Source organism: Leptonotus elevatus, chromosome 6 (genome assembly GCF_054856555.1).
Source record: "Leptonotus elevatus isolate MCC_2025b chromosome 6, RoL_Lele_1.0, whole genome shotgun sequence".
NCBI lineage: Eukaryota > Metazoa > Chordata > Actinopteri > Syngnathiformes > Syngnathidae > Leptonotus > Leptonotus elevatus.
Window position 1 is genome coordinate 4,606,355 of NC_141244.1, and position 72,089 is coordinate 4,678,443.

Sequence of the window (72,089 nt, forward strand, 5' to 3'; positions counted from 1 at the left end):
AAAACCTCCTTCGTTCGGCGCAACGTCTATGAAAATGCCAAAAGAAAGAAAACTCCACCCATGTGCACAGTTAGACTGCACTTTGCACTACACTTGCGCTGGGAACAAAAATAGGGCCCTAGTTAGTAAAATTTGACATCTTTCCATATTCACCCCATTTCTATGCTTTCCTTTAACATTTCTTTTTGAATGCTGGTGTGACTGAAGTTGCTTTGACAGATAAATGCTGAAAAATATCCCATTGTAAGATTGAACATATGACCTATTCCTGCAGGATAAAAAACCTGTCCCCTTCCTTTCCCACTCTTCCACAATGCAGTTTGTCTTTTTCCATCTCACCTTACCTGAACTCTCGGCTTTGTTTCCTAGAATACCATGTACACCTTTCAGCACAAACATAACTAGTCCAAATGATTATGACAGTGTTGATTAGTAGACTGGTAACAATCATTAATAACAGTGCATTTTAAATGGAAGAAGAAAGGGAATGAGACTACAAAGTTCAAAGAATTGTTTCGCACTTTACACAGAGCATACATTTTCTTATTCTTTCTGTAAAAAATACATGAGCCCGCCGGCTGGGAGTGTTGCGTGTAAAGGAAAAGTAATTGGTCAAAAATGGCTTAACGAGCCTTTTGGCTAATGGTGTCTTTTTACAGCCAAGTGAGTCAAACCCAGCAAAGGAGCGAATGGGGGCACTGCTGTGACCGCAGTCTGAGCCAGTCAACTTGAGTTGAATTCACCTGGAAAGCAGGATTTATTCCAGCTTGATTCACTCGCATTTACTGGTTTAATTGAAAGACTGACCCACGGTCACAGACACGGGGTAAACGGCTTTCTGGAATAATAGGGCAAGAAGTGGAATGAATGGAGGTGTGGTCACTGAAGAGGAAAATTTGGTTGAACCCTGAAAACAGTGTTTGATGTCTAGTGTGTGATGTGGTTTGCTACTTGATTTCATGCTGTTTCTTGTCTGTTTTGTAGCAATTTAGGATCATTGCTGAGGAGGTGACCACTTTGAAATAGGTGTGATAAGCGCATCTCATCTTTTGAAACAGCTGCTAAGTCCTTGTGCAGAATGTTTATGTTTTTGGTAAACCTTTGGTCAAGCATATGATATGACCATTCATTTATTTAATAGTTATCTTAGACAGCACTGTACAGTAGCGCTTAGCACACCGGCCTCTCAGTTGAGAGAGTCTGCGTTTGACAAATCTGTGCTGAAAAAAAATGCACAGAAGTTTTCTCTAGACGTATGGCTTTCTCTTACATTCCCCAAAAATACATGCATACATGTTAATTTATGTACATTTGTCATCCTTACATTTTATTTTGACAGCGTTACAACAAGCTAATGGCCAGATTTGGCGGAACGGCTGAGGATGAGGACCAGTCAACCCAATTTATCTTTTGTTGACGCAACACTTTCAAAGAAACTGTTGATGGTTATGTAACTTTGTGGGAGAACCATGATCTTGGAGAGCTCTCAAGACGGTCAAGTATGGCTGCAACATAATAATTGTCTATAATTAATGACACATTTCCGCCCCCCTGTCTTGTTTTGAACTTCTTTCATCATTAAGGCCCTCCTCCTAACAGTAACAGTAATAACACAGGGCTATTGTCCTCATGTTTGGTCTTTTGTTCTTATTCTTCTGAAAGTCATGTACAAATGCAAATGCAGTTGGTGTAGGAATATTCAAGAACCACCATGTGAAATATGATCTCTCATAAATCTCCCTCGGCTGCTGACTCATGTTCATCTAACCCAGTCAATCCCCCTCCTCATCAGTTTTAGTATACATTAATGCACAGTATGTCAACCTCTGGATATGTGTGTGTGTGTGTGGGGGGGGGGGGGGCGTGTGTGTGCAGCTAAAGGAAGTGAAGTGGCATTCTGGCTTAATATCCTCGCCGGGGGTCCATTTTTTATGTGTCAGTTGGTCAGGTTCTTTCACTTCTCTAACTTGTAATGAAAACCCTGGGACATATGCGCCAGCTTTGAATGTGAACCACATTTCAGCACCCTCACAGACTGTAGGAGGGAAATTTTAATGACTTTGATTGGTCACTTCAAAAAGCTTTCTAAATATTAATATGACTTGATGCACTTGAGCTTAAGGCAGGATTCAGTTCCTCACAGGGTTACTTGTAAGTCTTTTGGGCACTTGTAATCGCACATACATGTATTTATTAATTATTATAGGATAAACCAAATGTTTACTCAACAGCAAGCTTATTACTTTTTATTCAGTCCCACACAATATGATCATAAAGGTACATGATAACTCTTAATTTTGAGAATTTGATACTCCACAATCTAAAATATCCTCATAGAGTTAACAGTTGTTGTCACTGCAGTTTTCAGAAGTCCGGACGTGACTTGCATTTTACAGTATATGCATCATCACACGACTCACCGCAACTTCACATAACTGCGCATCCCACCTAGCACCAAGCAACTGTTGGATTGTGTTCAGGGGCTGTTCATCTTCCTTTTTGACACTGGTGAACTTTTTAACTTCCTCTCCAGATGGTCTGTCCCAAACAAGAGATAAGACTGACACAAATCCAGTAACTACACACACGCACACGTGCACCCATGAAATCCAATAGAGTTTAATTTTGTACGCTGACTAAAAGCTGAGAGAACCTTGCCGTTATCTGTAAAACAGACCTAGAGTATACTATAACAGAAATGATGCCATGTGTCTTGAATGCATCCTGTGTTTATTTTCCCAAAAACATCACCTTATCACTTTTTAAAACAGTGACCACACTTGTAAAAAATAAATAAATAAATCGAAATCATATATTAGAATTGTCCCAGATGCTTCTGGGAACATTCTTTATAAGGTATTACCACAAGCTTGCAAATAAACCTAATGATGATCCAATAAAGGTTTGGAATAAATGCCTACAAAACTAAGGCAGTCCCATTGGTTGCAACTTTCCTGAAAGTTATCAAAATAACATAATAGCACATAGAAACAAAGTTACTGAGTGAGAACAAATTATAAAACAGCTGTTTGCTTAGAAAAAAAACTGCATCTACATCATCTGTTGTAAAATGAACCAACCAATCAACCAAGCTCTGGCTATACAGTTATAGGTCATGAAATATTATGTACACTGAAATAGTTTTCATGAAGTACTGTTTTGTATCGTTGACTGAATATGAGTAGAGAGCGCAGCCCAACACACAATAGTGAATTTATTTTGTTACATCAGTCAGCTGTCACATAAATTGTTCAATAAACACCAGTAAGGCAATTTAATTATACTGTACATTTAAGTGACAGTATGTAATAGTTGACCACTAGATGTCGCTAAATCGTAGAACGTAGCCAAAGCGCATGCATTTCGAAGCATGCGCACTACGGTGGCTCAGAGAGACCACACTTTGCACGCCTACCAACAATTCTTATTTTTACGTGAGCAAATGAGCATCTCGGCGAGCGACGTCAACTTGGCAGCCGGTGTGAAGCCCAGTGAGCGATGGCAAAAGACTCAACGAGACGGATTTAGCTGGAGCAGCTAACAAGAGTGGCTAGTAGTCGGAGCCAAAGGATGGAGTGGCTAACACAAACGGCTAGCGAGAGTTAGTCAGGGCCATAGGATGGAGTGGCTAACAAGAGCGGCTAGCGAGAGAAGCTAGTAAAGGAAAAAAAAGCTAGTAAAAGCTTGCGAGAGCAAGGCAGAAAGTGACAAGCGATGGTAAACCCAATCACGTGACTCAGCGACGACCACCTGCTGGGTCCGACACTAGATGCAAGTACCACCAGGGCTAACTGTGTTCGCGAAGTTGTCCTTTTGGCATCTGTAGCAGGAAGAGGGTGGCGAAACATATCAGCCTCTTGTAACGTGAGACTCCAGTCATGTAATTTAATTAGTGATGACTAGACCTACAACTATACTGTATAAAAAAATGTACGTTGATGTGATAGAACATATTTACAAACCAACATCAAAATCAATAGTGTTTTTTTATATTGAATGAATTATTAGTTCACCACTAGATGGCGCTAAAGATTACACACTGTCACTTTAACTGTAAACATTACATTTACAAGTGAAGAAGAATGCCCAGTAGGGGGCATTTTGTAAGACAAGGAAATAAATTCATGCTAGCATCTGCTTGGCTGTGATTGATCTGCCAAGTACAACAAGACTAAGGTTGTCAACTTGCGGGAGGAAGGAGGATTCAGCCTATTATGGCAAGACTATGTCACTAGAATTGTCACTCGTCAAGAAGGATCGGAAAAGTTTCTAAATAAAGCGACAAAGTTACTCATTTGGTAACACTGCTGCAGCAACTTGTTGACACCCCCCCACCCCCCACCACCACCACACACCCCCCCCCCCCCCACACACACACACACACACAAATAAATACATCAAATATAACCCAGTGCATGTGAACTGGGACTTCAGAAAAAAAGTAAAAATGTGGAGAAATCCAGCTATGCCAGTTACCCAATTAATTGAATCCATAAGTACTTTCTTTACCAGTGACCTTTGTCCTGAATGTTATTTTCTTCAGCACTGACTTACCACGATTGCTTAAACGTAAATTGTATTTATTGGTGTAGGATTAATTTGTCTGACTTACAGGCAGTGTGAATTCAGTTCCCACTAATTGACTGTGTAAATGTGAGTGTGAAAGGTTGTCTGTCTATATGTGCCCTGTGCGTGATTGGCCACCAGTTCTGGATGTAGTCCACCTTTTGGCCAAAGTCAGCTTTGATCGGCTCCAGCTCCCCATGACCCTGAACTGGTAGGAAAAATGGAAAACATCCAATCCATACATTGTCAAGCTCACTTGATTTAATTGAACCATTTTGTTGAACTTAAGTGGTCCACATTGGAACCACATGGTGTTAGAAAATCATCTGACATGTTTCAACAGGGTGGTGCAATTTATGTATGGGCATGGTTCAAATGGGCTCCTTTCTGTGTGGAGTTTGGAAATCCTCCCTTTGCTTGGACTCTGGCTTCCTCCCACATTCCAAAACATGCTTCTTCGGTTGATTGAACACTCCATATAACTTACAAAGAATTATATTTTGACTGGTTGTTTTTCTATATGTGCCCTGCAATTGTGTGGTGACTCCAGGGTCTACCCCTTCTATCATCCAAAGTCAACTCACCCGCAACCCTAGTAGCAAGGACAAGGAAATGGATTTGGATGAATGGGTGGATTTTCACATCCGATAACCGCCTGCTGGTTAGCCAACAGATAGTCAATAGAAAGTATAGCGATGAAGAGCAATTCCAATTTATAACAAATTAAGGAGATGTAAGAGAAAAGTGTCAAAAACTGGTTCCAAAAAGTTCCAATGTCTATACAACTTAAATCACACACAAACTTAAAAGAGAATCACGTCCAACTTAGCTAAACTACATTCAGGCTCCTAAAATGTTCTTGTATGACAACATTGCAATATGTATCTATGTTCAATCTTTAACCACTTAGCAGACTTTGTTTACTTTGTGAGTGTGTGCACTTGCATCCCAAAACAGATGGGATTTATCTTGGTGGTGGCCTGTTAAACTAAGTGGGAGGCTAAGTACACTCACAAACACGCACGCACGCACACCCCCACACACCCCGCCACCCCCCCCCCCCCCCCCACACACACACACACACCAAATTGACTGAAAACACATATGCATCCATGCTCACACTCTGTTCTTGGTCACGTAAAGGCAGCCTGATCGCAAAAGCTACTTGAGGTAATTGTGTCAGTTTTGTGGTGTAGGAAGCCGCGTGTAGGGGGTAGCTGGAAGAAAGAACATAAGAAAACAGAGATAAAGAGGAAGCTGGAGCTAGAGGGGTCTGCTTGCTAATTGGAGCCAAATGGGCTGCAGATAAAGGGAAGTGGTTTGCTCTGATGCTTGGACCCCAATTCTCTCACACTCACTCCTTAGCGGCTAAGGAGTGAGTGTGAGGTGTGTCATGTAATGTAGCTATAAAATCAAGTCTCCGCCAAAGTTAAAAATCTATTTAATTAACATGATAAACACACTCCATGTAATTAATCATTTCATGGTTTTGACCACCTGGCGGCAGCAAAGCAAGCTTCTCTCTCATGACATTAAATTCAGTTATAAATCTGACGAACACAGAGCTGAAGTCCACAAACAGGATCCTCATGTAGGTCCCTACACCATTGTAGTGTTGAAGTTCAGCCCCATGTTGACTGCGTCATCCACTGACCTGTTTTTTTGGTAGGCAAACTAAAGGGATCCAACAGGGGTAAAGAGATGCTCATTAAGTGGTATTGCTGATTTCTGGGGGATTTGGATGATGGTGGAGCATTTGAAGCAGGATGGGACCTCACATAGCTCCAAGAATCTGGTGAAGATCTGTGTGAAGACTGGAGTCAGCTGGTCAACGCAGACATTCAGCAGGAGGGAGACACTTCATCAAGCCCTGAAGCGTTCTTGATCTTCTATTGCTTGAAGAGCCTCATGCCCTGTTCCTGATCCTGAACCATCAGGGCAGGAGAGACAGTATAGGCAGTGGTTCTTAATCTTGTTGGAGGCCCTGAACCCCATCAGTTTCCTATGTGCATTCACCGAACCCTTATTAATTGAAAAATAAAATGTATATGCTTTGGCGGCAAAATGCCTACATGTGTAGTGGTAAACTGCACAAATCGCCAGTTTAAAGGCTGTGGACTAACATTTCACCAGTAAGTATGATTGAAATGTAAAGCAATAGAAAAATGAAAGAAAAATAAAAAAAAATTTAAGATGAAAGAAAAAGAGGGTACATACGGTCCACTTGTTATACATAGTGCCCAGGCACTATTTTAGGAGCCTACGAGCCATCCATGTCAAATCTGCTGTAATTGTTTTAAAAGGCATCAACTAAAAAAATATTTTCAGTTATGTATAGTTAAAAATAAATCTTTTCAAAGAATTCTGATATGATTTAAAAAAAAAAAAATTATGATTATTTTTATTTTTATTTTTATTATTATTATTTTTTTTAAGAGCTCAGTATTGTTCATTCGGTAATGTCATCATCATTGCTCTTTTTTTTGTTTTGTTTTTTGTATGTGGGTGAGTATGTGTATGTGTATGTGTATGTGCGCGTGTGCTTGCGTGCGAGTGTGTATTCGTTAGCTCACCAAAAACCTATTAGAAAAAATCCCATACCGTTCACCTAAACCGAACACCGCCGTCAGGAGACCCGAGGGGACCAAAGAAAACAAAGGAAAGTGAAATCCAGCACCGACCAGACACCACCCACCGGGCCACCAACCAGAGTTCTTCACCAACCCCAGAAACATCTAAATTCCAACAAATCCAAAAAATCAGGGAGACCTCAAGAGACCAAAGGAGAGACTGAGGAAAGGAAGGAAGGACAAATGAAGCAGAGTGAGATCCACAGACACCAGCCTCCACCGATTCAACGACCTGAGGAAGAAGCAGATTGTGTCTGAGTTTCGATAGATGCTGGTGTGGTGGATCTGGCATGCATGAAAATCTCCACCAAAGAGAGGAGCCGTCTATCCCTGCCAGGACAGAGCAAGCGCAACACCTCAGGGCCCCCCAGGCCGCGGCAGCGCCAAAGGACGACCCCGGGCCCCGCCAGGGCCACCGGCTGGAGAGCAAACCCAGGAGCAGGAGCGCCCCCCACCCCAACACGGCCCGCGCCCCCAACCCAACGCAGCAGGACGGGGCACTGCAGGCCCGCCAGGCTCCCCACCGGTCCACAGCCCCCGCTCCCCCCACGACCCCCATCCACCCCAACCCAGCCCCAGCCGCCCCCAGATACCCCCCGCCACCCCCCCACCCAATAAAGCCGCCCCCCACGACCAACCGGCAGCCCCCCAGCCCCGACCCCCGGGGACCCCCCGCACCCAGGCACCGACGCCGAAGAGGGGCCGGACAGCGGAGCGGAGAGGGCAGGCGCCCACCCCACCCCCCGCCGCGTGGATGGACGGAACACCGGGGGCAGAAGGGGAGATGGGGGCACCGGAGGACGGCCGACACCCCCGAACCCCAGGCCCAGCGGGGAAAGGCCCCGGTCGTCACCCCAGCGTTAACCCCTGTTACTGAGTCCGCCAGCTCGCCGACTGGCGAACTCTACCCCTAAACCTTGAATGTGACCCCACCCAGTGTATATACAAGTGTGTGTGTGTGTGTGTGTGGTGCATTAAAATTAGGAGCAGGTGAACCGGAGCAGAGGGAAATGATATCTCCATGCTCCGATCCACCCGCCTCCCAGGCATGTCAGTGAGTGTATGTGGTGCATTAAAAAAAATAAATGGGGGCGGCGGGGACACGGACACACGGACAGGGGACCGCAGCACTGCTCTATACCGCGGTCCCCAACCGATGGCACCCCCACAAGCCCCCCCCCCCCCCACAGTTGTGTGGTGCATTAAAATTGGAGGGGAGTTGTAGGGTGAAGACAGTGTTTCCACCCTACCCCACCCCCCCAGAGTGCAGTGAGTTAAGAGGAGCGACCAGCGGGATCCCCCCCAACCGGGCGGGGGCAGGAGGCGCACCCGCCCACCAAACCCCCACCCACCCACCGGGACCCTGGCGGGCATATGGGACCAGCCCGGCGGGACGATAGGGCTCGCCCCCCGGATACTGGGGCCCGCCCGAGGCGCCAGGACGCCCACCGGAGTGGGGCAGGCACAACACCTAAACCCACCCAAGCCCCCCAGCCCCCGTAGCGCCGAGACCCGGGCCACGAATGGAGCCCCCGGCCCAGGGGAGGGGAAGGAAGGCGTACCGGGGAGGGGGAAGGGAGGGGGGAAGGAGACGACAAGAAGGGCAAAGGGCAGCGGCAGGGCCGCAGAGAGAGGGGGAGAGGAGGAGGAAGGGTGACGAGGGAGAAGGGACAGGGAGGCGGAGGACGGGCGGGGAGAGGCGAGGAGGGAGAGGCAGCAAGGGGGAGGAAGGGGGAGGGGAGAGGGAACCACGGGGCACCCCGGCGGCCCACAGGCCCTGAACCGCGGGCCCAGAGCGACAGACCGCGCCGGAGCGGCGCCGCCCCGGACACCAGGGAGAGTCCCGCAACGCAGCACCCCCCAAGAGACCCAGGGAACGGCTAAGACGCAGCCGCCACCCAGCAGCCAACAGAGGGGCAGACCCGCACACGCCCAGCCAGGGGGGGACACCACCTATAGAATTAACCCACTGGCATGCAGTGAATCCGAATATTAACCCTTAGTGCCAATTGGAGGCGAATCTGCTCGATCCTGTTGGCAGCAGCTGGGTTCCTGACTATAAAAACACAACCATTAGTTACAAACTGCCAAATACAGAAACATCAATGTAAGTTATCACGCTGCGGTGGCTCTCGCTAACAGGCAGAATTAAGTAACCAGGTTTAGGTTAAAAAATTCTATATACGTAGACCACGTTTCTTTAAATTTTGACATTTGGTTTTTAATTGAGGCAGATATTTTTTCCATTAACTCTTTGACTGCCAGACGTTTTCAGAAAAGGGATGCTGTCAGTGCCAGCCGATTTAAGCATTTTGACTGATCTTTCAAGGTCCACAGAAAATTTTCTCTTTGGACTATGGAAACACGCATACTACCAAATGAAAGATTGAACTCTCATCTTTCATCAGAAAAGTTTGTTTCTACCTTATTCCGTTCTTCAGTAATCAACAATAGAAAAAAGCTTTTAGTGAAACGATATTATTTCATGCACTCTAGTGAATTTTACACTTCTTTTTGTCCATGAATGATGCCACAAACACCTAAATAGTGCTTTACTTCTATAAAACACTACCACCAAGAATGAAAAAGTGTTTTTTGATAGCAAAATACATTTATTTACATTCAACAGTGTAACAATTTGACAACAATTTGGCAAACTATTTACAAATGTGTGCAACTGTGGTACTATTTACAATTATGTGGATGTTTCAACGACAGTTTTTCTTTTTGTCTAACACTCCCCTGCGTGCAAGGAGACGCAACAGGATTTGCACAACAGATTAGTTTCACTGCGATTGCCTCTTCGCGTACAGAAGCTACACTTTCTTGCCGGCCGTTTTTTCCGGGGAATAGCAAGTATATACTGCAGTGTATGTTGCCATCACGTCTACTATCAGGATCATGTTACGGTTACGTTACGGTGGTGTTACGTGTGGCTTCCTCATGTCCTTCATGTTCTGATCCATCTTATCCACTCCATTCATGGTGGCATCGTAGTCCAGAACCAGTGTCTTCTCCGTGATCAGACTGTACCCGCTCCTCCGATGAATATGCATTGGACTCGGGGTACTCTCCATCGTCCGATTGTCCGCCTGTGTTCGGTTATGCTCCGCGTTTTCCGGCGTTAGCCTCGCTAGCCGGTGAGGCTTACTACGTATTTATAGCGGCCGCGTCAATGCTTCCAACTTCGGCGTCAACGCTTCCAACTTCGGCGTCAACGTTTCCAACTTCGGCGTCAACCTCGGGAGTCATCATCATCAATGCATTGATCGATGCTTTTCGACTACTCTTCATCGTCCGCCTGTATTCGGTTGTGCTCCGCGTTTTCCGGCGTTAGCCTCGCTAGCCGGTGAGGCTTACTACGTAATCATAACGGTCGCGTCAAGGCTTCCAACTTTGGCGTCAAGCTCGAAGTCCCCATCATCATCATCGTTGACATCAATGCGCTTTTTAGTATTGATCGATGCTTTCCGTCTTTGAAAAAAATGCTCAAGCGTGAGCTGCTTGCAACCGGTCGCCATTGTTGCTTCATCAGCCATTGTTGCATCATCAGCCATTGTCCCCTCAACACTCTAGCTCCGCCTCACGTCTTCTCCTGACGCCCACGGTGGGCGGCCCACCCAACCTTGTGCAAAGAGAGTCATCGCTGCCATCTAGGGGCCAAAACGAGTCATTATACTAACTAGATCTGCTTGATACTTTCAGCACAGCTGCCCAAGGCTTTCCTCCACCCGTTTCCAAAAAAACCCAAAAAAAACATAGTGAACATCTTTTAACGTCCTCGGCGCCCCTCCGTAGGTTTTTACTAAACGTTTTATAACGTTTATGGCAGTCAAAGAATTAAGATGTGATTTATGAGGAGGTTAGACCATTGGTCGATATTCAGAGTTTGTTTATTTTTCCAGTTAACAAGAATTGTTTTTTTTGCGATAGTAAGGGCTACAAGTGTAGATTGAAATTGTTTATGTGGTAAGTCAGTTGTTGTTAAGTCACCTAGCAAACACAAGTTTGGAGAGAACGGTATCCTACAGTCCAAGACAGCGGAAAGTTTTTCTCAGACTTTAGTCCAGAAATACATAACCGGAGTACATAGCCATAAAGCATGAAAATAAGTGTCTGTAGTGTTTTGTAAACACTGGAGACAAATGTCGGAGTCTGAGAGTCCCATTTTTTTCATCATATATTGAGTAATGTATGTTCTATGAATAAGTTGATATTGGATAAGTTGTAAATTTGTGTGTTTTGTCATTTTAAAAACATTTTCACAAACTTGAATCCAAAAATCTGATTCCGGAGCTATAGACAAGTCTGTTTCCCATTTCGAGATGGGTAAAGACGTTTTATCAGTATATGAAAGTAACTAATATATTTTTGAGAGTTTTTTTGTTGTTGTCGGAGAAAGCTTGGTAATATCTTTAGCTAAAACAAGCGGTTGGAGCGTACTCTGAAGTGTTGGAATTTGTTTCTTTATCATACTTTTAACTTGCAAATAATGTAAAAAATTTCCGTTTTGTATTTTGTATTTTTGGAGCAAGGATGTATATGATATAAACATATTATCTGAGAAGAGATGGTGGAGATGTGTAATTCCTTTCTGCTCCCACACACCCAAATAAAACGATTGGTTGTTAATTTGAAAGTCGGGGTTATGCCATAGGAGAGAAAGCCCACAGGGCTCCACTTGGGCTTTTGTAATTTCTAGTGCCTTCCACCAGGCAGTCAGGGTGGCGGAAATCATTGGATTTTTAAAACAGTTATGTCGCTTAATCGATGTTGTAATAAAGAGTAAATCTAGAAGTCTGAGGTTATTACAATCCTTCTGTTCTAGTTCCAGCCAACAGTTAGTATCTCTGTTGGGTTGTGCCCATAAAATAATATATTGTAACTGGTTAGCTATATAGTAGTGCATAAAATTTGGTGCCTCTAGACCTCTTTTGGATTTATTTTTCTGAACAGTAGATAGACTAATCTTTGCTTTTTTTTTATTCCAGTAAAATTTTGTAACGGCTGAATCCAACAACTGGAACCATTTAGCCATAGGTTTAAATGGAATCATTGAGAAAAAATTGTTTATTTTGGGTAAAACTTTCATTTTAATAGTGGCTATTCGTCCTATTAGAGAAATAGGAAGATTATTCCAGTGCTCCAAGTCACTATAAATGCTATCCAGAAGTGGAGTAAAGTTTAAATGGATTAAATCAGTTAATTTAGGTGAGATTTTTATGCCTAAGTATTTTAAATTACCTATAGGAAATGCTGATGTGATTTTATTTTTTGTTGTCTATAAGAATAATTGCAAAAACTGTAAAACCGTGTTTTTTTTCTCAGACTATAATCATACAACAAAATCTTAAATTGTTGCACCCCAACAGTAGAGTTTAACAAAAATAGGCAAAGAATTATTAGGAGAATTATTTTTGGTGAAAGAGACTTTAGCCAAGAATTACATATTTTTATACTAAATAATTTTTAGCCAATCAGCAATGGAGCCCGATCGTGAGTTTATCGGGCCGGCAGAGTACCTACTCACGAGTAGGACATCCGCTTGTCTTCGTAAGTTCCTGTAAATGTGGCCTGGTCGGGAAGTTTAGCAAACTATCGTCTCTCCCACGCGCCATTTTGAATGGGCTTCCGCCGCTGAATAGTGACCCTGCTCACAAAGAATACGTCACAGCAAATAAAGGAATTTAATTGCATGATTCATTTTTTTAACCAGGCCGAACAGTGGTCAATGACAGCCTTTCCAGGCCCAGTTTCTGTCTTTCAAGATAGTGAGTGCCAGGCTAAGGATTTCCTGCAGCTGTCACTAAATCGTTAAATGCTTCATCCTGTCATTAAAGTTTAGCTTACATTCCAAAACCTTATACGTTTAAAAAAACAAATCTATTTTGTAATGCGCAAGTTTACGTGTTTTCGCGCTTTCTGATCAAATTCTGCTACAACTGAACTCCCGTGTTTTCACGCTTTCTGATCAAATTCTGCTACAACTGAACTCCCACCCCCCCACCGCGTTCCCCAAAACATCAGCATGGTAGGAATGTGAGAAATCCCGTTGATCCAATTAGCTGCTGGCCTACCGTGTCACAGCCTGTCAGGACAGAGGGCACCATGGGGCTGGCAGAGCCAAACCAGAGGTCATTTACTAATTGGCCAGTAAGCTCTTAGTTCTAGACGACTGCAGCGGTGTGATGAGAAACAACAAGAATTGCAGCTCATGGGCATGAAGTCAAATAACACTACAGACACACTTCCTGCTGAACATTTGAAGCAACAAGCGTACATACACAGTTAGCCATGCGGCCGATTCCTGTAAAACACGCACACAGCAGTCAAGCTGTTGAGGCTTGACTGGATGATTGAGGATTACTCCACAGAGTGTAGAGACTGAATTAAAGCCATCAACATCCACACAAATATCCCACAGTGACTGAACAAAATATGCCAATGTTGCATTATCCGAAGTATAACTGTTTTATTTTGAGTTGCTGGACTAACCGACACAACTTACTTTTTGAAATGATTGAAGCTTCTCGTCAAGTTAATATCTGCCCATACACAAATGTATCTTTTTGTGATTGAAGAAGACAACTGGATTTGTTTAATTCTCTGTGATGGCATTTCCTTATTTAGGGTTATTACCACTCGGGAGTCAAAATAACAAAAAAATAAAACAAGACGAGACAAAACAAAACAGCTAACAATATAACCATATTATGTTTAAGAATTGGTATTTTGAATGCAGAAGATATAGGTATACTTATTAATTTTTTAAGGTTAGCGCTTCATGGCCTTTCTACGACATGTTGGATAGGTTTTAATGGAGCTTTTAGGCAAAAATGGTTCCCATGGAATTTAAACAAGCGTTTTACAATAATTATCTGTCTTGAGAGTTTGCACAAACCCTTTCAATGACTTTGTCCATATCATTCCACTGACACATACCTTTAGGCATTTGTGGGCGAACCAGCTTCAAACTGTGCTGGGAAATTTGTGAGTCAATGTTACGCATATGATGCATGTGGCTGCAGCATTTCATGCATGTTAGGGAAAAAAATTGCATTCACTTTTTAAAAGAGTCATCAAGTTTGAAAACGCCACTCATTTTGTGGATAGTTTCATTTAGGGCATTTTGCAAGGCAAAGTAACTGACAGTTGTTCGGCACAGTTTTTTCCACAGATGTATTTGGCTCTACATGCTGAAATCAACCCAAACCTTTTCATCCAAATCTTAAAATTGTATTTCGTGAACACTAGCTTATTGTTGACATTATTTACCAAAATTTGTTTTGAACCATTAATGAGTAAAAAATAAATAAATCATTGTTTGGGTTAAAGAGTTTTATTCACAAATGTAATTCAGCAATGGATACAACGAGGCACATCACCATTTCAATTAAGTTTACTCATCCACTGAATTCTGGAAGTTCAACGTTTTCCCTTCCTTACTTTGTAAGAATGCACAAATGCTCTTCATAACTGTAAAAACAAAACAAAACAAAAACTTAAATTAATTTATTTCCACATAACACTTTAAAACACACAACTTACTGAGGAATCCATATAACCAAATTAACATGTATTCATTATTCTAACATTTACAGTAAAGTCAATGGGATAGAAATTTGATAGCGACAAGAAAAAAAGCTAATGAAAAAGTAACACTCGCTACATGCACGCACCCTCGCAAGCCGGCGCCACTCAGTGAGATACGGGCTTGATGTGAATGAATGTTTGCACTTTATGGCAGTAAACACAGTTAACTTGATTCCCGGCCAATCGAAGCGGCTCCTCTTATTCCCTTTAAATTTAGTGCAAGTGAGGTGCATGCTCCACATGTAAGCATACTGTAAATGACTCGCTAGGGGTCCATGCGGGAAATCAGCACGAGCAAAGTACTTTAGGAAGGAACTGCAAGAGCTCCACTTGCGGATGATGCAAAGTTGCCAACTGGAGACTGCCTTCAACCCCCAATCATGCGTCTGTGTGTGACGTGGTTTCACCTGATCTAAAGTCTAGTTCACTTTCTGTCACCAAATTGTCAAGCATGGTGGGGGCAAATCGCCACCAAGTTCACTCTTTCGTGCTCTTATGTCTGTCTTCAGTCAGGTCGGCCTTTCTTGTATATAAGCAATGTGTCGACGGGAAATCCTTCCACACATTCAGATTTTACAACTTGGTCCACACACAAGGCGCACCACTATTAGGCGCACTGTCGATTTCTGAGAAAATGTAAAACTTTAAAGTGCGCCTTATAGTTGTGAAAATACGGTAATTTAATTACTTAATAAAAGTAACTCGTTTCCAGGCAAAGTAACTATTTTCAGTACTTAAAAAAATAAAAATGTTTTATATCAAATAATTTGGATTTTTTAAAATATATTATCATTATTATCATTATTATCATTATTATCATTTTTATTATTTTTATACAAGGAATTCAAATTATGTCGAGGCTATATAGGGTGTTTTCATTTATTTTTGTGAATATTTGCAGTCACACAAATGCCTCACTCCATAATGATAATAATAATATTAATAATAATAATTTATTAAATTTGGAGTGGGGATGTATGTTCTACCACTGCCAATTACTACAGCAATCATAATAATAATACAAATAAAATAAATACTGGATATATAGGGATTTGTGGCACATATGTCATCTATAGGTAATTTGTAGACAGTCCTAGATAGTCCCTCCAGGATTTCATGGGCATTTATTAGGATTGTTGCAAGCTAAAATAATCAATAATATATAAAAGAAATCGCAAATGCTATGAAATATACAGTGCTTGATGCTATCATGGCCAAAGTCATTGCCAACTACTATGCCATTTCCTCCTCAAAATCATCAGCTTCCCCTTGATCTCTCACACTTTCAATTAAGACAGGAAGGTAATATATCTTCAGTTTATAATTCTACACATTAAAAGATGTGTTTAATGATTGATTTACATGAGAAAACTGCCCAACTTTAGGCTTGCATCATTCACATACAAATGTTATATGACTGCACACCGTTTCACAGTTTAAATAAAAAATGTAAACTACATTGCCTCTGTCATTGTGAAATACAATTGTTGGCGCTATTAATTACACTCGGCGAGCATGTCACTATGACTTACCAAACACCGGTATCTTGTTCTTTATCACTGTTATGGTGCTTGTGGAGTCGCAATGTTACTGGTTCTTGAATTGTCAACAAATCACTCCTCATGGTGGCCATTTTTCGGCAAATCTCTACTGTTATTTTGATTAATGTCCCTCACGAATAACTCTGGCGACACCGCGGCTGGAAGGGTTTTCTTTCCTGAACTGGAGCCATGATTGAGAACTGAGAGGGACAGCCACGATGCAACGGAGGGCATGATAAATTTGGTACTTGCTGGACGGCCCCCTGCAGATTTTCTACTTTCAAGCCAGAGCTTTTGATTTGGGTTCTTCCAGGGTGATTTTGATAAGCCAAATTGGCCCTTTGCCAGCGTGGCGAATGTAGGAAATAGTTACTTCGCCACACCATATTTCAATTCACCATTGGCGACCACCAACACCACATCTAATATTTTCCCACGGTCGATAAAAAGCTATGATGCGGGGAAAAGTTAAAGAGCACAGGCACCATTGTGTGCTCAGTGGTAAGACAATGATGCTCAATGCAAGACAGATGTTTGAGGCTTTTAGAAAATGCTATTGAGACCATGCAGTAACTGAACATCACTAAAGGAAAGTAACAGAGTTATTGGGGAGACTTAGAAAGTATTACGCGTTTCATGAGAAACAGCATGAAGTCAATCGTGGTCATAATCCCAATGCAATTGCTTCGCGTGTACTTCAATAACACAGAAGAGCAAACTTGCGGATACGGATGGGCGATACCAGATATCGATATCGAGCCTATACCAGGCCACATTTCATACTCGTGACGGCTATCAATACTGGTATTGGCCCCCACTCTTGTGGACATTTTTCGGTCAGGAAGTGTTAGAAAGACTGTGGGGACGAAAGTTTAGTTCCGTCTCATTCGTTTCCTGTGTGTCTCCTTATGAGGTAACACTTGTTCATTTCATTACTTCCGGCACCGCCATTTTGGTGTGCATTACTGAGAATAAGTAAGTACTTTTGTTGTGAGTAATATCACCTATATCTGTGGTTCAATGTGTGTTATATAGGTTTTGTAGCTCACGTAACTTGCCGTGTTTACGTTCGTTTACGTTTGCAGCGCAATTAATTGCCTCGTTAACGTCTCAAGCTGTGATGCAAAAAATAGAACTGTGCCATTGAAATGGTTATTTTGCATTTATTGACCGTCACAGGGGGCTACGGTAAGAGCACATAAGTTGCACTCAACAATTGAATTAGCTCCAAAGTGCAGACATATCTTTATCTTTCATATCACTGCTATGAAATGAGTGACGAACGAAGAACGTCCAACAGGAAACAGAAATACAGAACAGCCTTCCAAATTAAAATCATGGATTTCAAAACAAAATATAATTAAACATCACATACTAAAACTAAGCGGTTAGGAAAATGGATGGATGGATGGATACTAAACAACTTGAGGAATTTTTAGCATGGTAGATATTACTAAATTACTTGAAGCCCTATTGTATTGAATTGAATTCTTTGCATTTTACTGTATTTCTTAAAAATAAGTTGTACAACCACATATTTTGATTGGGATGTTTTTTCCCCTGGCAACTAGATTATTTGATTCATCATATTTATGGATATTTAAAAACAACAACATTTTATCATGTGCTCTATGTAAAAAGACTTTTATGAGCAAATTGAAAAAATATAATTGCCATTAATTTCTTTCAATTTTAAGGAAATTTACTATAGTTGAGATAGGTAATTTTTATTTATTTATCTGTCATTGTTTTTATTTATTTATTTATTTTTCATTTAGGTATCATAAGTAATAATGGTATCGGCACTTGATATCGGTATCGGTGAGTACTTAAGATTTGAGTATTGGTATCGGTCTAAAAAAAAGTGGTATCAAACATCCCTACTTGCGGCTCTAATGTACTTGTGAAATGTGGAAATGTGTCTGAATTTGCTGTATGTAATAACTGCATTTCTGCTTGTTATGGTAGTGAAATGTACAATTTGGTCTGGAAGTGTTTAAGAGTGAACATTTGCACGTCTTCTGTTCTGTCTGCCAAAAGGTGTCCATGGGCACTCTCAAACCACTGTGAGAGCCAAGCGTCGAATGGAGGACTCCAAGCCACTTGATCTTTTGATGTGAGACGTATTTTATTCAGCAACGCCAGAAAACAGATCGTAAGTATTAAAGTGTAACTCCGAGATTACACTTCATGCGCGTGTTGCGGATCCGCTCCACTCCGGCGGCGGAGTCGATTCGTTTTCATTCTATCACCTTGTTTAAATTACACCGGCAGTGTATGCGCTGCGGATCGACTGCAGAACAGCTCCGTCGTGCTGGAGCCCGCCGGACAAATAGACATATTTTCTATTTTTCCGGACGACGCATCCGTCAAATGGCAAAGTAGCACAGAACACGATGAGTGGGACAGGAAGACCAAGGCAGTTCCAAAATATTAAAAAAAATCCGGTTACTTTTCCGAATAAAACACTCACCAGATCCAATCATGTCAGCAAAACGTCATAATGCTTGACGCTTAATTCACGGTTTTAACACCAGCAAACATGGATGAGGAGAGATTTATAATGTAGATGGAAAGCCACAAAATTATATATGACACGGCACATCCTTTTTATAAGGACCACCTAAAAAAGGATGCTGCATGGACCGTCATAGCAGAAGCTATGGGAGTGGACGGTGAGTTCAACCAAAGGAAGTCCACCTCTCTTTCTGCTTCTCTGTTGAGCACAGATTTTCTGTGTGTTTGTCATTTTTAATGCCACATTATCACGCACGATCATGCGAGAGACAGCGGGAAGTTGTCGGCGACGGAGCTGCTGTGGTGTAATCCCAGTGTGACACATCGATGTATTCTTTCTGGTTCGTTTGCAGTAAAGTTGCATAATTTTACAATGTGCATCCGTATTGAACTTAACAAAATAAAAGTATTCAACGTTGTGCAAAAGAGTCACTGTAACACAATTTAGCAGTAATTAATTAAATAATGCATAGGACTGGGGTCAAGTTGTATTTTACAGCTTTAAAAATGTGCAGAATTTCACAAGTTACTTCATGTAAAAAATTAGTTAGCTCTTAATATAAAAAAAATGCACTGAGCTGTCACCATTGTCTTATAAACGCAGTTATGTTTTTCAGAGAGATCAAGTGGAAGCGGATGATTTTGAGAAGGAACTGGAGTAGTAGTTATGGCAATGATAGGCATTAAGCACTGTATTCTTTTATATATTATTGATTATTTTAGCCTGCAACAATCATTAAAAATGCCTGCGAAATCCCGGAGGGACTGACTGATCAGGTGTGAGTGTCCTCCAGAAACTGCCCCACCCAGACTGAAACAAAAATGCAACTAACTAACTAACTAACTAACTAACGACACTTCACAGGAACTACGCCCGCCAAAATAAAACAAAGTAAACCAGTGCAAAAAGAGCACAAGAACACATTTAAAAATCAGCGAATGATTCCAAAGATCCTCCTTTCTGAAAACAATACTGTCTCCCTGCTGAACTTGGGCGGGAAGTGGGATATACCCTAGACAGGATGCCAGCCAATCACATGGCACATACAGACAATTTCACAACAATTCACGCTCAATTTCTGAAAAGTTTGAGTTTTCAATTGACAGAAGAGGCATGTTTTTGGGATGTGGGAGCAAGCACCCATGAACAACCACAATTCTAAGAAATGTGAGGCATTTGTGCTGACCACTCGGTCACCGTGCCACCAAATACATCACCATATCGTCAAAAAAATCCCTAATAAAATACAAGAAGACCACTAGCAACATTTTCCATGCTAAAAATTTGCAATTTGTAATTTCTTTCTCTAAGCCAGATTTTATTTTTTTATGTCGTGATCCATTTTCACACAGTTGCATGTGTCATGTGCTGTTATGGCATTGAAAAGAGCTGGCACTTTTAACTGGACTCGTCTTAGAAAATCCTTTAAGCCAAACATTTCCTCACCAAATGAAATCGGGTCAGAAAGAGTGGACACTTTTTTTTCTCCCGGCAACGATCGGACAAGCTGGGCAGTTAATACAATTTGAATGAGTCTCATTGCTCGGCAAGACAGCATGTTTACTCAATACATTCACTGACATCCCTAATTTCAGTTGCGGCATCGTATCAACAGGATGGTATACAGATTCTGAATGCAAATTAAAGTATGAATTTATAAAACCACACACTTTCACCTGTTGGCCTCTGGATGTGTATTTAGCCACACTTTAGAGGTTTATTTAGATTATCCGTTAGAGGTAGTTTTGTGTAATGAAGCAACAAGCCCTCCGAGGCATGGACAGCGACAACACGAGACCGTGTGCAATTTGATGGCGGTAAATTGCCTGAAACCACACTGTGTATACAACCCACACAGAGAATGGTGCAAGGAAGAATGTGAGTCAACCGAGTGAGGGAGAAAATGACGGGACAGGTAGGTGGTGGTCTTTGTGAGGGGTGGGGTTATAAACTGGGCGTTTATGGATTGGAATAGTGAAAACAATAATTTACGACACATTACCTTGTGACTCTGCCAAATAGGGCAAAGGGTCTTTCACATTGGGAGTCACCTCCTCCCAGCCGAATTGGACTTCTTAACTGTTACTAATCTGTAATAAAAATGATGTTGAAAATTGATAAATGTTAAAAGTCTATTAAAAAGAGTAGAATGATCTTGTCTGGACTGGACATTTTCAGATTTAAGAGTAAATACCAAGATGTGATAATTAGCTCAGTGACAACTTAATTCCCATTGTGTGAAGTAGTACATCCTCATTGCAGTCATTATGTGTAAACATGCTACTTATTTTCTCTTACCATTTTCTGCTCCACCCTTGGAATTTAATCAGCAGATGTTGCAATATTGTCCCTGGATTTGAAGACTAGTTCCCTTATCGCTATGGAGATGCTTGTTTGCTAAACAAGGAAAGACAAAGATTGTGTCTCCTTTACATGTCACACAAGAGTGTGTGCGGTTGTGCTCTTTTGCTGAGAAAATTCCAATTCATCAGCAATTGTGCACTCAGTTGATGCAAAAATTATACTAATAATTCCTTTCCTCTTGGATTGGATTTATGCATTAATATCATAGCAATTTTTAATTGAAGATGATTATACAATATGTACTACTAGTATATTACACAAGTTCTCTCTTGTCATCAGTTTGAAAACTAATATTCACCCAGAACAAGAACTTTTGTTTGCCTGCCATCGCACAGACAGTGCAGAAGAAGTTAATTGAATTTGATTTTGTCACAGGTGTGAATTATTGTATTTCATCAATGTCAGTGGGTTGGTGCCCTAAACAAGCTTTCAAATAGTTCCAATATTGTGTGTGTGTGTGGGTGTGTGTGTGTGTGTGTGTTTAAAAAAAAAAAAATCTTTCTCCGGAATATGGATTATACATTTATTACAAAAACCAGAGCTGGCCAATGCTCAATGCCTTCTTTGTTGAGTGCATTTTCCCCTCTTATGTCCAGATAGCGAAACAGAAATTGGGTGTAGGTTTACATGATGCATGTTGAGCTAATGTTAGTTAGCTGCTGGCCAGCTGTTCTGCAAATGTTTCACGTTGGCTTGAACACTGTGTTTTGGAATCAACATACAATCAATGTGTCAGTATACAATATGACTTCATTTCATGCTTGAAACCTTGTACTGTATTATATTGAATTATGGTATCTATGGTATTCAAAGGTACATATGGTTGATGCAGTGACATTGAACATGTTTGTTAAGTACTAAAAGAAGTGTTTTACTTTATTGTTAATAAAGCAGAAGAAAATGGGGTGGGATAACAGCTGCAGTTATTTCTGTTGAATCAGAGGGAAGAGCACTCTCATAAATTAAAAAGAAAGAAATGATATGACATCACTGTCATCCATTATTTGGACAATTTCAAGCGGGAGTTAGCAGTCTCTCTCCAGAAAATACCTTTATGTCACATTTTTTAAACCTATTAGTATGACTTGACACTAGTATTATATGATAAATATGATTTGATATACAAGAAACCACTGTGCCTAAAGAAAAGTAACAAATCAGAGACAGAAGGTATTACTTGCAAGGCGTTATTCATTTGTTCTGCCCTTGTGGGCACACATCGCAGGCACACCCTCACAGCCTTGCAAAACCTTCAGCATGTAGTGTTACTCCATTTAGTGCGACTCCATTACGATTAAGGCCTTTTTTTGTGGGGGGGATAACATAGAGTCGGAAACTTACATCTCTCACTGATGTGAAATTGAATCAGAAACACAACTTTTAAAATGATACCATTGATAATGATGCCAGATTGTTTGCGATTGGAAATGAGTAGAGATCTAATTATAACATTTTGAAAAATATGCAGCCATGCATGCTGACTCATCCTTCTTCATAAAATGGTTTGAGTAGCTTGAGTATATCATCTTACCATAATTCCCAGGTGAGCTTGGTGTGAGACCAAATGAGTCACAGAAGCGCACCTTGTAAAATAAAAGTTATTAAATTTTTACTGCAAATATGGACTCATAGCTGTTCCCACTGTGTATTTGTCATCATCTGTTAAAGTAATTTACTGCATGTTATTTTAATCCCCCACACTCAATGTCATAAAGACCTCCAATAGAATGGAAAGCCCCTTTCATGGTCCTTGAGTGAGCAGCTCATTGATTTTGTCATCATATTTAGTTGTATTCGTTTAAAAGGGAAGTCAACCGTAAACATTTCTTGACAATAATATGTTATATGTGACCTCACTACTCTAAACATGACATTCTGATTAATATTACATTTGTGGAATATGAGTTATGCAGCAAAATTAATCCGTTTTTATCCATCTCAGGGGGCGGCCATGTTGCTACTTGCTGTTGACTGAAGATGACATCACAGTTGCTCAGGGCTCAGGCAACGACCAATCACAGCTCACCTGTTTTCTGAGCTGAGCTGTGATTGGTTGTTACCTGAGACGTGAGCAACTGTGATGTCATTTTCACGCGACAGCAAGTGGCAAAATGGCCTGAAAAACTGCTGGATTTTGCTGTTTAACTCATATTCCACTAACACAATATTAATCAGAATATCATATTTAGACTAGTGTGACTTCATAGAACATATTGTCAAGAATTTTTTGGGGGGATGACTGCCCCTTCAATTTAAATGTATCAGGGGTGTGCAGTGACATTAAGCCTTAATATTTTTATTTCAGTGCTGTTCAAGCCTGAAACAGACTGCAACCTGTTTGTTAAATACAGAGGTTTATAAGCCTAAAGTTTCAGATAAATACATTTTCATACAAATCTTACATTGTACATGTACAAGTTTACTTATTAGTATTTTCTAAATTTGAGTAAAAGAAAAAAAATTGCAATAATGAATTTATAGATTCGTATCGGGATTAATCGAAATTGTTTGAGGTTGTCTATGTAGATATGTGTGTGCGTACGTGTCTGTATGTGGTGGTGGTGGGGGGGTATTCATTGTAAAATTCTTAATTGAAATAACGGCTAAACAATAAATCACACATAATTAAACTGCTGTTTGTCTGCAATGCCAATGCCAATCACCATAAAAACGTTTTGACATTTGTGTATGAAGAATCATTTATGAACAACAAATTTACATGAATAAAAACAATTATGTAAAATGTACATGAAATTGACATTTTAAATAACACAATTAGGATTTTTCTTTAGTGCAAATAGCATAAAAATGTCTTACTTTACATTTAGCTTGATTCAGGTAAGAGCAAATGCCTTTTATTATTTTTCTGCAGGTGTAGATACAATTACTGTAACTGCCACATCTCAGCAAGCTACATTATTAGTTTTTGATAAAACGCTGTGATTGTTGTTGTTTTTTCTTCTTGGGGGGGGGGGGGGGAGGTTCATTGCCCCCCTAATTTCTGAACACACTGCTACCTGTTCCTTATTAGGACCTTACTCTGACTGCCCCCCCCCTCCCCGAGCTGTTAGTTAAAATAAAAACGAAGATCATGTAGCAATTTCCACTTACATTTTGAATTCATTGAGAACATGCTACAAGGAGTCTTCAGGAAGAGTTTATTAAAATTCTGACCGAGAGTTACAAACTCCGACATATTCTGTGTATCTTAAACGCATCGTCCCAATGGAGGAGGAACGTTAATTTTACCAGGAATTTTTGCCGCAGCAAATGTGGATGGGAAGGATCGTGGTCTTTATGAAACTGAGGGGGAAATCTTGCCTGCGTCCTCAGAAACACCTGCGCCCAAATGTCAGACTTCATCGTAGTTACGAAGCTGATTACAACTTGTGTCAGTACATTTCAATTGAAGCTAGGCTTCAGCATGCTCTGTGATCATGTCTATCTATCAAATAAAAGCATTCGTTTTGCTCGAATTTTCTGCATTCTATGACCTTGGCTTTTGTTTACTGAGTCAGACTACGTAAATACAAACAGAGAGACCAACTTACCGACGACCGCAGGTGTAGTGGCGAGCGACCTGGCAGAATGGGGTGCGTCTCGTAGTATGACGTCATCCAAGAATAACGTAATAATAAGTTGTTTTATTTAAATTATGTTGTTGAATTTTAGTTTTGAAAGGCAACAAAACTACTTTCACAAACTATTAAAAAAAAAATATAAAATAGATAAATAAATAAATGGACAACGGGGCACTTTGGGCATCAGTGCCAAAAGGGCACCCATATATATATATATATATATATATGGCTTTGATTTAACCCTAAAAAAATACCAAATTGTTTATTAATATAGCAAAAAAATATTTCTAAACAAAAATGCTTTAATGTCATCACTGTTAGTGTAGTGGTGCACATGAGTGACTTTCGTGCAGCCAGCATCGATACTCACTAAGTGACTGTGGTTGAGATTAATGGATGGTGCTTAAATTTTTATTTTCAGAGACAATATGGCTCCATTTATGTTCCGTAAAACTTGGCTTTTGGTAACACTCAGTTGCTTTAACATTTACAAGTGCTGTGAAGCCACTGTAAATAATACGACCAATGTCAAACATTAAACAGCATGTGCATTTTTGCCAAGTCCCAGTTGGTGATGTAAGGAGGACTGCTGCTTTTCCTTGAACAGTTTAAGGGAAATACTCAATGTCTGACATTGAACTTAGTGTCATCTGAAATCAACGTGTCAGCTTACTTTAATTTAGTGATAATTGTGCAAAGCTGACAGTTTAGCTGATGCAATTTTTGCACGTTTTCAAAAGTTTGTAGAGGCTAAATCAACCAATTTGTGTCATGTTATTTATTTATATATTTTTAAATAATGTGGGTTTTGAAGTTTAGGCTACACTCTAAATTGTAGTTCAACATAAATATCCAGATGTCAGTGCTGCAGATGTGGTCCTGATCATAGTTTGGGGTTTTTCGTTATTGTAAGTTTTTATTTCTTTTTGAGTTTAGTAGTTTGATATCCAGTTTTTCTCAGTCGCTTTGGGACATTTCTCAGGTCAGAATTAAATTTCTCAAAACTACTACTACAATTCTGAGGTCATTATGTTACTTGTGCACATCAAAAAAGCAGTTTCTCCTTTCTTCGAACAATTTGCAATTGCTTTGGCACATCCACGCAAATGTACAATTCTCTGCTGTTTTCGATATTATCAATTGCTTATGCCATGTTGATCATGATGTTAATACTGGTAATCCTGTTCATTTCCGACTGGCCAGACTGCTGACTTTGAGCCAGACGTAGCATACACAGGGAATATGGTGTAACCAGAGAAAACACACAAACACATGGACAATATGCAAACTCAGTACAGGAAGGTCAAAGTGGGCATTTGAGCACATAAACTGTAAGGCAGCCTTGCTAGCCAAATGCACCACTGTGCTCTCCTCAGATATCAATAAAATTTATGAGCAATAATAACTGCCTGTCTTAAAATCAGTACAGTTAAAAAAAAACTGTACATGTGTCTGAGACGTTATGGGAACTTCAATAAACTGTGCAATCTTTCACTGCATACTAACCTAAAATGAGCCATTTTCTGCAAACTTCATTTAACGAAAGCCCGCTGTAGGTAATCTAAACATAGATGAATTGAGCCCTCCTTTGTTTGGAGGCTCCTCTCATCACATGAGGCTTTTACAAGGCCATACATTTGGCTTGTTGACACATGGTGTTGTTGTTGTAGAGCACTTGGGGTTGTCTTGCAAAATCTTATTTGCTATGCCCCCAGTATGTTAAGAATGTCAGAATACTGAGGGGCAATTTAACAGCTTTTGTGTTAACGTTTGAATCAATGTCTGTCCTAAATGACAGGGAACCTTATTATACTCTGTGTAATTGTTCTCTCTTGTCTCTCTCATCCAACCATCCATCCATCTAGTGATGGGAAAGTACCATATTTTGAGGTATCTGTACTCACGACAGCAGCCGATACCTCTTGTTTTTTAGAAAACCACTATAAATATTTTTTTCTTTAAAATTATCTGTCATTGTTTTGGGGATATTTTATTTTATTTTTTTAAATATTGGTGACTACTCAAGAGTTGAGAACTCATACTGGTATCGGTCTGAAAAAAAGAGGCATAAAAAAAATCCATCAATCCTTCCAAGAAAACCTGTACCTGGTGCGCGGGCCTTTATCCAAGGGGGGCCCCGAAAAGCAACGTGGGTCACCCTTCCGATGGGCTCACTACCTGTGAGAGGGGTCAAAGGGATTGGGTTCTTTGTGAAATGGGCAGCGGCCAAAAGGCGGGTACCTTGGCAATCCAATCCCCTGCTATACAGAAGCTAGCTCTAGGGGCATGGAATGTTACCTCTCTGGAAGGGAAGCAACCCGAGCAGATGTGCGAGGCAGAAAAGTTCCAATTAGATGTAGTCTCCACACACAGCTTGGGCTGTAGCACCAGTCCTCTCAAGAGGGGTTGGACTGTCTTCCACTCTTGTGTTGTCCACGGTGAGAGGTGCAGAGCAGGTGTGGGCATACTTATACCCCCAGCATGGCACCTGTATGTTGGGGTTCACCACCTGGTGGTGTGTTGGCCCCGATGGTGGGGAAGATGCTGGTCCAGCCTGGCAGACCCAAAGGTTTTGTGAGGCTCCAAGTAAACCATGTTCTGTGCCTCCATTACTGAAGCGGTCGATCGGAGCTGTAGCTGTAAGGTCGTGGTAGCAATCCCTAAACCCGCTAGTGGACATTGGAGGTAAGGGATGCCGTCAAGCTAAAATAGGGCCTTTTTGACCTGTGGGACTCCAGAGCAGCTGGCAGTTCTGGCTGGCCAAGCGGAACACAGAACAAAGGCAAAAACCTGGGCATCGGAGGAGTTTGGCGAGGCCATGGAAAATGAAATTCCTTTGAGGAAGCAGAATATGGGAACACTGAGGTGGGGGTTTTGTTTGGGGTTGAAGTCACCGTGGTGGTTAAAAAGCTCCTCAGTGGCAAAGTCCTGGGGATGGATGAGATCTGCCTGGAGTTGCTAAAGGTTCTGGATGATGTGGGGCTGTGCTGGCTGACACCCCTCTACAACATTGCATGGACATCAGTGCATGTGACAGTGCCTCTGGATTGGCAGACCAAAATGGTGGTCCATCTTTTAAAGAAGGGGGACTGACATGAATGATGTGTGTCTACAGAGGGATCACATTTCTCAGCTTCCCGGAGAGGCGGGTCCATCGGGAAGTCGAATCTCGGATTCAGTAGGAGCAGTGTGGTTTTTGGCCGTGGAACATTGGACCATGTCTACACCCTTGGCAGGGTCCTCAAGGGTGCATGGGAGATTGCCCACCCAGTCTACATGCGTTTTGTGGACTTGTAGAAGGTGTTCGACCGTGTCCCTCGAGGGAATCTTGGTGGGAGCTTCGGGAGTACGAGCTACCGAACCCACTGATACAGGCTGTTCAAACCCTGTACCACCAATGTCAGAGTTTTCAGAGTTCACTATAGTAATGGTTTTCCTTTCGAGAAGTGTATCGCTGTTTAGGTTTTTTGTATCGCTGAAGTATTCAGCCACATGATGTGTGCTCACATCACTCACTCAATCAACTTATGGCCTTAACCCATCTTTTACAATTATTCGCTTGATGGATTCAAGACTACCTTACAATGCTTTTCTCAGACAGGTCAATCAGAGTCCTTAACCTCATTTGGGGTCTCTGTAGATTATAAAATAACACACTCAAATTCTCAGGGACATGTGCACACAACCGCAAGTGTCTTTTAAGAGTAAAGTCAGGCCCCTTAAGTTAGTTCTAATACAGATGGTGGAGAAGAGTGAAACAAATTGAAGGTAGTTGGATAACTACAATTACCTTTACATTTACAGCTAAAGAGGAGTAGGGGGTAAACAAATCCAACAAGGTCATAGACTCATGTAAAATTAAATGTAGAAATTTGAGGCGAAAATGAAGTTTCAGTATGATCAAATGATCTTGAAGTGAAAACTATTACTCAAATGTATCATCATCATCATCATCATCAATATTATTATTATTATTATTATGTATTTATTTGTTCAAATGTGGTAAACAAAACGTTTGATAGATTTGTTACTATACATGTGGTTTGGTAATAAGTTCACTTATTTGAGCCTGGATCCACATCCAACAGTTAATACTATAACATTAGCTTAATTTAAACCCCATTGTGTCACAAAGGTAGAACATTTTAGTGTTGGTTAGGTTTAAACAAAAACATCATAATTCACTGCACAAAAACTGAAATCAATCTGCAAAGACTAACTGGTGAACAAGTTCACCAAACACAAACTACTCTGTTGGGCCTCAACTGGCACCTCATTTCCGCAATAATGCTCATATGGAACTAAAACCTCTCAATGCAGGCAGATCAAGACTGATTAAGGCTAAGATTTTAGTGTTGACCGCCTTTCCACGTTGGGCTTTCCCATAGGAAAAAAGAAGCATACTATGTGAAATTATTTCCAGCCATCGGTATGTTTTCTACATCCTCTCAGAAGACTTCGTTTTGTGTTTCATTCAGCCCTCTTACTTTTACTTTGCCTATCGTCTGGCTTGCGGTATTCATATAATGTTGGTGTATGTGCCTTGTGACTTTACAGAGGCAAAGCCTTTGACTGACAATGTACTGTTGTTATTATAGCAGTTACCACTGTTTCCACTGCTTGGCTCTGGACCTCCTGCAGACTCACTCTCCGTATTGATGGAAACCACATTGTGGTATCTATTAGGTTAGACAGGGACTTCAAAGCCACTTTAACCTTGTACCTCTGAGACCTACTGTATGTAATTACACACACATACTGGACTGGCAGTCAAAATCCTGAAAGAAAAAAAAGTAAGTTGCACAAACACCAGTCAGTGGTGGTTACATCATATCCCTCCAGGGGTGGCAGAGTTGCGCCAATAAGATTCAGAGTCTCCATGTGAGTTGTAATGAATGCTGATTGTACACTTTCCTACAAGCCAGAAATTAGTGTGTGTTTACTGTCCAGTGTGAAAGGCTTTATTAGTTTCTAACGAGGGGCCTGAGAAATCCTGGTCCAGATTTATATTTGATTGTTACTTATCAAGCTTCTGTAGATCCTGATGATTCGTTATAACCGTATTACACACAAACACACACATGACTTTTGGATGGCTCATGCAAACAGGTCGAGCAGCGACTAAGTTAAAAGGTGCTGGTTTGTCATTTAGGTGTGGTCCACCTTAAGTTCATGACCACGCATGGACACTTCACTTTTCTTGAATGTGCGTCTGCATCCTTTTTTTATTTAAATATTTTACTTTATTCAGATGTTTAGATATGAACATGACATAAAATATATGGCAGCCATTGTTGTGAATCTTTTCTTTTTGGCCTTTCCCAAATCTCTCACACATGCACAGTTGATGATAGCCTGTGGAGCACAAAGTCAAACCAATTGGAAACCATCTATTTCAATGTTGTGCTATCAAAGTGAGCTGAGGTACTTGACTTATAATTACTTGACTTATAATGTCAGGTGTAAGAATAAACACCTGAGTCTTGATTACTGTTGGTTGATCTTTGGTTCAAATTGTGGAATGTAAATACAATGGAACCTCGGAGTTCGAAGGTCTCGGAACTCGTACAAATCAGACTTTGACCCCAAAAAATATGAAAAATGCCTCAAGAGTTCGACCTCATTTTCGGAGTCCGAACACCCAAGCAAAGCCGAACGTACCTTGAATGGGCAGCCAAGCCATGAACACCCCTGGAGGTGCGCTGATGTTCGCGAGTGCATTTGGATTTTCCCATGACAATTTTCTTCGCCATGGGCCCAAAGAAAGATAACAGTGTCAGTGTCAGCAAAAAAAACACAAAAAAACTCCAAGTGCTACGAACCACAGTGGATTTAAGGAAGGAGATAATCGCGCCAATGTATCTACCGTGACTACTTTCCCCCCCAAGCTGTTCAACAATGTGCCTGACGTTTAACAGCGCCTGTAAAAGACACACATGGCTGAGGGAACTGATTGGATGAACACAAGGGGGTGGTAAGACAAGCACAGTTGGACGTGATAAGGCTTGATGAAACAAAGGGAGATACAAAAAGCCAACATTGCAAAAACACTGAGCACAATAGACAAAAGAAACATGACAACCAAAAATCATGACACAAGGAAAGTGGGAAATTTGATTTATCCCACTCGGATAGTCCCAGTTCCAACCTCAAAGCGTTCTAGGCGAATGGAAACAACAAAAATGGCTGATTCTGATAAATTGTTTGTTGTTCTGGTTCATCACAACACATTTGAATCCCTAGCAAACCTTCCTTCATAATTTCCTTTATTTATATAATTAAGGAATATCTTATCATCCAAGCATTTCATACATTTCAAAGAATAACTTCATGCAGGGAGAATGGCACAGCCAGTACAAAACACGTTGTGTTACGCAAAGTTATTTTAAATAACTAAATTAATTTGATTGTAGATAAAAAGATATAAGATGTTTAGAATCTTCTAAATTATGCTTTGCCATCCACAGTCTGTTTCTATGGGGGTCGCAATTGTCGAATGACATCACATCGAAGTTGGTCGGTGAAGTTGGGGTCCTTTTTTTTTTTTTTCCCTTTTCCTGGCTGGAGGTTAAAAAAGTCAGACTTCCCACCTTCCCCGAATGCAGCATTATAGGCTACTTTGACAAAGCATTTGTATTTGCATTCTGTATTTACTAAATACAATCAAAGTAATTTAATCAGACTATTGTGCTCATGAAGGAATGCATATTTGGAGCTTTTACATTAGTAGAAATGTGAGTGAGTGGGCTGCTGTTTAAGTGTTGCCTATAGCAATGTCTCTCATGCATGCAGGTGTGCCACTTCTATTGATGTCACGACTGGCATATATTAAATAAACACAAATGATTCAAAATCTAACTCATCATCACCAAAATTACACTGACTGCAGTTGTTGTGTGTGGCGCTTTCAGACAAACTCCAAGCTGTCAGCACTAGTCAGCGGCGGCTGACATTAGTGGAGCACGGAAACAGTTAATTGAATCAAAACATGCAGTATGATGTTTGACTTTCAAGAGGTGCTAGTACAGCCTCATGAGTGCGGGAGAGAAAACATGCTTAAGTCTCTGGGAGAATACGCGCACCGGCAAGATTTGACAGGGAACGCCCTTTTCTGATTTAAAGTGCAACTCAACCCCCGACCAGACTCTCACTAATATTTCAAAATGGCGCTCAAAGGGGGCGTTGCCTGCAGGACCGTTGGGCTTTTTTTTTTTGTGCACTCTCACACATATTTGATCTCTCAGCCGGGGAAGCAAACTCACGCCAACTTGCGCCACTCTGCCACCCGGAGCCCTAGGACCATTGGGCTTGTGTACACCATGTTGGCAGAGCGAATACGTCAATGAGAGGACAAACAGCCAAATTGTGTTTATCCCAACGTTTAACCCGAAGATGGCGCCACCACACATACCCCAAATTCAAGCTTTCAACAAACATGCACTCAAATGTTAAAATAATGACGAGGTCGTGTAGATAGCATTAATAGACACCAATTTATACAGTTTATCAGCAAAAAATAAATAAAATAAAAATGATTTGGCTTTGAGTACCCTTTTAAGCACATGGGAAGATATGCTCATAATAGAGTGATGGTTGGATAATGGGATTAAATCATAACTGTCAGTGTGTAGCAGTTCATAGAAAAGCCAAAATACTTATTTTTCCTCAGAATATATAAGTAGTTCTAATTGGTAACCACAGAACCATTCAATTCAGTCATGTTACATCTCAGGCTGGCTTTGGTTTGCAGAAGTTTGACGCATGTGACCTAAGGTGGGGCAGAATCATATACTCGTACTCTGATTTGACCCAGCTGTTAGACCGAGTCAGGACATCTCTCTTCAGATTATTGCAGCCTGTCTGATATTATATCCACATCTTTAATGAGCCTCTCATGATTCATCCTTACTATATCTCCACCGTGGCTAATGACATCATCAGGGCAAACATTTGACCTTGAGAAAAAGACTTACAGAAACAACAAGAGGGTAATAGTTTTCCATTGGTATTAAATTAACTTACAAAACTAAAAACAAGCTCAATTCAATATTATTGATGTTTGGGAATTGCGCATTAACCATAGGCTATTCAATTGCATGGTGTCAAGGTTTCATTTCATTTTCATTTATTTCAGGCATTAACTTAATGCTGAACACAGGAGCAACAATTCATATTGTAGTTTCATAATATGAACAGAAAAAAAAGAGAGAGAAAAGGAAAAAAAAAGATTTTGCCTGAAAAGGGGTAGGGAGAAGAAAACAATGTTCCTAATAGTTTTCAAGGTCTTGAGGATCCAAACACAGGAAGGCGAGGCAGGTATGCTCCAAGACAAAAGGTAATTTAATCAAACAAGGTACTTGGGATCCAAAAACAAAGACTCAATTAAAGTACAAAACAAGATTCAAAGTAGGAAAACACAAGTGACAGGACATGGCAAGGGCGTGACCTAAGCAAGATTAAACAATTAATCGACAAGGACTGAAAGAAAGCCGGGAGCTTATGCTGCATTCGAGGATGATCGGAAGTTGGACATTTCCGAGTTCAAACCAGAAAGTGTGTACGGGAACGCCCCCTTGAACTCGTAAATCCCACTTGCGAAGTCGGGGGGGATCCCTACTTCACCGATGGACTACAATGTGATGTCACTCTACAATGGCGATCCCTTTGAAAACACAGACCGTTATTGGTAAAACCCAATTTACTCGAGTATAAAACTAGATAGCTTTCTTCATTCATAAATATTTGACATAACTCCACGTAACACAACGTACGTGACTGTATCCCACTATCTCCCTGCATGAAATTATGCGATGAACTTCTGAACTATATGGAATGCTTATGAAAAAAGTAAAGGTGTAAAAATTATCGTGTTAATATCTCGTTAACTTAAAGTGCCTCTATCGGCACACATTTTTTAAACGCTCGATTAACGACCGCCCCTTTTTTTGGAAAGCCTTTACTGAAGGGAATTCTAGTCATGACGCAGCAGAAACGTTCACGTCAAAATTATCCAATAGAAATGCACTGTACTACACTGTAGCTAAAACACACAATGTTTAAGGGGCAGAATGTTAGCGTGGAGAAGCCATTTGGACTGTGTAGCACTACCGCCGGTGTCTCGACAAAACAGCATACCCAACGAAGTAGTCATCTGTGCATGCGCTGTAGGAAACAGGTAAGAACAGATTGGGTGTTTGGTTGAATTTAGGGTGAGGAAAAAGAGATAGACTTTACTATACATAGTATTCACTGACGTCATGGGATCGCGAGTCCGCCCCTCATGTTGGGTCAACTTTCCACCGGTGTCAACTTTGCTTCTATTGTGCTTGCACCGAATGTTCTTTTGTTATTGATGAATGTCACCCACAGCTTCCTCTAACATCACTTGTGTAAGGAAGATGTATGCAGAAGATTTAGCTCAACATTCTTTGCAGCGGTACACATTGAAAAGTTTGGTTAGTGGATTACAAACATTTGTCGATACTGCCTGGACCGGACGACATGGCAATGTATGCTCCAAGGTAGGATGGCTTCGTTCTCAAAGCGGCTTCTGTCTTTCGGCTTTTTTTGGTTGTTATATGCATTTATCATTTGTGAATTCGAGGTGAAGAATCTCGGGTTATTTTTAAACTAAAATAACTAGTTCCCCGAAGGTGCTAGCTACTAGCACTAGCATGTTACAACAAAAACAACAACAACATTGTTGAATCATCACTTATTTTCGTACACTTAAACAACAATTTCAACTTTTGGGCTGCTGGAAAAGGAAAATCAGAGACCTTAGGAGGGTATTTGGAGATATCTCAAAATCAAACAAACAGACAAACAACGCATTGTCGCAGATTGATGACGTATGCGCCAATACTCGCGTGGCGGATAGCCGTGTCGTAGTTGCTTTGCACAGCCTCGTTAGCTTGCTTATGCAGCAAAATATTTTGCTTCTTTATTTCCACGTTCAACAAGCGGTGTTGTACTTGAATCACCCGCCATTGTCACTTCTCCTGTGTTTGGCTTTTTCATGTTGTTTTGATACATGCAAAGCCATGTTTGTTCTGTAGATTGCAATAAAGTTAGAAAAAAAAGTGTCCGTCTTCTTCGCTGATTCTTCTTCTACGCTTTCCATTAACGCTGTGGCTTCTTTACAGCGCCACTCCAGACAGGCATATACATTACAGCTGTTAAACGCCCTCAGCGTCTTCTTTTGGACACACGCAAGTCTTGAAATGCTTCTGTGTGTACGAGATTTGTTTGAGGAACGAAGCCGGCTTTGCTTCCGTCTGGAAGGGGCCTAAGTAGGGCGAAATGTTTTCTTGGCATTTGACCTGGAATTGAACATGTACCATGTCTGTACAATAATGTAACATTTCATGGAAATCAGTTGTTCCAACTGAGATATATAATTCACTAATCGCAAATTCACATATTTACACATTATTTTTTGTAACCTATCCGTTATTTGCTGAAAAACTATTTGTTATTTTTAGTGTTGTTCCGATACCAATTTTTGTCCCCACACACAAATCTGATACATGGCTGTGCAGTGCCCAATACTTACGTACTCATATATACCACACAGTTTGAAAAAACTAAATATGAGTTTTGTTGTTTTTCCTTTTTCTTTGTAATTCTAAAGAACTGCCTATTCATTTGGATGCAAAATCATTGCGATCAATATTTGGTCAGGGGACTGCTTAAAAACATCAAAAGTTTTATTTTTTACTAATAAAGAGTGAATCCAGTAAAATTGTTTTCATGCCTACCTAGTAGGGGTGACAATAATTGATGAAACTATTCTAAAACCTGAGAATTTTGGCTCTCAAAGGCCAAAATAGTGTGCAATATCTATGTGATTCCAACATGTAGGCCTATAACAGTAGTTCAACAAGAAGTATTATTAAATTAAAATAAGACATAATATACAAGTGGTATCTTTGAGAGAGGTTCTAGCATTATTGGCTGTTTTATAAGAATATCTCATATTAATTAGATTTGCCATAAGACATATTTCCTGCTGTAAACCTACGTCTAGGCTTAAGTGCAGCCAGATTTTGTTAAAATAAGTTAAAAGCCATTTTAACCCATTTAGGTCTAAAGCACCTGCCAAAACATGCCTCTAAAACCTAAAGGTGGCTTTAGAATCACCCCCCAAAAAACTGAAGTTTTCCTGGAAATTCAACAATATTGTCAATGCCTACTTAATAATTGATATCTCAGCCCCTGAAACAGAGATTACGCCTGTAGCTTTCACACAAATCAAGTTTATTATTATAAACCTTCAATATATACTGTATATATATATATTTTTTTAAATCAACAAACAACTGTCGCATCTGTGGGTATACTTACCTTCAACACTGGAGCACAGTTGTAATAACCTTCGGGAATCGATTATTAGTCGTCCAATCCGCTTCAAAGCTGGCAAAATTTTCAACATCCTCATCGTCTACAAACATATGTCTTAACAATATTTCACTGTCGACTGGTACCACTGGTTTGAAGTATTCAGCGCGCCGTCTATCACCGTCATTATTTTATTTCAACTCCTGCGAATCTGCGTCAGCCATGAATGCTTGAATACATTTCCAGGTAATGCTACGAGTCCCATGTCACCCTCACGTGTATATTCTAATACATTTTATCGGCTAAGAGACTGAGAATTCGTCAAAACGAAATGACGTATGCACTATGTGCTACAGGTTCTAGTGGTTGAAACACGGTAATGCGCTCCTGGCCAAAATGGGTTAAAAGCAAATAAAATCCCAACATCAGTGTATGAATTCCAGTTGGATTCATAACTAATAAAAAAAAATTCCGGGGGGTGGGGAAATACATATTCCCAGATAATAAATAAAATTTGACCTACACTACTCACAAAAATTAGGGTTATTTGGCTTTTGGGTGTAATTTAAGGATGAGCCCAAATTACATTCAAAGCTTTATAGGTGAACTTAATGAGACTTCTCTAAGCTTTTGAATGCACATGTCCAACTGTTAAATGTTTCAGTACTTTTTGCACAAGTTACCTTACCTTTGACACGATGGTGATGTAATTTTAACGGGAACGAGTCTTCTGCCGTTTCTCGTTTAAAATTGGAAATTGAAAAACGGGAAACGAGCCTTTATCTGACCTTCCATTATGTGTTTATTTTACACAAATCTGGAAACAAAATACGAGCCTTAATTGTTTCCCTTGAGCTAATGCTGCCTCGACAAGATGTTCTTCTTCTACTCCACCAAAGCAGCAGCGGCCAAAGAGGTAACAAGTCTTTTTTCCACTGTGGCAACATCCACATACTTAAATTGTCGTTATTAAGCTTTTTAAAAAAAAGATGATGTTTGTTTCCTCTATATCTCATTACTAATGTATTTCATACTCTGTGTGTAACTAAATAAATTCACTTTTTGTTATATCAAGATCTTGGGATCCTCTATTCGGCTATCATTGAGCCTTGAAAAAAGTAGACAAAAGCCACGTTTCCATTGCAGGAACTTCGGGGTAAATTTACGGGGCCAGCGCTATATGTGCGCGTCTCCACTGCAGGAGCCTTCCCAACCGGGCCACATTTACAGGAACTTACGGGGACGAGCGGAGGTCCTACTTGAGGGTATGTACTCCGCGGGCCCGATCGGGCTTTTGTGCTGATTGGCTAAAAATAATTTAGTATAAAAAATTATCTTACCTTCATGCGCGACAATGTTGCATTCTCGGCTTAAGTCTCTTCCACCAACACAATTCTTTTAACAATCCTTTGCCTATTTTCGTTCCGCTCTAATATTAGCCTTTTCAAATTCTTCATCTAGACGGCATCACCTCTCACTCAAACCATCCATCCACGCCAAGTACATAAAAAAAGCAGAAAAAAACGGCAACCGCCACAAGCTTTTCTCTTTCCTCGTTCTGATTTTTGCGGCGCCGTGCTTAGGTGACGTCACAGAAACCGTTGCAAGGCGATTACGTGTCGATCGAAACTCGTGACTTGCGAGTCAGCCTTTTCAAATTCTTCATCTAAACGCCGTCTCCTCTCACTCAAACCATCCATCCACGCCAAGTACATAAAATAAAAAGCAGAGAAAACAGCAACCACCTAAAGTTTTTCTCTTTCCTCGTGATTTTCGTAACGCTTGGGTGACGTCACAAGAGAAACCGTCGCACGGTGTTTACGTGTCGATTGAAACTCGTGACGTCGCGAAATGGGTCGTACTCCGCAGTGGAGACAGCCACAAGCGGGCCGGCTGAGAGGACGGTTCCTGTGTAAGTCCCTACCCCCCTCCCCATACGCAGTCTACATTTAACGTCCTGCGGTGGAAACGCGGCAAAAGTCAGAGGTGGCCAGCCAGTGTGCCGAGCAGTCAACCATGGAGTTGTCTATACAGACACAAAACATTGCCTGTTACTGTTACTGTTACTGTTAATCCAGGAGGTGAAGGAGGTCAGTGGCCGAGTCCTGTTAGTGTGTGCTTCACATATGTCAAGTCAAATCAAGTCAAATGTATTGATATAGCCCTAAAACACACAAAAAAGAGCTTCACACATCTACAGTTGACAAATGTTAACGACAAGACGGAAAGGAAAAACTCAAACAAAAACCCATCAGGGGAAAAATAAGAAACCTTGAGAAGGGGCCCCAAATGCGTAAATCCCCCTTCCAGGATGACTAGGCTGCAATGGATGCTGAGTGGGCAATAATTTACATGACCTTTGTCTGACTGAGCAGCAGACATCATGATGTTGTGACAGGAGTCCATGTTGTCTGTCTCAAGATCTAGGCTAATACTACTCGTTACCCTTTTACTGGTAATGAATGATTCCTTCAAATGAATGGAATCAAACATGGTCTGTCTACCATCAAGGGCTCTAAAAAGAGAACAAAAAGTGTACTGTACTGCAGTTTTAGATGCTTGGTATATTTGGTCCTCAGTATGTCATTGATACATCCACACATCCCCATTGACACAACTGTGTTAAATTATGTAGAAATTACCTAACATATGTCTCTTTTAAAACACTGCTGTTTTCTTTCCATAATGCCTTTGTAACGTGCATATATTACTTTTTAAAGCCTGGCGAGAAAGTAAATAACTTGAAGCGGTTTTCTTTAAAATTTTATCATTTGTTATAGCAACAGCATGCGCCACACCTGACACTTCACATAGGCAGATGTGGATTGCTAGAAGCTGATGCACATCTGTTTGGAGGCTGAGAGACTTAAACATTTTAGGATGTGGGTTTCCTTGTAGGGTTTGTGTTTTGCCTCAAGTGTTCTTACTGTGAGCCAACTGAAGGGAAACACCAGTGTGGTGTCTGTGAGAACCTCAGGAGCCCCAAAAAAACACCCTTTGATGTGCAGGAAATGAACACACATTCAAAGACGTGATTTTATATTCAAACCTTAGCTCAGTTCTTTTTTTTTTTTTTAAGAGCTCAGTATTGTTCATTCGGTAATTTCACCGATTTTACATGTCATCATCATTGCTCTCTTTTTTTAAAATTATTTTGTATGTGGGCGAGTATGTGTATGTGCGTGTGTGTGCGTGCGTGCGTGCGTTTGTGCGTGCGTGTGAGTGTGTGTGTATTCATTAGTTCACCAAAAACCTATTAAAAAATCCCATACCGTTCACCTAAACCGAACACCGTCGTCAGGAGACCCGAGGAAGGACCAAAGAAAAGAAAGGAAAGTGAAATCCAGCACCGACCAGACACCACCCACCACCCACCGGGCCACCAACCAGAGTCCTTCACCAACCCCAGAAACATCTAAATTCCAACAAATCAGGGTGACCTCAAGAGACCAAAGGAGAGACTGAGGAAAGGAAGGAAGGACAGACGAAGCAGAGTGAGATCCACAGACACCAGCCTCCACCGATTCAATGACCTGAGGAAGAAGCAGAATGTGTCTGAGTTTCGATAGATGCTGGTGTGGTGGATCTGGCATGCATGAAAATCTCCACCAAAGAGGGGAGCCGTCGACCCCTGCCATGACAGAGCAAGCGCAACACCTCAGGGCCCCCCAGGCCGCGGCAGCGCCAAAGGACGACCCCCGGCGTCCACCGGCCGGAGAGCAAACCCAGGAGCAGGAGCTCCCCCCACCCCAACATGGCCCGCACCCCCAACGCAATAGGACGGGGCACTGCAGGCCCGCCAGGCACCCCACCGGTCCACAGCCCCCGCTCCCCCCACCGACCCCCGCCATCCACCCTAACCCAGCCCCAGCCGCCCCCAGGCCCCCAAACCCCCAAACCCCCAGACACCCCCCACCCTCAGCACCCCCCCCCCCCCACGTTCAGTTCAGATATATAGACATATCCAAAGTACTCAAACTGTATATTAATAGGGATGTTGGATACCATATTTTTAAGATCAACTCTTGCGTAATGAGTAGCCTTCCAGAAAAGTAATTGATTGCTGCATCTGGTTTGCGCATGCTCTGTCTTGACGTAAACACTTAGTGAAATTGTCGTTTATGCATTTGAAAATGGCAAATTGTAAATCTATTTACTCTATGAGTCGGTTTAAAAAATTTGAGTCTTCAGACTGTTGAAATCTATTAACCTTAATTTTAATGTCTTCAAGTCTATCCTAATCATTCTTTTCCTCTGCAATTTTCAAATGGGGTATATGCGACGGAGGAGGCGGGACTTCCGACTTCCGTACGTCACACATCTACCCTGTTTCCGGTTACTGTTGCAACATAATAGGCTGTGTCCCTCAATTGCGCATTCCCGTTAATGGGTGCGAGTGGGTTCTCAGTTCTCCGAGTGTGTTTCAGAGTGCTTCGGAGAACTGAGACACGTTGCTTCACGAAGAATACGTCACAGCAAATAAACAATTTTCATTGTATGATTCATTTTGAACAGGGCTGAACAGTGGTCAATGAAAGCCTTTCCAGACCCACTTTCTGTCTTTCAAATAAGTGGGTCTGGCTTGACAGGCTACTAGGCTTAGGCACAAAATTGAGCTGAGCAATACATCGCCAGTTTCTCAGAAAAAGTATTAAAACAAACAAACATATTGACAACAAATGATACAGTTAGATGAAACACTTCTCTCCCATGTTAAGTTAAAATCAGAACACTAATAATTGCAGGAATTGTGTGGGAATGCTGAAAGCTGAATGATGATAGCTGAATGCTAAGCGGAATGCTTATGAAGTTAATTGAAAGATAAATTATGTGAAAATTACAAAGTTTTAATTGTAGTTGAAAGATAAATTAATAAAAAGAAAACTTGAACTGCAATCTGGTGAAGGTGGGATTTGAACCCTCACCTGCTGTTTAACGGTCAAAGATTCTACTGGGCCATTGCTGCCATAGAAGATCCCACATATGTTTTTGGTATTATTATGTATTTATATCATTTTATTCTCCACACTTTTTTGCCATGCGATAACTGATTTGCACCGTTCAAATTTCAACTTGCTTCAAAAATTCAGGCCAACTTGAAAAAAATATCATGTAATTCCACATTACTTACAGTTTTCGCATAATTTAACGTTTAGAATCAACTTTTTTAACCATTCATTTTAAATGGGATGGACATTGAAAGTTTTGATGCGCAAAACTCCTACATATTACATCCGTTTTACATTGTTCAAATTTCAACTTGCTTCAAAAATTCATGCATTCCTTGAAATATATCGTCTGATTCCACATTACTTACTGTATTGGCACATTTTAATGTTAAATATCAACTTTTCCCCATTCATTTTCAATGGGACTGACATTTAACTTTTTCTAAATCCTACCACATCCATACATACAACTTCTCATGATTACTAGCGCTCTGATACTGCTCAGTGGCACATTTGGCAAAGTGCGTTGTCCAGTAAACAGGAGGTCATGGGTTCAAATCCCACACCCAACTATAAATTACAAATATATCCATGGCAATTATGCTTTTCAGCATTCCCACAATAAAGGTTAGAAACAATATAAATTAACACAATTATCTTTTTAAAATAATTATTACTGTGTTCAGTTCGGTCAGTTAATGTCTCAGCTAAATGCAATTATATATTTTTTCTTATATCCTGTACCCTTGATAGAAGATGCATCTGTTATGATGGATGACTCCCCCCACGGTAGTACTAAATAAAAAAAGAAGTTGGTAAATATCACAACTTGTAAACACCTTGATGTGGGTAAATGTCCCTTTAACAAACATGTTTTACTTTGAATTCAGCAACGTGGCATGTACATTTGTAAATGCCTTCCCAATGGATACAATCAAATATTTTTATAGATTTAATGTAACAAACTTGCTGCTTAGTCATATTCAACGTTTGCAGCCATTCAGGGAAATTTGGCTAGCGATATTCCCTGTGAAGTCAAGCCATTTGTCAAGTGCTGCTAAAAAGCCAAAAGCATTTTCGTCGTGTGTTGCCATCCAGTGAATCAGCAATGAAAGAGAAGCTGTGTAGTAAAAGATCAAAGTTTTCCATGAGCCCACTGGTCGTACCATATTAAAACCTATTACCATTGCATATAAGACCCTGAGTGCATATGTATCAAACACTCTCCCACTTAATGTTTTTTTCTAACTATAATTTTGTTGGCGTCTTGTGCTCTTCAGTGTAACACTAAAAATATTACTTATGGAGTAAAAAAAGTGTTCTGTAAGTCAATATTTCTGTAACTACAATCCATTACTTAAAGCCCAATGCAAACACACCTTTTGACAGTCTACATTTAACACAGCCTTAGATGAGTGTGTTTAATCCCATATCATGTTTTATAGATCTGACTAGTGAGCAGATGTAGTGAGTGCAATGTTTGTATATCTTAAAGTGACATCATCTCCACTGGCCTGACGCAGGGTGTGTGTGCTTTTTACCGTGTCCTCGGGAGGGCCAAATGTCTGCATGTATTATCAAACTCGTACAGAAAACTCTTGTGTTTATCTGAGCATGAAAGTGTGTGTTTATTTGAACCTGGACAGCCTCACATTCAGGGGTCTCACAGAATGGGGTACAGAGGGGGAACTCTTGGGAAAACAAGGGCGGTGGACACAGTTTTCCTACTCCCTCTGGTATAGTGTCATCCTATTGACGGTAACAGACAATACGCTTATATTCTGTGCTATTGCCTTTAATTAATTGATTGCCTTTCACAGACCCAATGATAAAAATAATATTGTTACTCCTTCTACTACTACTTTAGTTACAACCACATAGTTGTTATTAAATGTAATGTTATTGATAAATAATGTTATTAAATCCCCCACTTCTAGACTAAAATCGTTAACGGTAACATAGACTACTGTAGATGAAATTAGACCGAGTTACTTTGAAAATGTATTCCGTAATGTAACTTGAATACTATTAGTAGTTACTTTTGGATTACTCCTATTGCAAATATGATCCAAATTTCTAATGACCAAACCAAAAATAATCAATACGCCAGAGGAAGCCTGAGCACCTGCAATGCAAAATCAAGTTTCTTTGTATATCCATCCATTGCTATTTAAAATCAATGAATGAATTCTATATATATGATACAAAACAGACACCATCCATTCTCTTTGAGTCACTTTGGAAACAGAACGCACTAGACAAACACATATCCAGCCACTAACCCACCTCGTTTAACCCATTAAGGCCTAAAGCGCCTGGCAAAACATGCCTCTAAAACCTCCGAAAACCTGAAGTTTTCCTGGAAATTCAACAATATTAAAAACAATTAATATATCAGCTCCTGAAGCAGATAGAAACATAATTGCAAAAACAGCTTACACCTGTAGCATTCACACAAACCTAAGTTTATTATTATAAACCTTCAATATTTAAAAATAAATAAATCCACACACAATTGTGTCGCATCTGCGGGTATATTTACCTTCAACACTGGAGCACAGTTGTAATAACCTTCGGGAATCGATTATTAGTCGTCCAATCCGCTTCAAAGCTGGCAAAATTTTCAACATCCTCATCGTCTACAAACATATGTCTTAACAATATTTCACTGTCGACTGGTACCACTGGTTTGAAGTATTCAGCGCGCCGTCTATCACCGTCATTATTTTATTTCAACTCCTGCGAATCTGCGTCAGCCATGAATGCTCGAATACATTTCCAGGTAATGCTACGAGTCCCATGTCACCCTCACGTGTATATTCTAATACATTTTATCGGCTAAGAGACTGAGAATTCGTCAAAACGAAATGACGTATGCACTATGTGCTACAGGTTCTAGTGGTTGAAACACGGTAATGCGCTCCCGGCCAAAATGGGTTAAAAGCAAATAAAATCCCAACATCAGTGTATGAATTCCAGTTGGATTCATAACTAATAAAAAAAAATTCCGGGGGGTGGGGAAATACATATTCCCAGATAATAAATAAAATTTGACCTACGCAGTTGCATTACCCTCGGGGAATCGAGTGGTGATTATTCGTCGTCCATTCCGTTACAAAGCCGTTTAAATTTTCAACATCCTCATTGTCTACAAACATATTTCTTAACAATATGCCACTGTCGACTGGTCACACTGATTTGAAGTCCTCTAGCACTTCATCAATCGCGTCATTTATTTCATAACTCCCGTGAATTTGCGTCAGTCATAAGCGCTCAAATAAAATTCCAGAACATGCTGCGAGACCCACGTCACCCTCTCGTGCATTTTCTGATGCATTTTATCGGCTAAGAGGCCATGAATTGGCCAAAACAAAACAAAATGACTTAACCGCTCTCCCGGCTTCAAAGGTAGAAGAGCGCTGGAGAGCTCCCTGTTTTTACAGTAGATACGCGTTTGCGCGCTCCTGACCTGACTGTGTTTATTGCTGGCCAACAAAAACCTATATGTGGGACCACCAACAGTGGCCCATTGAGTTATTTTCAAAGTTGGGCACTTCTGTCGAGTGCACAATGACGCGAAGCCTTGGAAAAATACACGGACTGGCCACCGACTGAAGCATGTTTACATCTGTCGATAAGGGTGAATACATAGAGTCCCTCTCATATCGTGTATATTTGTGAGGCTTTGCATCATAAAGTATTCGCCAAATACGCGGAAGCACTGAGCAAAAGGTGAGCATCGTCATTGACGTGAACTGATGAACAGAAGTGCCCAACTCTTGTTAATTTGTGACCAGTTATCCACTTAACTCTACGAAATCTTGCTTGGCGGCGAGGACTTGACTGTGCCATACAAAATAATCCACATTTTTAATAAATGTACCTGTAATCTGATGACGTGTTTTTTTTCTGTATCTATAATGCAATAAACAGTTTAAAACATTCAATTGTATTCTGAATATGTAACGCCGGAACATTTATTCCATCCATTACTCCCCAAGCCTGGATGTAGCATCTGTTGGAACTTTCTACCATTGAAGAGTGCTGCAATAGACCCTTCTCGGTGACGTCAGTGCTTAGCTACCTCTCCACCTCCTGAAGGACAACCCCCTCCCCCATCAGGAATATATGGAGAGAGCTTGATTTTCGGCGAGCATTTTCGTTAAAAGGTGGGAAATATATCAAGTGTCACAAAAAAACGTCCCTAGTAGGACACTACATTACTGTGACTCATTGGAACCAGCCATTTGGAGCCGCTAGCTACAAAAAAATGTGTTGGTTGGAGGGCAAGGTGGAAGTGGAAGCCAAACTATGTTGTTTTTGGTTGAAACAGTACGTGGTTCATTACTTTCATGGTGTAAATTGCCATTCATTAAATCGTGTCCGGATATACTTGCCTTGCTGTATGTATATCAAAGTCTTCAAGCTATTTTAGCTTGCTAGCTGCTAACAAAGAGACTGCATGTGTTACGATGTGGTCACGGGGCGGCGTGGTGTCTGTCGGTGTGTGAAGTGGAGGACCCAAAATGCAGGGAGGCAGGAGAACCACAGCAGGAGTGCGGGTGAGACTGGCGTGCTTTATTTTACAGAAAACACTAACCAGGGTACTGGTTAATGCTAACTAAACAACAAACTGAAAAGATACAAAATCAAAATGACAGCCAGAACTCCAGGTGTGACCGTGACCAGCAGCAATGATCCCACGCTGACTGATCAGCGCCCGGGAACTAAATACACCCACACTAATTGGGTAACTAGCCACACCTGGGGCCAGGCACAAGTGGCTGAGGGCCCGGATTGGTCAACCCGCAGAAGGGCTGGAACCCACTCAGGACCAATCGGGACCCTCAACCAAAACCAGATCTTCCCAGACATGACAGCATGTTTGTTGTATTGTGATAATCGTGTTAAAATTACTTGAATACTTATGCAATAAATAAATAAATGTATGAATGATTGTGTCACTAATATATGGCACATTCATCCGTCTGCCTGGAATTAACATAGAGAGGTTAATGTTAGGACTGTACTGTATATGGAAAAACTACCTGATGTAAAATAATCTGAGCATATCCTCGTACTTTTTGTGGATGCAAAGCAGTTGCGTCGTAGCTTTGCTAGCCATCGTCACTGTCTTCTGCCTGCTTTAGAATCACTGCCAGCAGCCGAAAGAATGATCTAATCTCTCTTTGAGCAATTAGAGCATACGTAAACCGCGCACAAGTTCACCATAGCATTGGTCGCTGATTTAATAACTGTTTGATGTATTTTCTAAGTCACACTACTTGATTTCTCATTCACTCGCGTTGGCGGCTTGCGTGACATCACATTAGAAGAGTCTATACTGTATAACACCAATGCATGTATTTTTAGCTTGTACAAAAGAATTGAATCTTATCGATGTCCATCCAAAACAATCCATCTGAACATAAGTGATTTTAAACCGTGACTCACGTCTTACGGGAGAACCAACATGACATTTGGTTTAGAATGCCAAAAATATGTAAAATTAATCCTCTTTCTGGGAGATTCTCCTTCTTTTAGTGAGGTGGATTACAACATTTTGTGGTACATAGCACCAACTACTGTGCAGGAGGGGCATAATAGTTAGAAGTCATCTTTAAAAAGGCTGGCAGGCTGCATTAGGAAGACGTGCAGCCCCACTGTGTTTGGTGCCATGCTATGATAATTATTAGGCACCTGGGGGGTTCAATCACATTTCAGGGGGGTGGGGGGAGGTGTTCAATCACATTTCGGGGCAGTGCCCCGCCCCCAGTCCCCCTTCTGCCTCCACCAGTGTTCATAGTGCTTTCATTAAAATGTGGCTGCAGTTATTCGATGGCCCCAACTATGTTTGCCTTGCTTCATTTCAGCTTGTTGGTGGCTGTATCACCGTTCTATCTGTGGTTTTACTGTTCTACCATAAAGTTTTGTGTGTACACATGGTCAGAGCTGTGCACAAATATATGCACGTCCTCACGCACAAGTCCCATACTTTGCGTGGAAAACGTGGTACGCCCACGTGACTTTACGCTTACTTTTGTGTGTACGCATGCTTGATAAATGAGGTCCCAGTAGTGGCCTAGCCAGTTCCCAGGCCTACCCCCCAAAGAAAATCTGTAAAGTGAGTTGAAAGTCTGTGTTGCCCGGCGACAGCCCCAAAACATAAGGGCTCTATAGAGGAGACCTGCATATTGTTTACTTTTATTTTGTTATTTTTTTAGTCAAACACAATACAAGCCTACATATTTTCATTCGAATGTGAATGTAATGTGACAGTTGAAAATAGAACATTAGATATTCTGCCACTTTTTAAACTGATCTCCTTGGTCTTACTTTTTTAATTTTTTTTTTAGTTTTTGGAGCCCTGCATCCACGGGTATTGGAGATTGAACAGAAAGCCGGCTTTAATACTTGATCAATGTGAAACAACATTTGAAATTTGGCTTCTGATTGAAAAGTCTGGATGTTAAATCATTTTTTTTACAAGTCCAAAATGGTCACATGAAGGTGGTTGTAATTGTGTTTTTAATGCAATTCTTGATTTTTCTTTAGTGCATGTAATCATACTGATACATACTAGCCTCTTTATGCTGCACTTATTCTACCCCCCGGCTTTTCACTTGGCTTATACATTATACCATCTATACATCATATATACATTTTTACAGCAATAGTAGTATCAAATTACCATTTGGGCTCAATTATTCTTCCTCTGGTACATCAGAGGTTTCATAAATACTGTCCATGTAGTCCACAAGCAATGATGAAAGTTGGGACAGTGAAAATATGGATCTGATGGAGGTGCTGAAGGACAGGTCAGAGATCACCAAACTGAATAAGACATCTGTACAAAATGCTGTAAATGGAAGTATTGAAGGAAGTGGACTAACACCCTTCCCTAGACACATATTACTTTCCTTCATCTGTCTTACATTTAAATTCACAGTGAGAATCGAATCACCTCTCTCACTACTCTCCCAACTCAACTGTTTACGTTTTTCACACAGCATGAAACCTGGACCAAACTGTTATTTCCACCCCCGATCAAAGAAATTGTGTTTTGTAGGATTGGCCAATAATGACCTACAGTAGAGGTCCCCAACTACTGGGCTGTGGCCCAGTACTAAGAAATGGAACATTTGATGCTGGGCCACAGCAAAATATCTTATTTTTATTTTTTTTTAAATAAAAATTTAATACATCTAATGACTCTTATTAGAAAAATGAACACCTTTGTCTATTTGTTTCCCACATTTCTTTTTTTTTTTTTCTGTCCACAAGTTAATCTTCTAAAAAGACCAAAACCAGACTGAGGAGCTGCTTTTAAATGAGGAGTTTTCAACATAACACACAACAGGTGAGTCCAGTGTCGACAATTTAATTGTCTTGTATTGTGACCCGTTTTGGGCTTTTGATGGTTGTGACCAGGCTATTTCAAAATAAAATATCACTTTAATGTGGTAAGTGGCTTCTGGTGTCACATTTGTCTGCCATCAATCCCACATGGGACCATTTTGCAGCTCTCCCACTAATCCTACTTTATGTTGAGCTGTATTACAATATATGAATCATCAGGGTTTTTTTCTTTACCTAGCGAAAACTATTTTCTAAAAGCAAACCATAAAGACTACTATCAGACATATATAACATCAGAAACATCTATGTTTTGAGTCAGGTCATTCAAGTTCCATTTTATTTTAATTGATCGTATGCCCACTTATTTTAACATCACAGTACCTGGAGGAGAATACAGATGATATAATTGTTAAAAATAAAAAATTAGAAAGCACTGTATGTTCATTAGAACACACATTACATAGTAGTTAGAGCTCTTTGCTGTAAATCCCAACTAGCCCATTACAATAGCACTGTAATTACACTTAATTCATACTAATTGGTTGTTGGGGATACATGCCAGGAAGCGAACATTCATCTTCGTCAGACGTGTTGTTAAGATCTGCTGGGAAGGACCAGCGCCTCTGGAACATAAGACAACCTTTGACCTCATAATTGTAACACACCTCACACCCTCCTCTGAAGTCAACCTCTTCCCAGGACTCCACACACGCACACACGCACGCATGCACACACACGATGCCACAACATTACCTACCCCACCCTTTTCTTTGTAACCCCCTTGAAGCTGCTCTTCCACAAACGCACAATAGCATAGCGTTCCGTTATGAGAAAAAAAAAAACAGCAGCATAGAGACCAAAATCATATGAAAAATAAACACAATGAAGATGTTGCTACACTGTGCGTTGGGTCGCTAAACACCCATTAAAAGTTTTGCATCATATCTGAAATAGGCCACATCATGAACTTTGTTATGGTGGTCTATTGGTCTCTGAGGAAACAGGTGGTCACTAGTATGATGATTTCTGACTACTACTATGACTACTATGTCATCACTAGTGTTTGTGGTTACACTGGAGAGCAGCAAAATATTTTTTGTTTGTTTTTAAGTTGAGTTAAGGCCTTTTCACACTGCTCTTGGTTATCTTACAGTTGTTGTTTTTTTTTTTAATGATTGCATAAACACTAAAAACTAAATAATGAGATCATTATCAACACCTTGCACTCAAAAAGCAAAATGGTGGACCAGATTTTCACCACTTTAAACTCAAAGTCAGCCTCACACTTTTTTCAGGACAATACACATTCTTGCAATTCCAAAGCACTAATTGACATATCACCACGCTCATGAGCCAGTTGATTAAACACACACATTAAGTGTGCACGTGACTGCTTTATTTTTAAACACACAATCAGATATGAGCACTACAAAAATGCAGCAGGTGAGTTCATTTGCTATCAACCAAAATGGAAGAAGTCAGAGGAAGAAAAGCGAAGGTTGAGGTTGAGGAAGACATGAAATAGGATGAGAACATCATCAAAGAAGAAGAGGACCACATTTGTCAAATGAAATTCGCTCAACACAAGTTAATAATTTCATCAACCATGAGGGAGGCAAATCGTAGCAGATTTACGCTGGCATCTGTCATAGGGACCTTTCAACAAAAAAGTAGTTTTTTGAAAATGTTAATGAGGATATTGTGGTGTTATATTGTGGCGACCGTGGCTCGGTCGTCCAGTAACTGGAAGGTTGGCTGTTTGATCCCGCTCTCCCCAAGTCATGTGTCCTTGGGCAAGACACTTCACACACATTGCCTCCAGTGCTGCTCACACTGGTGTCTGAAAGGTGCGAATGTTTGATGGCAATCGAAGGGGCCGTAGGCGCATACTGGCAGCCACGCTTCCGTCAGCCTGCCCCAGGGCAGCTGTGGCTACTTAAGTAGCTTATCGCCACCACAATGTGAATGTGTGAGCGCACGAATAATGCAACCACTGTGAAGCGTCTTTGAGTGTCCCAAAAAAGCATTATATAAATCTAATGCATTATTATTATCATTATTATTATTGCCAACGATGTTGATGAAATTCTTTGGTCAGATCCAACTCGGCTGTGTAATTTTCAATTTATTTTATTCAGTTTCTCTTTTCTTTCTTTCTTTCTTAATTTTTTTACTTCACAATATATATAACCTGTACTGGTAGTACATCTTATTTTTTTACGTTATTTTTGTCTATTTTCTGGTGTTACAGTGTTGGGACACGTTTTGTTGTGATTGTCTACGTTGACTGATTTTGGTTATATGAAAAGAAATACAAACTATTTTCAATAGTGTGCAGCACTTAGAAGTTCTATATTTGCACTTTCTTTGTGTACTTCACTTACAGTAAGTGCTGAAAGTGTTTTAAGTTAAACACAGCGGTGTGAAATTGGTTCAAACACAGTTAAAATCCGATTTTGGCTGGCAAATCGGACCTTATGAAACGTGCATTTCATATGGTACGATAAGATGGTTTATATATATGTGTTTCGACAAGAGTGATTCATTTTGCGCTGGATGTAAGATGTTCTGCATCTCTTGGGCATGGTTGTACTAATTGTGTATAGTGTTTTGTAATTCGTGCTTAAACAATCATAAAAAAACAGTAAAAAAATTATGTCAATAAGTAATTTATAGTTTATTTAAATTTTTTGTGACAGCTGATTGGTTGATACATCAGGCTGATAACATCAGTGAATTGAGGTTGGCAGGATTTTACGAATGTTTCCTGGCTTGCTTTGTCCGTGTCCTGTTGTTTTTGTACAAATTTTGAACATTTAAGCAAATATAATGAACAGTGGGTCGCCGAAAGAAGGTCTCAGTCTGCATAAATTCCAGAAAGATGAGAAAATGAAGAAACTTAAAGCTGCTCTATGGAGTGTGTCCCTTTTTTACTCGCGACATCCACCTCTGGCCTAAAGGGTAACTGCAATCATGCTTGTGCATGGTGAGCATGCGAGTAGGTACACATGAATAAACTCGTTTTTTCTTTCTTTCAGTTTTTGGGAATCTGAGCTGAAGTTTCCTCTTGTTCGTTTTCAGTTTCCATCCCAGTTGTGTGATAACGATAAATGTCCACGGCGAAAAGCATGACATCACCTTCCACCATGCCACCCTTCCCTCCCCACGAGAAACTGTGGCGTGTTCGCCTCTAACACTCCACACTGAGGGGAAGATACAAACTGATCAGCACAGTCACAGTTAAAAAGTCAGGGCTATTTGTACTCATCTGGGCATTGGTGGAGCATGATGTAGAAAACGCTTTAACATTAACATTTGAAACACCACAATGCACTTTAAGGACATCTAAAATTAAATTGACTCACACAAACTGGGCTGGACCTAGCAAGATGAGTGTAATTTGCAATAGTAATGGTAAACAATTGTTTTAATTGGAATGATTCTGACTTGGAAGATGAAGTGTTTTTGTCGGTTTGGAAGGAAATGACGGATGGCGGCCCCCCTTGCAGCTATGTCTTCTTTCCTGATTAAATTGTACCTTTAACATCCGTTTGGCTTGTCGGATTTGCGAACATCATTGTCTCAGTACAAGGACGCCGTTGTAAAAACGTCTCACGTCGCCTAGTGTCCGAAAACTGTGACGATTGGTCACAACCTGTGAAAACATAAAAGCGATCGGACCAATGTTTTGGATTTCATCAACAATAATTTTGAGCTCTATATTCATATCAGATTCATAAGGCAGAAAAGAAAAAAAGTGGACATGATTGATTAGTTATTTCCGGATTTCTGCAAAACAAAGTGATTAAAAATGAAAGCAAGTTTTATTTGCCTGATCAAAAGACACAAAGAGAGTTTTTAGTGGAAAATGGAAGACTCTGGCCAAAACTCATTGGTTGCTTTGGCAATATGCTTTCGGTTACTGTCCATCTGCACTGTGAAGCACCGTCCAATGACTTCTGAAGCATTTGACTGAATACAGTACAAGCAAATTATATTGCCTGGAACATTTCAGAATCCATCCTGCTGTCAGTAAAGGGAACCAGTTCCATCGCCAGTTACATATCTGCCCACCTGCCCATGGCACTGTCACCACCATGCTTCACGGATGAGGTGCTAATCATAATTGTCATCTTTTCTATTCTTAACTATTCACAATGTATTTTCGATATGTAAACTACACATAAAGCAACTCACCTGTGCTCACTCACTACCATAAACTCCATCACTGTGAGTACCGCTTCAGACAGTTTCTAGATGGTGGTAGTTCTCAGGCTGTGGTAAGTGTAAGATGTGTTTCCGGCTCACTGCACAATCAGGATAACATCTTTGACAACTGGTTAACTCCCATGGGAACAGCAGTATACCAAAAAATGTCAAGTCATGTCAATATGTAGGAGAATATTGTAAAAAAAGAAAAAAAAAGTATGTGGAGTGGGGATGGAAGATTAAGGCTGTGTTCAGACTGCCAGCCAAAATCGGATTTTTAGCCCATCCAGACTGAAACTGGAGAAAAACTCATCTTGTTATCAAAAGAACACAAAAGGAGCAGATAGGTGCAGAGTTAGTCGTTTGGTTTCTCATAAAAAAAATTGTGAGTTCACGAATAAGAAACAAACAGATGGATTCATTGCATTGAGATTCACAACTAAATTCATGTTTGCTGGTATACATAATATATACGACTAATAAAAGTATGCACCTCTTACAAGCAGTTGTGTCAAACTAAGCTCAAACAAAAAATGCTGTGAAACATTTCATGTAAATGGGCCATTCTCAAGGACTCTTAAAATGCATTTCTGCAAAGAATTATGAAACCTCCATGAATTTTGTCATGCTTTTTAGATAGACAGGATGTTGAAGCTTATGAATCTAATTATCTCTTAAAAGTGTCCTCATACAAAGCACAACACATGTTTCTAATGCATTGATTTTCCAGATTTAAGTCAGAGGTTGGATTGAAACTCAAGCAAATAAAGTTCTGAAGTAAACTGCCTTGTCAAATAAAGGTTGTCTGTAGATTACTGTCAGTTAAGATTCTCATTCAAGTACCATACACTGGAATCATACAAGCTCAACTGGGCTAAGGCAAAAAAACATAAAATTGATTTAAATGTACAAATCAGTTAATATTACATGATTTTTCAAGTAGTTTAGAAGTAAATTAATTGTGTATAAATAAATAAATAAATACATATCATCATGCTTTGTTTTTGAGTGTTTTTAAAAAATTATTATTGTGTCTGATGTTACAGCATAAGCCAATGTAGTTTAGTTCCAATTCTTTAATAATGAATCACACTGATTTGAGTGGTGTGTGTTTACATAGCATTGTTGCAAGAGAGATTACTTTAGTTTTCCCCTATAAAAATTCTAATATTTTGCCCCCAAAATTTGGTTTGGTTTAATGGAAGAATTATTCCCCTTTAACCAACATGTGATTCCCGTGACAGTCAATCAGATTACACTTAGAAAATATTTTTAAAAAGGTTTATAATTTGTTTTCACAGTTTTTGAAAAAAAAGAAAAAGAGTGTAACTCCACAATTGTCACCTTTCACTGGATAGCAGTATATGTTCTGAAAAGGATAATGTGAATTACAGAGGCCATTACTACGATAGCTTCCTGTGGTTATCCTCAAACTCAGACTGAGACTCTCCTCTCGTTGACAGTTTAACATTGAACATTACTCTATGCCTGCCCAACCTGTGGTCTGCATGTGATGATGCAATTTTATTTTCTTTGCAATCAATCAACATGTAATGCATGTTAGGTTAGATTTTAACTATGCTGTAAATCTTAATTCTTGCACATGGACAGGAATGATGGTACTTGTTAGTTCATGAAAGAAAAACAAACAAACAATAGTCACTGACAAAAGTAATTTGAATAAATGTTAACTAAAAATTAAGAATTGTAATGGGCATCTTTGTTTTTTTTTAGTAGTCTAGCATAAGCAGTCTGGAAAATGGATGGATGGAGGTCTTATTTAATATTGTTTATTCAACATTAAATAGAAAATAATTGAAATTATAATCAATGTATATGACTGATGCATATAGTAAAAATCGATGGGGATGGGTTACTAATAAGCAATGGTTTCTACCCATCAGCCCTTCTTTCGGATGTCAATGTTGCAAATTATATGATGTGATTGATGTAACCTGTAATAATGTGTCCGAAAGGGAAAAAAATGGATAAAACAAACAAACCAAACCCAAATTTCAGTTTCGTTCAATTGATGGGCACACATATTTGCTTTTTTACCATGTCGCAATTTAAAAACGGAAACTTGATATCTGTTCCATAATTTTTTAAACCCATATGTTTTCTCTCCAGCCATACGCTTACTGTAATGAACTGTAATGATTCCGGCATAACCGGATAGTGGATCCCACAAACGCAGAGACACAAAGAGTGTGGATTGACAAACATTTTGTTTCAGAATGACTTGATAGTCTTCAGATTTCATTGTACCTTGCATATATTTCATTTTAGACGCCCTGTAACAAAGCAGTGCTAGAACATGACAGAGCATCCTCCATATTTCACAGTAGGCACTGCGATAATATTTGGATGGTTTATAACGCACAGCCTAATGAACCAGGCGACTGCATTCTTCTTTGTGCATGTACTGTATGTGTCTTCTATTAAAAGTTGCTAGTAGCACTGATGTAGTGATTTGGAAACGATGCGAAAGTCCAAGCCAGTTACATTTGCCTGCAGCTAAGATTCTGTGATAATGTTCCACTACACCTGCAACCAGTGAGAACATTATATTATTTTCTTCACAAGACCACAATACTATTGTCCACTATTAGTTTTTGTTCAAGTACACAAAAGGATGGATAATATTCTGCGTTTCTGTGTATAAAATGTACACTAATTCTCCCCAAAATATCAATTTTATTCCACTGGAATGGACTTTCCCTTCAGTGTTTAGTTGTATAAAGTAGACAAGTCCTGGAATGAGATATTCCTGTATAACTTTGATGAATCCTACTCGCCATAGTTTGATGATTCTCTAATGTGGACCGCTACAGGGACCATAAAATGTGTTTTTCTTCCAACATTTTTAAGGGTAACAAATCATCATCATGCATGAGATCTCATTGAACTTCACAGTTACTTCAGTTCACCAAGCATCAAACAGTTAATTTTGTCCATCTGCTTTGCTTTTGCTTTACGCAACATTTATTGAAAAGGACCAGTTTCAACAGGGGGTAATAAGAGCATGAAAACAGACAAATAATATGCACTCAAGTTATATAGAATTAGTAAGCCTTATTATGATGAAAGTTAAAGTGTTTGTTCATTTTGATTATTAACATTGGTTACCTTGTTTTAACTGTTCAGTGTTGGGAAAGTAACCAAAGTAACTAGTAACTAAAAGTGATATTACTTTCCCCCAGTAATGAGTAGTGTAACTAATTACTGTCAAACTTTGAGTTAAAATATACAATTTACCCCTCCCCCCCCTTTTTTTAAGGTAGGAGGCAGGTATTTTCAGTTATGTCTTAAGCATTCATAAATAAATGTTTTTCTTGTTATTCTTATTACACTAATGTGCATAAGCCTATTGTTTGCATTAAGAAGCACGAGCACGTTGGGTCTGCTTTAATAAACAACTGAAGTTATTCAAGAATTGTGTTTCGATATCAGTTTGAGCCCACACATTGTTTCATTTAGTCAGCAAATTATGAATTCAAACAAAGTTAAAGTCTTAAGCCTGGTACACACATAAAGACAGGCAGGCTGTTTTTGTCCCGATTTTGCCCCTTCCCGACCAAGGACGTCAAATACCCGACAATCTTATGTCTTACAAGATTGTCTTATAAGATTGTCTTTATGTGAGCTGTGTTAAGAGTGGATTTGTCCCGATAATTGGGTCCAAAACCAATCGGGACCAACAATCTTAAATCAAGAACATGTTCAATATTTACAATGAAAATCTTGGGGGAAGCCACGATTCTCCCGAGCCAGCTGACTCCGCAGACTGTGACGTGAACGGAATGTAGCTATACAAAAAAGCTGTGTGACCTGACGAACGAGCGCCCGCACATAAAACAAATTAAAATCACCTACCGGAAGTTCATCCATCCATTTTATTAATACAACACAGTTGTAACAGGGACCAGGCACCTTTGCTGTGAATTGCGTGATGACTACAAGTAGCACTTCTGCTCAATAAACCGTGTGTTTACGTGTGGGCTGGTGGTTAGTCCTTTTACGTCACACATTACATAGTTTTGGTGTATTATCACAGGTGGCCATGTACCAAAAGTGTTTTCCAACCGTCAAAACAAAGTCAACAGTAGTCTGAAAAATATGTACATACTACTACTTAATACATTTCTGCAAAGAATTATGAAACCTCCATGAATTTTGTCATGCTTTTTAGATAGACAGGATGTTGAAGCTTATGAATCTAATTATCTCTTAAAAGTGTCCTCATACAAAGCACAACACATGTTTCTAATGCATTGATTTTCCAGATTTAAGTCAGAGGTTGGATTGAAACTCAAGCAAATAAAGTTCTGAAGTAAACTGCCTTGTCAAATAAAGGTTGTCTGTAGATTACTGTCAGTTAAGATTCTCATTCAAGTACCATACACTGGAATCATACAAGCTCAACTGGGCTAAGGCAAAAAAACATAAAATTGATTTAAATGTACAAATCAGTTAATATTACATGATTTTTCAAGTAGTTTAGAAGTAAATTAATTGTGTATAAATAAATAAATAAATACATATCATCATGCTTTGTTTTTGAGTGTTTTTAAAAAATTATTATTGTGTCTGATGTTACAGCATAAGCCAATGTAGTTTAGTTCCAATTCTTTAATAATGAATCACACTGATTTGAGTGGTGTGTGTTTACATAGCATTGTTGCAAGAGAGATTACTTTAGTTTTCCCCTATAAAAATTCTAATATTTTGCCCCCAAAATTTGGTTTGGTTTAATGGAAGAATTATTCCCCTTTAACCAACATGTGATTCCCGTGACAGTCAATCAGATTACACTTAGAAAATATTTTTAAAAAGGTTTATAATTTGTTTTCACAGTTTTTGAAAAAAAAGAAAAAGAGTGTAACTCCACAATTGTCACCTTTCACTGGATAGCAGTATATGTTCTGAAAAGGATAATGTGAATTACAGAGGCCATTACTACGATAGCTTCCTGTGGTTATCCTCAAACTCAGACTGAGACTCTCCTCTCGTTGACAGTTTAACATTGAACATTACTCTATGCCTGCCCAACCTGTGGTCTGCATGTGATGATGCAATTTTATTTTCTTTGCAATCAATCAACATGTAATGCATGTTAGGTTAGATTTTAACTATGCTGTAAATCTTAATTCTTGCACATGGACAGGAATGATGGTACTTGTTAGTTCATGAAAGAAAAACAAACAAACAATAGTCACTGACAAAAGTAATTTGAATAAATGTTAACTAAAAATTAAGAATTGTAATGGGCATCTTTGTTTTTTTTTAGTAGTCTAGCATAAGCAGTCTGGAAAATGGATGGATGGAGGTCTTATTTAATATTGTTTATTCAACATTAAATAGAAAATAATTGAAATTATAATCAATGTATATGACTGATGCATATAGTAAAAATCGATGGGGATGGGTTACTAATAAGCAATGGTTTCTACCCATCAGCCCTTCTTTCGGATGTCAATGTTGCAAATTATATGATGTGATTGATGTAACCTGTAATAATGTGTCCGAAAGGGAAAAAAATGGATAAAACAAACAAACCAAACCCAAATTTCAGTTTCGTTCAATTGATGGGCACACATATTTGCTTTTTTACCATGTCGCAATTTAAAAACGGAAACTTGATATCTGTTCCATAATTTTTTAAACCCATATGTTTTCTCTCCAGCCATACGCTTACTGTAATGAACTGTAATGATTCCGGCATAACCGGATAGTGGATCCCACAAACGCAGAGACACAAAGAGTGTGGATTGACAAACATTTTGTTTCAGAATGACTTGATAGTCTTCAGATTTCATTGTACCTTGCATATATTTCATTTTAGACGCCCTGTAACAAAGCAGTGCTAGAACATGACAGAGCATCCTCCATATTTCACAGTAGGCACTGCGATAATATTTGGATGGTTTATAACGCACAGCCTAATGAACCAGGCGACTGCATTCTTCTTTGTGCATGTACTGTATGTGTCTTCTATTAAAAGTTGCTAGTAGCACTGATGTAGTGATTTGGAAACGATGCGAAAGTCCAAGCCAGTTACATTTGCCTGCAGCTAAGATTCTGTGATAATGTTCCACTACACCTGCAACCAGTGAGAACATTATATTATTTTCTTCACAAGACCACAATACTATTGTCCACTATTAGTTTTTGTTCAAGTACACAAAAGGATGGATAATATTCTGCGTTTCTGTGTATAAAATGTACACTAATTCTCCCCAAAATATCAATTTTATTCCACTGGAATGGACTTTCCCTTCAGTGTTTAGTTGTATAAAGTAGACAAGTCCTGGAATGAGATATTCCTGTATAACTTTGATGAATCCTACTCGCCATAGTTTGATGATTCTCTAATGTGGACCGCTACAGGGACCATAAAATGTGTTTTTCTTCCAACATTTTTAAGGGTAACAAATCATCATCATGCATGAGATCTCATTGAACTTCACAGTTACTTCAGTTCACCAAGCATCAAACAGTTAATTTTGTCCATCTGCTTTGCTTTTGCTTTACGCAACATTTATTGAAAAGGACCAGTTTCAACAGGGGGTAATAAGAGCATGAAAACAGACAAATAATATGCACTCAAGTTATATAGAATTAGTAAGCCTTATTATGATGAAAGTTAAAGTGTTTGTTCATTTTGATTATTAACATTGGTTACCTTGTTTTAACTGTTCAGTGTTGGGAAAGTAACCAAAGTAACTAGTAACTAAAAGTGATATTACTTTCCCCCAGTAATGAGTAGTGTAACTAATTACTGTCAAACTTTGAGTTAAAATATACAATTTACCCCTCCCCCCCCTTTTTTTAAGGTAGGAGGCAGGTATTTTCAGTTATGTCTTAAGCATTCATAAATAAATGTTTTTCTTGTTATTCTTATTACACTAATGTGCATAAGCCTATTGTTTGCATTAAGAAGCACGAGCACGTTGGGTCTGCTTTAATAAACAACTGAAGTTATTCAAGAATTGTGTTTCGATATCAGTTTGAGCCCACACATTGTTTCATTTAGTCAGCAAATTATGAATTCAAACAAAGTTAAAGTCTTAAGCCTGGTACACACATAAAGACAGGCAGGCTGTTTTTGTCCCGATTTTGCCCCTTCCCGACCAAGGACGTCAAATACCCGACAATCTTATGTCTTACAAGATTGTCTTATAAGATTGTCTTTATGTGAGCTGTGTTAAGAGTGGATTTGTCCCGATAATTGGGTCCAAAACCAATCGGGACCAACAATCTTAAATCAAGAACATGTTCAATATTTACAATGAAAATCTTGGGGGAAGCCACGATTCTCCCGAGCCAGCTGACTCCGCAGACTGTGACGTGAACGGAATGTAGCTATACAAAAAAGCTGTGTGACCTGACGAACGAGCGCCCGCACATAAAACAAATTAAAATCACCTACCGGAAGTTCATCCATCCATTTTATTAATACAACACAGTTGTAACAGGGACCAGGCACCTTTGCTGTGAATTGCGTGATGACTACAAGTAGCACTTCTGCTCAATAAACCGTGTGTTTACGTGTGGGCTGGTGGTTAGTCCTTTTACGTCACACATTACATAGTTTTGGTGTATTATCACAGGTGGCCATGTACCAAAAGTGTTTTCCAACCGTCAAAACAAAGTCAACAGTAGTCTGAAAAATATGTACATACTACTACTTAAATGACACACTATTACTGTGCACACATATGACCAAACATCATGCACACCCACTCCTCCCTCTCCCACTACCCAAATTAGATTGCTCAACTGTTTGGGCAAGACTCTAATCCCCCCACGGACGCAAAGAGAGACACACTGTGATAAGAGGGTCTCGGAGTCTTTTCATTTCTGCTACGTGGGTGGGTCACGCTGACTAATGCAGTGTTGCAGTCGCCCTGCATTGATGACGACTTCTGACGTGTGTGTTTTCCATCAACTGATGTGTGTGTGTGAATGTGGGAGGTTACACTGAGCCATGGGTAGATTTAAACTTTATCCATTTTAAGAAAAGGGAAAATTGAACTGAAATTTAACAGAATCTAAAAGGTGTACTACGGTTGCTAATGCCCCAAAGTGTTTGAATCTCACCAGCAAAATAATCCCACTACTGATTTTACTAAGTCATATATTGTGATTGATGGGTGGAATTTGGAACCCATACATGCCCAAATTTGGTGAATTAATTTTGCAACGTTAATGGCTTAGCAAACATGATAGGTTCCCCCGCCTCCGAAAAAGTGATGGTTTTGGAGAAGCAACGGCAGTCATATGTTTATTCGATTACAGACAAGACCATTATGTGGGGGTCTAGTCAAAAGAATGTATTTAATGGCTAATTAAGGTTACAACTTTAATTGATTCAAGACAAACATCACTTTAAAACAACTACTGTGATGTGTGTGGTTTAGCATTGTCTTTCAAAACGAATTGCTTGACATTTTCTCATGTTTCTCTAACTCCTCAGAAGCCATTTGTGTCCAGTGAACCAACTCATGTGGTTTGGGTCTCTAGAAGGAGTTTCTTTTGTGTGTGTGTGTGTGTGTGTGTGTGTGTGTGTGACAATGTTAACATCGACTAAGAGTCATAAACTTTACATCAGGTGTCTCAGACGGAAGCAAAGCCGGCTTTGTTCATCAAACAAATCTCGTACACACAGAAGCATTTCAAGACTTGCGTGTGTCCAAAAGAAGACGCTGAGGGCGTTTAACGGCTGTAATGTATATAATAAGTCTGGAGTGTCGCTGTAGCGCAGCCACAGGGAGTTAACGGAAAGCGTAGAAGAAGAATCAGCGAAGAAGACAAACACTTTTTTTTTTAACTTCATTGCAATCTACAGACCAAACATGGCTTTGCATGTATCAAAACGAACACAGGAGAAGTGACAATGGCGGGTGATTCAAGTACAACACTGCTTGTTGAACGTGGGAATAAAGAAGCAAAATATTTTGCTGGAAAATCATAAGCAAGCTAAGGAGGCTGCGCAAAACGAATACGGCACGGCTATCCGCCATTGTTGTTGACAGACTGACAGTTCGTGCACAGTCACGCGAGAATTGGCGCATACGTCATCAATCTGCGACAATGCGTTGTCATCGAGCTGCGACTATTACGTCATCGCTGGAGGAGTATCCTGCATATGGTGTCCAGACGGACGCGTACGGGGCGCGTTTTGAAATCTTTCCACTCTGGAGCCTGGTTTCAAAAGGGATCGGTTTCAAGCTCAGAAACCGTGCCATCGTGTGGACGAACAGCTTAAACAGTAAGAAACTTGTGAGGATACATTTTAAACTGGCTTTCGTGTGGACGGGGCCTCAATCTCAACTAATGTGGGGGCCACTGGAGTATGCGTGCGTCTGAGCCACATCAAGTATTACGCAAAAAAGGGATCAAGTATTAAAAAAAATTACACAAGAAACAATTTGCGATTCTTCATAACATAAACAAGTGTAACCGGTGGCGTTCAACTGCGGTGTGTTTCAATTTAGTGATGACACACACAAGGATTTCTTCTCTTGATTTTTCCTTTAATCGTCTCAGTCACAAATCCTGACGATTACAGTTTACAGCAATGTATTTAAAAGACAAACATGTATAGTTGTAAAGACGCTTACATTTACAGCAATAGGAAAAAGGGGAGAGGAAACAATTTAAGACAGGCAGTGTCACATTAATTATGGCAGAATAGGGGAACACATGAAATGTTGTTCCACCTTTCAAGAATGGAGAATAAAGTTTTTAAAAAAACACTGGAGGTATTTTTAATGTCACAGATTTTGTGTCATTATAATACAGTACAAGAAGTATTTCAAAGTTTTACACTGACCCGGTCTTCTCTCTTATCTCACTGCTATTATCATTCCTCAGCATGTCTAGTAGTGAGTACATCTCTTGACAAGTTGAGCACCACAACTTTGTCTTTACATTCAAGACATGTCTGCGCTTAAAAAAATAACAGTCCCATGTTTCTCTTTTCTTTTTCTTTTTTTTAGCTGTGATTGTAGCCAACCTTTCTCTTCATGGTAGACAAGAAATGCCTGTGATAGGATGACAGGATATCTTTTCCGTCCATTTGGTGTCACTTCAGAATTACGTTTTGCTGAAAAGGGTGGCATACCCTCTCCGGTTCGGGGATGAAGTGGAGGAGTTCAACTATCTTGAGGTCTTGTTCATGAGTGAGGGCAGAATGGAGCGGGAGATCGACAGGCGGATCGGTGCAGCATCTGCAGTGATGCGGACTCTGTATCGGTCCGTTGTGGTGAAGAAGGATCTGATTCGAAAGGCGAAGTTATTGATTTACCGGTCGATCTACTACTCTCCTTCCTCCTCTCATCTATGGCCATGAGCTGTGGGTTGTGACCAAAAGAACAAGATCCCGGATACAAGCGGTCGAAATGAGTTTCCTCAGCAGGTTGTCCGGGCTCTCCCTTAGAGATAGGGTGAGAGTAGTCAGAGTAGAGCCGCTGCTCCTCTGCGTGGAGAGGAGCCAGTTGAGGTGGCCGGGCATCTGGTTCGGATGCCTCCTGGACACCTCCCAGGAGAGGTGTTCCAGACATGTCCCACTGGCGGGAAGCCCCGGGGATGATCCAGGACACGCTGGAGAGACTATGTCTCTCGGCTGGCCTGGGAACGCCTTGGGATCCTGCCGGTGGAGCTGGTTGAATTGGCTGGGGAGAGGAGAAGACTGGGCTTCCCTCTTAAAGCTGCTGAGCCCGCAAAACGACCACAAATAAGCAGTAGTAAATGGATGGATCGATGGATGGATGAAATCTGTCATGAGCCTGAGTTACGGATGCTTATAAAAATAAATATTTTTTAAAGAACAAAAAAAAAACATGACATGACAAAAATGGTGGCGGCTGCACTAACATTAAACTTTGATGTGAAGTAGGGGGCCACAAAACACCATCTTGGTATATGGCCCTCGGGCCGCAGGTTTCTGACCCCTGCATTACATCTTTTGATTTTAAGAAAGATAAACAGTTTTTGTCTCGCTCACCCTAGCCCATCCCATCAGGGGCACTGGGCGCTGGTCCAAGCCTGTACTTGACTTCAGCCAGAAAGCTGACTACACCCTGGACTGGTCGCCAGACAATCACTTCGCAGGTATTGAGACAAACAACCTTTCACACTCATATTCACCTTACATATGTTTGTTTCAATGGTAGTGTTTCATTTCCTTTCCTCAGAAACCAGATGCAATCACTACGTAACAAAATCCGCTCGCATCCCCAAGGTTAATGTCATAATCCACCGTTCAGCGTTCGACTCACCATTACCCAAATATTCACATACACCTGCTCCCTTGTTGTCATTCTCTTATCATAAAATTTGATTGTGTTTTCACTGCACCTGCAGTATTATCTAACTTGAAGAATACACTTTCATTTACAAAAGCCTACTGGGCTGGACTTGCCTGTTGGTGTTGGGAAGAAATGCCATGAAGTATGTCAGCCGTATCTTAGTAAGCAGTGGTCATTGAGATAAGACTAGATTGGCTTTCTGTGTCATCTGGTAAAACACAAGTGTTTACAATAGGCCGCCATGTTGGAAGACTGTGGAGAAGATGCCGAGGCAAGCCAGGGGCAGCTGAGGTACACCTATAAACTATGTCATGCTTCTTTATTGTAGTGGAATGAAGATGTTTTGTCTTAGAGCGTCAATAAATGTTTATAATATTCTTGTAGTGTGTCCCACGGTGTGAGATAAGGACTTTTAAGGACATTTGAGATGGTTTCTTATTCTTGTTTTACAGATAACATATCTGTAACTTGATGCCCTCTTGTCACCTCCCAGGCAAAAACAGGAAAGCTCATTTGAATGTGTGAGGTTAGACTACAGGTTGGTGGTAACCATTCTGGCTCCTTCTAAAATTACATACACACAAGTGGACATGCCACAACACAGGCTTACACAGACGTGACCCTGCACCATGTTGGTGATTAGTGCAAGCGGAAACTCCTAATATACTGAAGCATATTCGCTTCTTTTACGTATTCATCCCCATCGCATGACCTCATTTTCCAATGCACACACTTCTCCTTTGTCTTTGTGATCCCGCTTTAGTCCAAAGCAGAGGAGCAATTAAGAATGGATGTATGACTGGGGTGTATTTTACATTGAAGTATGTTTGCATGAGATCATCTAGCATTTATGCCTCACCAATCACTTTTTACCAGTCTGATCACAAACAGACAAAAACAACAAATGTTTTTTAATTAACATTTGATTTACATGAATGCCAATACAATAAAAACTCAGTGGACTGATACAGTTGCTACAGTAGAGTCATGAATCAGGCTGGGAATCATATTCGCGCAAAGCCCATCTCCTTGTTCCCACTGCTTCACTGAGCAGCTGGGCTCAATTTCACACTTCAAAAACAATTGGAAACAGCACATTGACAATTAGCCAACAGTGTGTGTGTGTGTTTCCAATAGAGGGAGATTTCTCCAAGTTCCTGATTTGTGGTACAGGGCATATATACATATCCTAAGATGCCCAGGAGAGGATTGGGCAATTACCTTTAAAGAGGTGGCCTTTTAATCATGTGTGTGAATATGTGTGTCACAGCCTAAGGGCGTGGAGGGTCTATTGCCACCCACCAAGATGTACAAATTAAGTTAAAACCAAACTGGATTTCTGCTGTAACCCTTAAGAAGTCGTACCTGGAGCACACACTTGAGTCAGTGAGACTAACTCCATTCCAATCTTAACTTTAGTAGAAATACACAGTTGGATTATTGTGTTTCTTCAAGTTAATATGAATTTTAAATCTCAACATAAGTGGAGCAGAGGGTCACAAGAATATTTCCTTTAGGATCAACCTCAGCCGGATTTCTTCTTTGGTGACTGGATAAGATATCCTCATCAATATTTTAGATATCTTCACATCCATACCATCCTTATTCAAAACTGCTTCACATTCATTTCCATCTTTCCTATGATTAGAATTATAAGATGAATGATGCTTTTCTAAACATAATTTCCTACAATGTCAACACCTCTTTGGTTCCACATCACTTTCCTATTTGTTTTTACCTTAATCGCCCTTTCAAAGTTAAAGCCCTGTTGCAATCAGCTGGGTGGCTCTGAGGGGAAATCCCCTTAAAATTGCAGGAACTTCTTCCAAAGTAATCTCACATATTGGTCACAGGAACTGCCTCCCCCTTTCTTTCTACCCATCTTCTTTCTTTCTGTTCTTGGTCCAGTTTCAGTCAGCCCTGATTCACACTAGTAATTCTCATTTGGTCATCCTAACCTATTTGTTGGTTTCTATTCAGTGTGAGTAAATTGGCTTATGTACTCTCACACTCTGACAGACTTCATACCAGCTTTAGCCGGGTGCACACATGCCGAAATCGGATAATTTAAGCAATAATTTTCCCCTTGGACTAAGGTCAAATTATCAGATGCCTCTAAAGGATTTTACAGACAATTGTTCTGTGGTGTGGGGTGTGTTAACTCACTTGCTCCCAAAAACGTATAAAACGTTTTTTTTAATATTGCCATGGTCCCAAATTTTTTTTTATATGTTGTTTTTTAAATGTTTTTTTTATTTTGTTATGCTAGAACATACAGAAGACTTTGATATAGCTTCTGACCTGAAGAGGTCGCTTAAAGCAATGGTAGTTATTGCAAAAAAAGACCAGATTTGTGAATAATGATGAAACTTAGCTATATTCTAATGCTAATTGCTGCAAAATGGAAACAGATACAAATGTACTTTTTTGATGAAAGAAGAGACATTAATCGTTCCAAACCTAAATACAGAACAATGTATTTGTATTTCAACTCAAGGTGTCAGTTTGTGGAACAATCTGGATAATAAAACAAAATCATCTAATTCTATTTGAATTTTTTTTTAAATGTATAAAAGCACAATTTCTGGAAAAATATAATTTGTTCAAGGTCATTCTATTTAATTATTTTGTTTAATTGTTACTCAGAAAGCGTCTTGACTGTTTGCTGTCATTTATTTTGTGTTGACTTTTTTTGTCTTCTATTTTTTTTTGTTGATTAGGGACATATATAAGTTGTTCTTCTTTCTGTCCCCTTTCATTTATTTTTCTTTTAAAGAATGAAATACATTTTTTGAATTGAATTGGAAAAAAAAGGGACCTGATGCTTGCGCTGATGCTGGACTTCACAAACTGAGGAGCAACTGGCTGTGTTGAGTGTTCATATAGTATAGTTGTCTTTAAAATTATTCTTCAAGATAAACATGACAACCTTTTTTCTGCCACGGACCGGTACATAGAAGTACATGCTTTGCGTAGAAGTTGTGGTCATCTTGAGCATACAATACACAAATGGAGGGCTGTGTATGTATGTTTTTATCATATTGTAGCTGAAAGAGGATGAGAATGCTGCTTTTGTCGTTTTTGTATCATTGTCACATCACCATATTTAGGCACATGATTTGATATGCACAGTTTTGCATTTCTGACAAATGTCTCCCATCTATTGGTGCTTGTGAACTGCAGTGTCACTGACAGATGATGGTTTGCTGACGAATGACGGGAAACTTAAAAAAACTGACGGACTAAGCACTGGCCAAAGTGGGTTTTTGTCTATCACCGGAATCGTCACCGACCGGGGCAGTACTCTTCTCATTCTGTTACTGATGGACTCACGCTTTGCCGCCGCCGCTTGTCTCACCGTTTTGTGGGTGAAGCGTAAAGTGTATCAGTCATTCTGGTCAAGCTTAATTACTCACACAAACAGATGTGGAAGCTGATGTACTAACCACACACTCAGGATTGCGTCTCTCCACTTGTGTAACCATTTTTTAAATTGCAGATAAAAAGTTATCGCAACATATTGTTTATTCATCAAAGCAAATTTGGAGCATCTGGATGAGCTAAGAGCTGACTTGGAGCCAGTCACCTTTGCCAAAACTCCTTTCAACTCTACATTTCCTTGCATCTGGGTCATTTCGGCACACTGTGACAATTGCCCAGTGATACCTTCTCCCAAAGCTTTTTTTGTGTATGTGCTGTCCCAAGTTTTAAAAGTTATTCAGGATATTATGAGTTAGATAAAGCAAAACGTGGTTTATATGTGGATGCTGGATTCACCAAAATTAGTGGTACAGACAATGGATGGATGGATATAATTATTTTCTGTAACTCCATAATGTAATGTGTTTGTTTTTCTTCCACACTGACACTTTCAATTGCATGATGTCAAACTTCTTTCAAACGCTTGCGGTTCTCTTCTAAGTGATGCAAGGTGGAAACCATCAGCACTAACCCTAAAACCTTTAAACCATTTTACTCTTGTTGCCAACAGAGTGGGAGCAATCTGTTACAGTGAGTATAGATGCGACTTGGCGTCCCCTATTTGGGATCTTGGTACATCAGGCCTACAGACTATGACAATAAGAACATGTCAAAGGACTTAAAGGATTACTCAACAAGAAGTCAAACTCTTGCTCCACCCCTCACTAAGATTTGAAATCGGCGCTCAAAGGGGGTGTTACCTGGAGGACCGTTGGGTTGCGAATGGGGAGAGGGTTGGGTGTGGTCTGGCTATGATTGACAGCAGCAACTTACGAAGAAGCCATTTAAGGAGGCGTGTACGAGAATGAGGAGTGGGTGGCGGGGAGACTAAGTCACGTGTTGAGTTATTCTTTTAAGTCAATCACCAACCCTTAGATTCAAGCAAGAGTTTGGACCTTAGCTGCTTTTCTCTATAAATCATCTCAAAGCAAATATTTTTTTTAATGAAAAAGTAATTCACAAATGGATCAAAATGCTGCTGTTAGCCTAAATATCATAAACATACAGCCAGTTTTGAATTGCAGTTACAGTTTTAACCTTAAAAAACAGACAGCCGGAGAGCCTGTGGGCACACAGAGATAGCGTTTAAAAATTTCACAACTAACTGCTGCCTTCCAATTTCCCTCCGTGACACACATGAACTGACATGAATGGAAATTGTTGTGGAGGAGATGCTTTCCTCCGCGTGTTCGTTGTCTTTCGGGTAGTGAGAATGTTGATTATCTGAATACAGGCTGGAGATCGATGAACAGTTCCTTCGAAGGTTTTATTTTTACAGAATATTCCGGGCACAAGTGAGTTACAGGCAATGGCTGTAGCTTCTCACAAGTGCGAAGATTACAGAGGACTTACACTATTCTTATACTATCTAGAAGGGCGGTACCACACAGTTTACAGTAAACAGTTCAACCGGAGTTAACCGGACATGCAGAGATACATTCAAGGAGACTATTCAGACACAAAACAAAAGCCCATTTGAGGAATAGAGGAGGTTATGCAGTCATGACTGCACCTGGCAGAACTTGCGATAACACTCATGGCGAGGATATATCCGCAAAACAAAGCTCTACTGAGGAAATGAGAAAATTAAAACAGTTATGACTAAATCTGGGCAGAAGACCCTCTTCAAAATGTATACAAGTCAAACAGCCTGCTTGGACTCCACAAACATTCAACCTGGGAGCTGTAGCCTTGATGAACAATATGACATATAAGACTGAATGGAAAATATTTTGCTCCTTGGAGAGGACGTAATCAAAGAGGAGGAGGAGACATCTGTCTGTGTTTGTTAGTTTTGGTTTTGGTTAGATTTGAGTTGTTGTGTGTTCCTTGTGGTCTGTTTTTTTTTGTCTGTCACGTCAAGTTTTACCATGTCCACCTGTGCTTGCCACCCTTGTGTCATCCAATCAGCTCCCTCAGACACATGTATCTTGACCAGTTGTCTCTTGTTGTCTCGTCTGTGTTCCCAGCTTTTTTTCTGTCCTTATCTCGTCCCAAATACTTTAGTTTTAGTTTGGTTTCATAGTGTTTGTACTTTCACCCTTGTTGTGTTGCTTATTTCGTATTTTCGTATAGCCTAGCACCTTGGTTGCCATTTTGTTTTTAATTACCGGTAAATTTCCTTTTTGAGGACAAACCTGCATCACCTCTCTGCTTCCCCGCTTTCTTTCTCTCTGCTTTCACAAAATGTCATTGTTTTTTTCCAATTAGTTCACAAGTTGTATAAGCTCAATAGGTCCTTAGTTTACCTAATACCACTATACCAATTAATACCTTCCCCACCTATATGAATTTTAAGCAAAGGCCATATTTTAACATCTGAAGAATATTAAAGAAAACATTTGAATTACATGTTGGCTTTGTAAAAGCAATTTTGCTGGAGCAATCATTGGGAACAAGAATGGTTGAGATAATATGTTGCTCCGATGGCAACACCAAAAACAGAGTAGACATCATGAGATTTTTATTTATTGTTTATCACAGCCACCAGTTGTCTGGTCCTTCTACAGACAATGTTAGTGTCTCTGTGTTTGGCCATCTGTAAAAGCTGAACAGATCCAGGATGGAGAAGTGACTGCTTCCTATCTCACACAGCACACAACGAGGCACGTGTGTGTGCTTGTGTGTTACGGTTATCAGGTGCAGTTGGTGCAAGGAACAGATGCTACAAGTCTGATACAACACATGAATGCCAAAATTGGCCATTGTCAGTATGTGTATGTGTGTTGTTTGTGTGAAAGTGTATTTCTTGTAAAAGTTGAAATCTTGTGTTTAAACCGTATGTGTTTCATGACACTTTCATTACTATAGTTGTTATATTATTTACAATCCCATGGCCATTTTTTTGTGTGGTTCGAAGACATTATTGGACAACAGCAGCATGTGCACACATGTAAAAATGCACTGAAGAAATCAAAACAAGAAGAAAAACATGGTATCAAATACGTACAACACCTAATGATGCCGTAAGAAATCATTCCAGTCCAGGGTTAAAGAAATCTCTGTTCAAATTAAAGCAAAAGGGATGCTTTTAAATTTCTAACCATTTGATCTAATCATTCCTAAAAATCATAACTTTAAAATTAATTCCTGCATAACCAGAAAGTACAAAAATACTATATGTTTTTTCCCAAAATGTTCTTAATATATGTATGTGGTGGTTATGTACATATTCAAACTAAAACTGTCCAATGAAGGCAAAATCTAAAAGGTTTTTAGTGAAAGTGTAGAATTGATGCCACGTCTGCTAACTAAAAAGGTCCGTGACCCTTCATACAAGGCTAATTACCAGGTTAAATCTGGTGCAATACTAGAGTCATATGGGAAGCGAACCCAACAGGGGGGCGCCTAAGCTTTCTAGAAAATACAGAGTCTTTGCACAGGTCAGGTCACAAAGTGTTGACGACTTCTAAACAACTTACATAAACATGTGGGAAACCATCTGTGCACAAGTTCACCTTTGACCTGTCCTGTGTGTGGCGTAAATGTGAGAGAGTGCACGTGCTCCTAAACTGAGGTCATCATTAGTGGGGTTTCCATCCACCTATTTCTATTTTTATTTTCAAGAAATACGCAAATAAAACTGAATGGAAATGCTAGAAATTCGAAAAAGGGCCCAAAATTTGCAACAACAAAAAAATCCGCTTGGAGGGGGTGGATTTTGAAGCGTATCGAAAAAAGCAAAATGCGATTTATTGCTATGGAAACAGGTTTTGCGAATGAACACTGGCAAGACCGGACACACGTTGCACATATTGACCGGATATTACGTCACACGCACGTTTGTAGTCACAAAGCAATGGCGGATGATAAAGTAAGGTATGTTTGAAGGGACAATGAAACAGAAACCTTTTTGGAATTAATTAAATAAACGAATGTAAATTCAATTTTAGATGGAAAACAGCAAAGAAACGCTACGGTTTATTAAGAATTGCAAAAGCAAACTCATACGACGTCATCGCACGGCACAGTCGCTTCCTGTTCTTCTTTTAAATTTCTGGTGGATCCCATCTCTATGGTGTATGGCGGAGTCCCCTCTCATTATTCACAAAAGAAGAACAGATGGAAACGGGCATAAGTCGCATGTCTGTATTGTATATTTTCAGTAAATTTGCTTAAAATTTTTTGAAACAATTGGATGGAAACCAAACTATTATCTTGAATGTTCATTCATCTGCTTAGTATAATTTTGTTAAAGACTATTCTCAACAAGGCAAAACAACATCTGCGTGTTTTCCTTTCTTCTTTTTCAATAAGCACACATTTTCGTTCATGACCATTTTTTTTATACTGCTTGTCAATATTAATGTGGAACCTTTTATTTCTCTGCTGTATTGTCACTGTGGTGCAAAATTGGTAAACACTGAAATGACACCCCCCACATGTATTGTTGCAGTCAAACACTACACAGTAATTCACCATTATTGAACAATGACTGTCAATCTAATTTCTCTATTCACATCAAGCACAAAACATTGGAACATAACAGAGGGACAACCCTTATAACTGTGTAGCAAAAGTCCACTATGCTTATTTTAAATTATTTTAACACTGCAACATGTTAACATTTCAATGCATTGTGTACACACACATACGAAACAAAACATTGGGTGATAAAGGGGGAATCTTTGCTGCTACACAGTA